Raw genomic sequence first — 72089 nt, 5'->3', positions numbered from 1 at the left:
GCTGGAGTACGGCTGTCACAAGCTCAGACATATTAGGAAGGAAGTCTCTTGGGGGTCAAGAGAACTGTGTTTCCCATTCCCTGTTCCGATACTGAGGCTGTAGCTGGGTTTTCTGTCGGTTTTATCCTTCCAAACCTCGGAGCACATCAGTACAATTTAGTGTCTTGCTTGACCGGTTTAGAGACAATTGAAACATTGATCACATGTCCGTGTGTCTAGAGTCACTTTTAGGCCAGGCCAGGAAAGCATGGAATTCACTAGACCAGAATTCACTTCAATAAAGTACACTGGGAAGAAAATTGCAGTTTACAATCGGCATTGATTTCAGGGTCACTGTTACTGACACCAGATGTTAAATCTCGATATTTTATTAGTTTGTTCTTAACTTCCACCACTTCCAGAAAATTAGCCTGATAAGGATCAGTAATCCAGTGACATTTCCACAACAGCACCATCTCCACATAGGGACCTATCGGAAACCACACTGAGCTGATTATTTCTGTGCTGCTTGACAGCTCTGTCAAAAGGTACTCCCACCAATTTGACGGACGTGATGGCACTGAGGGGGTGGTAATTGATCAGATTGTAAGTATTCCCCCGTTAGAAGACTGGACATAGCTGAACAATTTTCCACATTGCCAGGGAGATGTCAGAGTTGGAGCTGGAATGAAACAGCTTCCCCAGGGACACGGCTTGTTGTGCAGCTCAAGTCTTCAGTCCTATTGCAGGAATGGAGTCAGGGCCCATTGCCTTTGTCGTAATCAACTGTGTTCAGCTGTTTCTTCATGCCAAGTGCAGTTAATCAAATTAATTGAAGACAAGCATCTGTGATTCTTTTGGCATCATGATGAGGGTGAGGTGGATCATCATTTAGGACAGAGATGAGGAGAAACTTCTTCACCCGGAGAGTGGTGGCTAGTGTGGAACGCTCTGCCCCAGAGGACAGTGGGGGCTCAGTCTCTGGATTCATTCAAGAAAGAGTTGGATAGAGCTCTCAAAGATAGTGGAATCAAGGGTTATGGAGATAAGGCAGGGAGCGGATACTGATTAGGAATGATCAGCCATTGAATGGCGGGGCAGGCTCAAAGGGCTGAATGGCCTACTCTTGCACCTATTGTCTATTGTCTATTGTCTACTCAACACTTCTGGCTGAGGATGGAACAGATACTGCATCCTTGATTTTAACATTGATGTACAGGGCTGTTCTATTATTTAGGATGGAGATATTTGTGGAGACTTTTTTCCAATAGTGAGCTGTTTCATGGTCCATCGACATTTATGACTGAATGTAGCAGGACTGTCGCTCTGTTGGCCACGGGTGAATTGCACCCTGTCTATTTGATGTCAGTTCTACTGTTTGGAATTCATGCAGATAGTTGTGGTAGGTTCAGCAGGTTGCCATCAGATTTAGGCACACATGGTTCTGAAACTGCCATGTTCATTCAGAAAACATAGATTGGCTTGGTGGTAATGTCAGTCTGATGGATTATCCCAGGCAAAAAGTTACTGACTGTAGTTGAATATAATTCTGCTCCTGCTGTTGCTGTGTTCAACAGCACCACATCAATGTCAGGAATGTTCTGTTTAAGAAAGTTCAGGAATTTAGATCATTAAAAGCATTTACAGAGAATTTTTGACTTGGAAATGAATTGAGGAGAATGAAGAATTACTTTTTAAAAATGAGTTATAGAGTCATCGACTCTTAGAATTATAAAATATGCAAACAGACCATTCCATTAATCCACACAGAATCAACCAACACCGTTCAGTTTGGAAACTAAGACTATTGGCGAGCTGTACTCGGTCGGGCTTGGTTTGATGATGTTCTGCTTAAGCATAGCCTCCGCCTCCTTTTGAACCTGTCTGGCTTTGAGAGAATTAAGCTGATATGAATGTTGTTTTATCAGAACAGAATAGTATTCCCTACGTCTACTTCGTGTACAATAGCATTACACCTCCTCAAGTGATTCTTCCATATGTCCTCATAGTGCAATAACAAACATTTCATGTATCTTTTGCCGTCCTGTCTGTCTGTTGCAAGTCCCTTCACCTTACAGGACTAAACACTTCTCTCTGACCCCCTGCCTGTTATTGAACCTCAACTCCCTCATCTTTGTCTTTAGTTTGTGTGCTTCATGCTGTGACTTATGACAGGGGACATGGTTACTGCGCAGTCTGGGAAAGTACCAGAATATTTCTGTTTTAACTCCTCGGTTTCTTGGTCTTCCTTGAGCTTTTACACAACAAGCAGTATCGCTCCCAACTTGGACCCTGCTAAATCATTCCCAAGAACAAACTGGATTCCTGGAACTCACACTCTGTCAGTCATTCGCACTATTTCCTTTAATATTTCCACTAGCTTCTTTGATCACATCCTTTGGCTTTCTTAACGACCAGCACTGTGACCTTACGTATCCCACCGTATGGCAGTGATATAACTTTTCCTAGTGCCCTTCTGAAACCACCAGCACTGTCATTTTCCATGTCCCACTCTATTACAGTGAAAACACCTGAGACCTTTCACCTTCTGTCCACTCTCGAGAGCATCTTCTTTAACCTGTGGTAAACTCTTATCCTCTGCCCTTTGTTTTATGGTGTAGCATCTCCACTACTCCCAAATTTGATCACTCGGAGGTCGAAATTTTGATTGGAAGTTTGTCTTATGCAGCAATATGTTTCATCTGCTAATTCTCCTTCCCTTCTCAATTCCTGAACTTTCCGCTCCTCCACGTGAATTCTTATTGTCTCTGGAAGTGAGGTTTTCAACATCTTCAGGAGAATAATCTCCATTACAGCCTCATATGTCATATTTATCCTTAAAGCAAAAATCCATTTATCAAAATGCCTCTGTTTAATTCTTTCAAACTCAACATAAGTCTGCCCTGTTTACTTCCTAATGCTTCCGAACCGCTGTCTACATGCCTCTGGTACCAATTCGTGAGCACTTAAAATAGTCTATTTGACATCTTCAGGGTCTCTTGACCCCTCCTCTGACAGCGGAGCAAATACCTCACTCGCCCTGCCTACCAGTTTAGTCTGAACTAGCATTACCCATAATTACTTGGACCATTCCATCTACCTAGCCAAGTTTTCAATTAAACAAAGAAGGCTTCAAAATCTTTCTCATCAAAATGTGGCTGAGTTTTGACATAGCTGTATGTATCACCACCTTCCCCTTTAATCTCCACCCTGTTATCTTGATTTTGTTGACTAAATCGCAACTTCTCAAGTTCAAATTCTCGCTCTTTTTGCTCAATAAAAACCTTTTCTCTCGTTTTTCTCCATTTCATCTCTCTTTGCTCAGATACAAATCTTCTCCTTCCTTTTTCCCCTCTCTCTTCTCTCTTGCTTTCTGTTTCTTCTCTGTCTCTTTCTCTCTTCCTTTGTTTATCTTCAAACTCCATTTTCCTCAATTGTAAATTAAGTTTTTTCTTACTCTAATGCACTTGCCTATTTCTCTGACACACATGAGCGTTTGAGTAATTCCCTGACAATTTCAGCTTTGCTTTTGTCCTTGGTTAAACGCAAATCTATGTTCTTTGCTAATTCTACAGGTTTGGCATTTATCTTTCTTTCGAAATTTCCTTGGAAAAATTGAGAATCATCTTCAAATCCCTCTTAATTTTTTTAAGAGCCATTTCTCTCACTTTTAATTTAACCAACCACTAGTCTTCGAAGTTGAACAAGTTGTCTTACTGACATTTTATTTAGTGATCTCAAACATGAATGTGCAAATGTTTTAACATACTGTGCTTTTTCCCATACCTCAAATCTATTCAAATCTGCCCAAATATCAGTTTGGAACGGCCTAAACCTGTTCAAATCGCGGACGAAAGCCTCCAAACTGTTACAACAAAGGGTGAATCACTCTCCTAATTTAAACCAGCCACACAATAAACGTTCACCTCATGTTATAATATCTTATGTGTAGAGAGGCAAATATCCATTTACAGAGCCACTATTTAAAGTAAAATTAACAATTTTGTTATTTAAGTCCATCAGAGAATAATAAAACAAACAACTATTTCGAACTCCCTTGGGTTTAACGTATCTTCAAACTCTCACTCTACAACACTGGTCTGATGAAACAAAAACTCCAATAAAGGTTCACAAAAAATATAATCATGTTTCAAAACCAGTCAGCTTTGTCGATTCACCTTTGTAGATTTTCTCTGTAGATTTTACTCACGGTCGGCTTTGATGTTCTGCTGTGGAAACGTCTTATAGACAGATGCCTTCAGAAAGCTCTTCAACTCGCTGTCTATCTTTCTGGATGTCTTTAGCAGTTCTCCCCCTAAACGTTAAAAATGTCTGGTTTTATGCCACAAAGCATCGGATCATTTCATTGATATTGATGTAATCAAAAATATTATATTTCAATCTCGATTTGATTTCAGTGTGTTGGTGCATAATTTAAACTGTCTGGCTGAATTTGAATTTGTTTTTGTTCCATGGAAACGCAACATCTCTATTGGTTTCACAGTCAAATGTTACATTTCAACTTCTGTCAGAACACGTTGTGCCAGCTTCCTGTCTCCCTTAACGGTAAAGTATACCTCTACACCTTCAAAACAATATTTTTTTTGTGCCCTGCATAGCTTTTCATAAATTTGATCAACTTAGTAAGTTCACGTAAAAGTATTTTCTGTTCCAAAAAAGACCCATTTTCTCTCATCTTTCCTTTACTTATTTCCTTCTCTCCAATTATCATTCCAGTTACTTACAATGTTACTGGCATTCTTCGACAAAGAATTACATTGTGTGTGTGTTTCTTGTGAATAATCATCTTTGATTGCACGAAGACGAAAGAATTTGATGTAATCACACTCATATGAAGGAGTAAAAGTGTAACGTTTCCAAGCTTTCTGCTACCAAAGAAGATGTTTTAAAAATCTCCTTTATTCATTGATTGGGAAAGTGAACAAATAAAGTTCATGGGCCAAACAGAAGTAACTTACTGAACCTTTACTGGGGTCATCGAAGACCAGATATCTAGTTTTCTCCTGAGAGTTTAAATTCAGCTTTGTTTCAAGTCTGAGTTGTATTTGTTTTTTTTATCAAAATGCAATCATCATCGGTGACAAAATCAGAAGTTGCTCGAAATGTTCATAAGTTTTGGCAGTATTTGTTGCGAGAATGCAGATTCAACATAGCATAGCACAATGGGTCTGGGTTATTTACTTTTTGCCAATAGTGTTCAGCGACATGTCGGTTAGGTCCATTGGTCATGGGTAAATGCAGACTAATAGAGTTGGAAAATGGGTCAGGGTGAGTTACTCTTCGGAGGTCAGCATGGACGTGCTGTGTGAAATGGCCTGCTTCCCCATTGTAGGGATTCTATGATTCTATGATTTCTTCATAAAAAGGGCGGTCGGTGACAGGATCAAGAATGTCTCCGAGCATGCTCAGCGCATATTGAATTGGGAGGGGAAAAAGCCAGCGGTCGTCGTTCACATCAATGTCATCAGTAAGAAGAATGGAAGGTTGAAAGGTCCTGCAAAGGAAGTTCCGGGGCTTAGGAGTGAGTATAAACACAGGATCTCCAGGGTTTTATTCTTGGGATTTCTCCCCATGCACATGGAATTGAGACAAGGAAGAGGAAGATAGTCGAGTCGAGTTAAAGAACTGGTCTGGGAGGAGGTTTCTGGTTTGCGGATGATTCGGAAAACTTCCAGGTCAGGTGGGAACAGTACAAAAATGAAAGTATGCACCTTAACTGGAGGGGCCCCAACATCCTGGAAGGGAAGAGTGATCGTGCAACTCAGGAGGCTGGGGACCAAAGCAGCAGGTCAGAAACTGAACAGAAAGTAGATGGTGGTCGAATAAACAGGCAGGGCCTGTATAATGACCTTTCTGAGGGAAAGAATCATAACAATTTAGAAATATGAGTAGAAAGTTGAAGTAAATGATAGACAATTGGGGATCAATAAATATGGATGGACAGCCTGTGCACAAAAGTATTAAAAAATAAAGACATATCAATAGAACTTATGTAAAAACCTTTTAACTAAAAGAGTGCAGTATTTGGAATAAAATTAATGAGCTGACAGCTCAAACAGAGATAAACAGATATGGCATGGTGGGGATTACTGAAACCTGATTACAGAAAGGTCAGGACTGGGATGTTAAATGTCCACGAGTACGCAGTACTCACACAAGGAGGAACAGTAGATGGAGTGTCTGTATTGGTCAAGGGTAATGTTAAAGCTGTATTAAGAAACAATATTAACACGTGGGACAAAAATGATGAATCAGTCCAGTTCGAAATAGAACACATTGAAAGAAACCAATTGGGAGGAGCATTTCCAGTCCACAATCCCCCATCCCGGCAAACTACATTCAAAGTAGGGAATAGCATGAACCAGAAAATAATGATGGCTTGAGACAAGTGCACATGAGTGATTATGGGTAATTTGAATATGCATATTGACTGGATTAATCAGTTTGCAAGGGGAGACACAAAGAACGACTCATCGAATCTTTGAGGGATTACTTCTCTTTTTAACATGTCATGGAACCAACCAGAGAACCGGCTTTGGTATCAAGTAATGAGGAAGGAGTGATAAATCATATTGTCGTAAGGATCATCTTAGAAAGAGTTGCACTGCATGCTGGAGGTTCACATTCAGATTGAAACAGTGAAGACAGTCACATACGAGAGGTTTAGTGTTGGGCAATGACAACTTTACTGGCCTGAGGAAGCGATTTGCCCAAGTGGACTTGGCAAAAACATTAAACGGTAGGACAGTTAAATAACAGTGCTAACTACTTCCGGAGATAATCAAAACATCTCAATTGAAGTACAATCCTTAATGGATAAGTAATTGTAAAAAGATGAAAAGTGATCCATAGCTTAACAAGGCAGTCAACAATAACATTACAGTGATGGCCTTGTGGTAGTATCACCGACTGCTCATCCAGATAATATTCACAATAGATGGCGGAATTTAAATTCAATATGAGCTTGAAATCAAGAGTCTATTGATGATCATGAAAATATTGCACATTGTTAGAAACAGCCGTATATTTCACGAGTGTCCTTTAGGGACGGAAACCATCATTGCTACCTGGTCTCACCTATGTATGACTTCAAACGCACGCAAATTTGGTTGATTCTTCACTTCCCTCTAGGAATGAACAATGAGTGCTGTCTAACCGAGCTGCGCCCTCATGCTATGAATAAATTAAAGAAAAACGCTTTAAATGCCAGCAAACGGTTAGTAAAAACAACATCAAAATGACTATGAAGCAAAATGAATGGAAAACGTAAGAATTGATAAATAACATTTTTCCCAGAAGACAAAAAGTATAAGAATGTTAAAATTAAATATTAGCGTCCTAGAGGATGAAAACACCGAGATAATAATGGTAAACTCAGAAATGGCATAGGCAAAACCAACACTTGCTGTTTTCACATGTTTTTAAAGGTTTAATTTTTCGAAACGAAAACAAACTTTCTCAGCTTTTTTGTTTTTGTTTCGAAAAACTAAACGTTTTTTTTAAACAAGGAGTTGTGCCTTCATTCCGGAGAGTCCTGTCTGTTTTCAGCTCAGGAGAAGGCTTTTCGTCTAGGAATATATTGAAGATGAGTATTTACATTGAGTTAATTAGCTAAAGGGTTGATTTTATCTAATTTTTATGTGTTTGATGCGTATATGTTTTTTCTTCCATTTTAACATTATTATCTATCAGTAATGAAAGGTAACATATAAATAAGGTGTTGTGAAAAATCCTGCAATTAGGCAAAATGTTATTTATGCCACAGAGAGGATGGCTAGCAGATTTAGGAAAAAAGTACTACCCAGCAAAGCAGTCAGATAATTGGTGAGTGTCAGGAAAGATAAGAAAGTAGTTCAAACGTCGCCAGCGATAATTCCTCTATCAAAAAAGTTATCACTTTTTGGAACTGTTGAAGAAGGTAGTCTTTCTGAGGAAAATGGAAGAGCCCTCAGTTATTGGACTGTTGGAACGATTTTTACATTAGGCAGAGTTAGAGCACATTTAGTAGAATTATTGCTACAATGGGCTTTTCAGTCAGAGGCATCAGCAGGAGATCCTGTGGCAGTGAGCATGAGTTTAGGATGGTTTGTGCTAGGCTTAAGAATGACCCTAAACGTTTCAAGCACATTGTTAAAGATAAGATTGAGTAGTCATAGATTTTTGCACATATTGGTAGGAGTGACATTTTTAAGGAAAAGATTAAAGCAGTACAGAGTGAATTTAAGAGGTGAGGTAGATTAAAAATAAAACTTTAAAAGTAGTAATTTGTTGTTTACTCCCAATGCCAAGCCCAACCGGTGGAGGGACAAAAGGTTAAAGGAGAAAAATCAATGGCTGAAGAGTTGGGTTGTGGTTGAGGGATTTAGATTTTTGGGAAATTGGAATGTGTTTTGGAATAGAAAACACATGTTCAAAATGGATTGGTCTAATCTAAACTGGAAGTCACCAATATCTTGGCACAGAGATTTGCTCACTCTATGTATGGAGATATTATAGTGAGAGAGAAGGCAAGGGGTTTATTCTAATTGTCAGTGTTAATGGACGGATGGATGGAGAAGGTGATGAGTGTGAGTAGATCACATCCATTAGAAACGAAAGATGAGAGAGTCAGAGTATAAGTACTTCTGAAGCACTAAGTTGCATTTATTTCAATGTAAGGGGTCTGATGGGGAAGGTTGATGAACTCAGGGCATGTTTAAGAACATAGGATTGGGATATCATATTTTCACTGAAAGTTGGTGGAGAGGTGTTCAAGTCGAGACCTTAGTGCTGGAAAAGCACAGCAGGTCAGGCAGCACCCCAGGAGCAGGAAAATTGATGCTTCACGCAAAAGCCCCTCATCAGGAAAGGGCTGTTGAAGGTTTTGTCCAATACTTTGATTTCCTTGCTCCTCGGGTGCTGCCTGACCTGCTGTGCTTTTCCAGCACCACACTCTCCAATCTAATATCCACACCTGCAGTGCTCACTTGCACCTGAGAGATGTTCAAGATTGTCAATTCAATGTTCCAGGTGATAGGTGTCAACGAATGGATTGAAAAAGTGGCATACGGTGGGTGGAGAGAGTGGGTGGAGACTTTCGGCTCTTGCAATCATAACTATTAGTGCAAAATAATACGCCTTCCATTAATATTATCTTTTTCATTGCAGTTCCATAATTTTTAATAGAATGGGACAAGGACTGTCCAAGTTTGATGGGAGTAGACTTTTCGTAGGTAAAATAATGTCTGACAAGGGGAGGCATTCAACAGTCTGACGACGTGAGTTGAGAGGCATAATGTTCCTGTTACAGTGAAGAGTAAAGCTGGTAACGTTAAAGAACCATGGATGACTAAAGTTATTGAGCTTACACTCAAATATAAAAGACAGACTTACTTCAGATACAGACAACTTTATTAAATTGAATCTCTTAATCAATATAAAGAGAGTGGGGCACCATTTTGAGAGAAATAAGGAAAGCCAAAGAGAAATACGAAATAGCATGGGCTGATAAGGTTAATGATAATTCAAAGATATTGTGCAACAACATTAACAGCAAGACTTAACCAATAGAGAGAAAGGTGTATCAAAGATCACGAAGGACAACGATGCCCTGAACCCAGGAGATGGGGAATATAATCAACCTATTCCTGGTGCAGCAGACAGCAGCAAACACACACTACTGCCTGCACCTCGCATTCATCCAGATGGAACTCTGTCTGCTATTTGTCAGCCGATTGACACATTTGATCAAGAACTTTTTGTAATCTGAGGTGGTCTCCTCGGTTGTTGGCCCCAATCCTTTCTGTGTCATAGCCAATATCATATTCATTCCTTCTCTTACTCGTTAAATCATAACTTTTGATGAATAAGATTATTGTACATTTTCATGGACCAGGCCAGACTCCTCAAAACATTTTAAGCAGGTCGCCCAGACCGTAGATTTGCTAATTGTTGAAGGTAAGTGTATAGTGGATATCCCCAGAGTGAATTAGCTGGTCAGACTGCCGAGTTTTAAACAAAATTGTTTTATTTAAACCATTAAATAATGAAACACGGCCAACCGAATACCGGAATAATTCATCCGATCCGAACCTGACAGGCTTTCCCGACTTAATGATGCTGTTCCAAATTGCTTTGAACATTCCCAATAAACAAACCCCTTGGCACAAAGAGTAAAAATTACACAAACCAAGCTTACAGGTTATGAATTCAGAGGACAGAAGAACTGGGAGAGGGTCCAGTTTCAACAGTCACCCTGACTTAAATAACCATCGAACCAACTGAACTGCGCAGGTGGAGAGCTGGCCACGTCCCCTTGATTATACCATTATTTTAAATACTTGAAAGCATTCTTCTTGAGGTATGACCAGTTTGTATAAACCAAAGGACCCCGATGAGACGTTAAAAATTGAGACCCTTTGGAATCTTGGGTCAGTTAGAACCTCTTTGACAAAAAATTGAAGCGCAACATAACCTTGTAAAGGGACCGTATAAAACTGAATCATTAATATGCAAAGATGTCTTCAGTTCTCAAAATCACCAAAAGTAGTGTTTAGTACACAAAAAACACACACATGCATTCACTTAGTATAAATATGCAAACCTGCAGAACTACATCCAAATTCAGCGTGTGAAGCACCTAACCTGAGTGTGTCGATCTGTCATTAAAGATTCGACAATGCTTTGGCAATCATGTTTTCAAGACCTGCTACATGCACAATTTTCAAATAGGGTGGCTGAAATTACAGGCTCGAGCTAAACAGACTCGCATTTTTGTCCTTAAATTTCTCCAAAAGTTTCAATGGGTTATGATCAGTACTTACAGTTGTCTCAGATGCGTTGCTGATAATATAAAAACTGAAATGTTGTCGTGCCAACACGAAGCTCAAAGTCTCTTTCTCAGCTGTTGAATAATTCTACCAATAAACGTTTAACTTGCTGGATAAATACCAATAATTCTTTCTATCTTCTCGTCATCTTCCTGCAGGTGTGCAGCACGGGCACCCACATAACTCGCATTTGAAAGGCTTTGCTTAATCAGACGTAGCTGATACTGGGGAAGTGGTTAACACATTTTGCGTGGTGTCAAATGTCTTTTCACAGACCGTTGATCCCGAAGTTTCTTACCTTTCTTGAATAAGTCAGTGAGTTGAGCAGGCATACTGCTAAAATTAGGCACAAACTTTCGATATATTCCACTCAATCCCAGGAACCATAGTATAGCTCCTTTTGTCGACTGTGTGGGAAATTCTTCAATTTCCTTCACTTTTACATCACATGGCACCACTGACTTGGGTTTTCGCAAATTGACTTTTCGCTCCGTTTGCCACCAATCCTGCCTTCCGAAATCGATGAAACAAATCTGATAAATGCTTCCATGAGTGACTAAAAATCACCAGGTCCTCAATGTACAGCACATGTTGTATAATCTGGTAACGTATTGGTTAGTCTCTGGAACGTGACCGGCACGTTTTTCATACCAAATATAAGTTGCTTGTCCCACCTTCCCACTAAAGCCTTCCAAACGTGGAATTGGTCATGCATCCTTTTTTTTTAACTGCATTGACTTTGCGATAGTCCACACATAATCGTTGAGTATCATCTGGCTCCAGTACCATGACTCTAGGTGAGTTCCAGTCACTGTAACCCAGGTAGATTATGCCATCTTGGAGCATGTGTTCAATCCCCTTCTGAACCTGTGCCAACTTTAAAGGATTATTCCTATAAGGATGCTGCTGAATCGGAACAACATGTCTTTCTCTACATTATGCACAATTAGGTAGTATTTCCCATTTAAGTTCCTAATATATCCCCATATAATACTAACAACTCTATCAGGTCATTTCGTTTGTTTTTTCCACAGTAAAGTTACTCAATAATTTTTCCCAATTTTAGACAACTTCCTCATTGTCCACCTTAATTTGAGGAATGTCCAATTCAGAATCCTTTGAACTTGGATCTTCCTTCTGTACTGTAATCATTAACACCTTCTCCTGTTGCTCTCCTTTCCTGTCGAAATAACTTTTGAGCATATTCCCATGACATATTCTGTGAGATTTCTTTCTGTTCTGGAGTCCCTATCAAGTAGTTACCCTCACTCAATATTCTTTCTATTTGAAAAGGTTCACCAGTCCTTGCTTTTCAAGATTCACCCATCACTGGAAGTAACATACATACCTCATCCCCGATAGCAAAACTACAAATTTTTGATTTCTTGTCAACGTCCTGTTTAGGTGCATTCTGCAATAAATTAAATGCCATCTCACCAACTCCCCAGTGCTTTCTAATCTTCTGGACAGTTTGAGAAAATGTCCAATAGTGTGGCCTTTTAATTCTTATTTACTAATACTCCTTAATCGATTCTAACGGTCCTACCTCTTAATAACCTAATTAAAATGGACAGATTTTGGTCGATTCATTTTGTGCATCTCTGATCACAAAAAGCACAAATGAAATTCCCTTACCACAACCAGCTGGATAATCCTTAGCATAAGCATTAAACATGATCTTTAACGTTTGATGTCACCTTTCTCGTGCTCTCTGCCATTTTAGATGGTTCACAGTAGATTTGAATTGCTTTATTACTGAGGTGCCGTCAACTTCCTTGAACTGTTTGGATGTGAAGTTTGAACTTTGATCGCACTGTATCTCTATTGGTAGTCCGTATATATTTTTTAAAAAGTATTTCCTCTACAATCATTTTCACTGTGATGTTGCATAATGAAATAGACTCCGGAAATTTCGTAGATACATCCATTTTTGTTAACAAATACTGATTCTCACTTTTTTTCTTGTTTGATATCGGAGACCTAGCCAAACAATTAAACTCTTGTAAAAGATTCCTCAACTGCAAGAATAGTTATTAAAGTGCAGGTTTTATTAACACCTGTGGTTTTCGAATTACCTGACGTGTAAAACTCTGGTAAATTTTACTTCTGGTAAAATTCAACTAAATGCTGGTGCAGTGTAGACCAGTAAAAATGCCTTCTATTTTAGACGGTGTTTTTCCCACTCTTAAATGACCTCCATGGATTCATGCTTCACTTGCAGCACCTCCTTTCTGTACCTCTTTGCAATTCAATTAAATGAATTTCTGCCCATTTCTCATCTCCTTGAATATGTGATAGTTTTCATTTCCTCATGCGGACTCCATTTTTAAGGTAATAACACTCAGGGATACATTCAGAATCCCTAATGTATATGACCTTTTGATACAACTATTTAAAAATTGCATTTTTCTGTTGTAACTCAATTAGTTCAGCTGAACTAAACATGTTTGCATCATCACCTATTTTCTCCTGGTTTGTCTCAATTATCTGTTTCTCTCCAAATGCCACTTCATCTTACTTATGTTTACATTTTTTATCTCTCCTGTTTGAACTCGTGACATTGGGAACTTGTTACCTCACATTCAAAAAAGATTCCCAGTTAAGGCATTGCTTCAGTTGGCTGTGTCTCCACTGGCTTTTAACCAGAGCAGGCAGCACTCCTACCGGTGAATCAGCTCCATATTTTACAAGGAAAAATTGTATTCCTGGAGCTGAGAGTTTGTCCAGTACTCCTATCACAATTTCTTCACTCTTCACTGGATATTCTATCCTCGCTTAACATAACTGTGTGCTTTTTTTTGTCTCACAGTGAATTCCCTTTAATAGTACCTTTTCTGGAAATAGTCCCTCGGGAGTATATATCTCCTCATCTTTCAGCATCACAGACTGAGAGGATCCGGTGTCCCTTAATATTGCATCCTCTGCTACTTCGGGACTATGTGAATAAACTTTCCCTTTGAAGGTATATTTTATAATCAGATTCGACACTTCCTCCTTGACCAATCTCCGATCAGCTTGTACACTTTGGTGCAGCTTCCTCACCTCCGCTGTGTTTTCTGTTACCACTCCAAACAAAACCCCCAGGCTTATCATGTTTTCCTACATCTTTTTTTCTAGCGCACCAACAGAGTGATTTCCTGTGACCTAATTTATTGCAATGAAAACAGCGGAGTTTATTAACTTCTTTGCCCTCTTATCGGTTTCCTTTTTACCCCTGTCATAAGTTATCCTGATGATCTTCACTGAGATCTACATATCCCTTTCCACGTGAGGATTTCTCTTTGCCCCAGTTTACTTCCCTTATGGACTGAATTTGAGTCTGGATGCCAAACTGTGTTTTATGGGTCAATTCATAATCTTCAGCTACTTCAGCTGCTAACCTTGATGTTTACTCTCTCTGCTGTCCCACATGAGTTTGTCCTACTTCAGGTCGCAAAGTTTTGAATTCCTCCAAAATAGTTACTCTCTAAGTGCATCATAAGATTGCTTGATTTTTGATGTTCTTATCCATCTATCGAAATTACTTTGTTTGATCCTTTCAAACTCAATATACCTTTGACCCAGATCACTCCTCAGATTCCTGAAATGCTGTCTATCGGCTTCTGGAACAAGTTCATGTGCACTTTCTTTACATCCTCATACTCCCCAGATCCCTAAGCTTACCTTCAGCCTTTATTTCCATCATTTTAAGCTGACTTTCCATTCTAAATGCCCATCTCTGAATCTCAAACGCTCTCTCCTTTTCTTTTTCTCCTGTTAAACATTTGTTTTAACTTTTTTTCTTTGTCTCTTTTCTGGATTAAAACTATTCCTCCTCTTTACTTCTCTTCGAATTTTAGTCGGAATGGAAACTGCTTCTAAGACAAGCTGCTTTATTTGCGATGGAAGTTTAATCATCTGTATAGATCCTGATGGAGTTTCCAGCAAGTTTGAATGCAGAGCTACTGCTGCAATCATCTCATCTTTCCTCACATTAGGAGACAGCTTCAACTGCAGCTTGTTGACTAATTCCCACAGCTTGGACTTACGTGCATTTTGTAAAATCCCAAGGTCGATTCTTCCACCTCCAAAACATCCTTGGTTCCTGCAAGAGCCATTGCTATCTGAAGCTCTGTTTACCAAGCCAAATCAACACACAAAATAATAGACACTGACACCTGCCACTCACTGCCTAAATCCTGCAAAGGACCCTCAATCAGTTATGGACCAGTTCCGACCCCTCAAAAATATTTAAGCAAGTAGCCCAGACCGTAACATTATTATATGTTAAAGGTAAGTGTATAGTGGATATTCGCTGGTCAGACTGCAGTATTTTCAGTAAACAGTATGTATTTCCCAAATTACAGCATGAAGTGCACGAACCAAAGCTAGAATAGCCGAATAACTTATCCTATCCAACCGACAGGCTATCCCAAATTAAGGATGCTGCACCAAAATACCTGCACCAATCGCAATAAACAAACCCCTTAGCACAAACAGTAAATCTGACACAAAATGCTTGCAGGTTATGAGGTCAGAAGTGCAGAAGGAGGGGATGAGCATCCAATTTCAACAGTGACCCTGACTCAACTAGCCCCCAAACTGAACAGACCTGCCCAGCTACAGCGCTGGCTACATCCTCTTGATTATGCTCGTTTTTTAAAGACTTGAAAGCGTTCGGCATGAGGCATTATCTGTTATGTAGAAACGAAAGGACGCCAATAAACCTTTTTAAATATCAGCCATATTGGAATCTTGTGTCATTTAGAAGCTCTCTGAAAAAAAACAGATCAAGAACAACATAACCCTGTAAACGGACGAGCTTTGTGACAACACGCCACATTTGGTTTTGAAATTAATTCAAAAAATGACGTGTTTGTGAGTTTATGTAAAACAGTGCTGAAGGGCATTGTGTATTGAAGATACAAGATTGTCGAATTAGAGAAGTTAGAGGAATGTCCAGACATGTTCACACTTTCTGTGTATGGTCAGGGCAAATATGCCCACTGTAAATCTATTGGCTGGCCCCTGTTTCAGTGAAGGAGACATTAGTAGGGTAACTACATCTAGATTGTGTATTTTGGGGGTGGCGGTGATGGGAGGTTCAGGTGATTATAACATTGCAAATGGATAACACAGCAGAATCATCTAACTTGTGATAGGAAAACATCCTCATTGCCCCTCACAACTAATGTCACAACAGTAATAGATGATGGGAGATGTGACCAATAGCCAGTGATGCTAACATTGAATCCAGTCCAGTTCCTATTGTGAATGGAAGGTACCAGACTGAAAGGAGATAACTGGATCTGTTTGTTCAGTGACTGTGATTGACGTCAGTCTCCATGGATCCTAAATGTGGCATTGGATGGTTTCCCTCTTCAGATAATAAGGGGCTTCTTGCAATGCTTTATCCCATTGTAGAAACAGATGCATCACCTCCAACACTAACAGGGATCAGCAGCTGCAGAGATAGGGAGAGGAGAGATAAAAACCTGAGAATAGTCTGGAATGTTCCATTAATGGATCAGACTTTGAGAACTTTAGACTGGAATGCTGCAACAATGGACAGGAGATTATCCTGTGGCCTTTCCTATTCTTCCTGGTCTGGGTTCACATTATCAGATCGGATATATGGGGGAACTGATGATTATTCGGGCGTGCTACTATCCCATGCTCGCTATTATTGGTGTTGCTGGTAAGTCTCCTCATCTCTATCCATTTATTAATCCCATAAAGCATAGTGAACATCATTGCTATTTCTGTTATCTATATTTGGCAAAGACAAAATTTATTGTCTTCAGTTTCAAATACAAATTCCATTCATTACCATAAACTTCTGAACTGCCCAACAAGCCCTTCCTCACAAACATCTGAGAACAAGACTGTTAACAATCCCAAAGTACCTTTTGGACCCGAATTGATTGATTTCTCGCTATACTCTCCATCACAAAACCTGCGCACTGCCAGCTTCATACTATTAGCAGTCCCCACCTTGACGTCAGTGCGGATACTAAATAAACCATTATCCAGGCCTTGATGAAGTTCAGACTCTATGGTCCAGTTCTCTTACAAGCATTCATTCCATTACAAATATGTCCATCACAACCCTTTTCTTGTCTCTCAAGTAAATTCATGACAGGGATAGTGTGTCAGAGAAGTGATGTCGGTGGATATGTAATTCAGAGGCCCAGGTTACTGCTTAAATACACTGTTTTAAATCTTACCTCAGATACCTTAGAACTTAAAATCAAAGGAAAGGAATTGGAAAGAAAATATAATTTCACTAATATTGCAATAACAGCACCAGCATTTTATCTATAGCACTGATGTCCTTTGGTAATGAAATCTAGCATTATTACGGGACTGTTTTAACATTGATGTCAGACTGTCTGAAGGAATGACCTCACAGTAAAGGACATTTACTGAGGTCAATAAATGCTGCCATTACCAGCGATGCAGACATCCCATATCATAACAACATTGAAGTTTAAATGAAACAAAGAATGATGCAAGAGATCAGAAACAAAAAACATTAAAACAAACGACCGAGAAGCTGCCGCAGCAACTGATCAGATTTGGCACCCTTGGGTAGAGGGAAAAATAGAATTGACATTACAGGTCCGCTGACCTACCATCATAACTGAACACAGCTTGAAAATATTGTGATTGATGTTGGTGACAGGGATGTCTATTATGAAGGGGAGAAGGGATAAGTTGACAGACAGATAAAGAAAGAGATAAAAGAAAATAAGCAAACAAAGGGATTGAGGATGATCAGCTGGAATGGAAATAATAAAAAAAACAAGATTAATCTTACTTATTTTTTCTCCTGGTACTGAACATCATGCCCATGGAGGGTATACTTCAATGTCCCTGTTTAAAGTGAGTTATGTCCCTTTGTCTGTCTTCCCTGAGTGTGATCATCTTCCTTTATTTATTGATGGGATGCTGGGCCTGTATGCAATTCCCTTTCCTCATTTGTCCTTGAGAAAGTGTTGGTGAGCTGCCCTCCTGACCCACTGTTGTCTGTGGGCTAAGTGGTCAGTGCTGAGATCCGTCCGGTTTCATTTTGTTGATGTTTGTAGTGAGTAATATAATTCAGCGGCTGGTTTGGCTAGTTCAAAGGGCAATTTAGAGTCAAATGCATTGCGGGATTCACATGCCAGCCCGACCAGCTGAAGGTGGTAAATTTCATTCCCTTTAGAACATTAGAGTGTCAGGGAAGGTTTTCTGATAATTGGCAATGGTTTCATAGCTTCATTTGATTTTATCGAATTCAAATGCCACAATTCGTCATGGTGGGATTCGAATCCAGGTTGGGGATCAGCACCCGGGTCCCTGGATTAATAAACTGGAGATAATACTGTGAGGACATCCCCTTCCCAGCATCTCCAACTATCTCGACTGGCAGTAGTGGTGTTGCTGTTTGGGTGGCTATGCTTGAGGCACACTGAGGCGCAAGGCTAAGGAATGATTTGGCAAAACATACCTCCCTTCTTAAATTTGTTCTAATTATAACGTTAGAGGATCAGAACGGCCTTTGGCGAAAATGAGCTGAGTTCCTTGGTCAGGAGTCACAATCAAAATTCATACCAGACAGCAAGTAATCAGCACAGTAAATTGTATATTGTGCTTTATTGCAAAATGAATCAAGAATAGGAGTGAAACACCTTTCTGTAGTGCAAGAGTGTTGTTCAGAACGAACTTGGTGCACAGTATACAGGTTATCTCTTCTTTATAAGGAATGATCACCTTGCCACAGAGAGTCAGTGTAAAGGAGTTTCCCCAGACTAATCGGTGTGGTGATGGTATCATGAGGAGACTGTGAAGGAAATAATCTGTATCACTACAAAAGAAAAAAAAGGCGATTACATTAAAACTTGAGAATTATGGACAACACTCATTATTTTCAAAATAAAACGTTGTCAGTGTTAAGTAAAACATATGTTTTTGCATGATACATATTTTCACATGGGCAAATATACAGAAATAAAACGATTAGAAGGATGTGAGGGAAGTGTAGGGAAATGGGGTGAGCATAGATGGACATTTTGGTCAGCATGGACCAGTTTGGGCTGAACGGCCTGTCTCCGTTCTGACAGACTCTACGATTCTATGATATTATACTTACCTGAGTGGGACCTCATGTTGGTTAATCGAGAGCTGGTCCCAGGGAAAAAGGTTCACAGACATTATTGTGCTACCCTTGGTTCCTGCTTACCAGCGTGATGTACTGACTGAGCTCATTATCTTCCTGTGTAACAGCAGGTAGGCAGTGGCATGGAAGAACACAGCAAGTCAGGCAATATTCAGTTCTCCAATTTCAAATGACCTGCCTTCCCATCCCCAACTCCTTTGCCACCCCTTTCTCCTCCCTTTCATTATCGCTACCCTTCTTTCAGATTCAACTGGATTCAGTCCTCGGATCGTCCAACCCAGAGGTACCCCTTTACCTGTGTTCATCTATCCCCACCTCACCACCCTGTATCCTCCTCTCTCATCCTACCTCTTTATCTGTAGCTCCCTTACCCCACCCCTGTCCTGAAGAATGTTTGTCCCCAAGCAGTTGACTTCTCGCTCTCCTGATACTGCCTTTCCTGTTGCGTTCTTCTAGCCTTCTGCCTGTTTACTTTGCATTTCAACATTTGCAGTTTTTATTTCAAAATCTCTTCCTGTGTAATAGATGAGAGAAAGCGAAAGAGCAGTGTCTGTTCTTTTCCAATAGCTTTGATGGGCTGAATGTCTTTCTCAAATTCCTGACAAACCAGCTTGAGATGCTGCATGAGCTTCTTTTTTTTACCACGGAAATGTGCAGGGTCTGGTCGCACTGTTACATGAATGGTGCCGACACATTAACTGCACGAGCTTGAATGCTGTCCAGGTTTTGACACTTCAGCGCCTGAGGAGGTGACACGTTGTTCTGAACATTGTGTGATCTTCACTGAACATCCCCACCTCTGATGGTATGATGGACGAAAAGACATGGATGAACGAGATGCAATTGTTTGTGCTGATAAAGTTTCCCTGAGAGATATCGCGGGACTGAGAGGATTGCTGTCCACCAGCCACACTATGTTCTGAATGATCCAGCCAATAAGACGTTTACAACTGATTCTCATTAAGTTCCCCTTCTTATTTCTTAGTTCCACCCGCAAAGTGACCCTGATTGATCCTTTAGTTCTTTCATCTCTGATGTTTTGTGATACTCCCCTTAATCATAAATGCACGTTACCCTCCCCTCTTTCCACCATTTCTGTCCCTCCTAATGCACTTTACCCTGGTACGTTAAGCTGTCAATCCTATACGTCCCTCAATCATATTTCTATAATAGCTATCCTATCCCAGTCCCACGTACTTATCCACATCCGGAATTCTTCGTTCTTACCTACCAGCCATTTTGCATTGAAATAAATGCAATTTAATCCAACAGGCATTCCTTGTTCCCCGCCTGGTTCCAGCCTGACCTGTCTTTTCACATTACAAATCCTGATTACAGTATCTCTACCGCATCACGCTTGGCTCCCTACTCTTGAGGAGACCACCTCCTGCCAATGTCGTTTCAACTCTTCCTTGTAGCACTAGCAAAATTGGCTGCGACGATATTGGTGCCCCTTCCTGTGCATGTGCAACCTGTCCCTCTTGAACGGGTCACCTTTGTCACAGAAACGATCCCAAAGATCTAAAAATCTGAATCCCTGTCCCCACACCAATTCTTTAGTCACATATTTATCTGTCATTTCTACTATTTTTCCTTCACCACCTCATGGGGCGGCACGGTGGCACAGTGGTTAGCACTGCTGCCTCACAGCGCCAGGGACCTGGGTTCAATTCCCGCCTCAGGCGACTGACTGTGTGGAGTTTGCACATTCTCTCCGTGTCTGCGTGGGTTTCCTCCGGGTGCTCCGGTTTCCTCCCACAGTCCAAAGATGTGCGGGTCAGGTGAATTGGCCATGCTAAATTGCCCATAGTGTTAGGTAAGGGGTATATGTAGGGGTATGGGTGGGTTGCGCTTCGGCGGGTCGGTGTGGACTTGTTGGGCCGAAGGGCCTGTTTCCACACTGTAAGTAATCTAATCTAATCTAAAAAATGACACCGGAAGTAATCAGGAGATTACCACTGTCGAGGTCCTGGTTTTTAACATTCCTCCTTGTTGTCTGTAATCACTCTGTAGGACCTCATTCCTATATCTACCTCTGCCATTTGTGCCAACATGCACAATGGCTTCTGGCTGCTCAGCCTCTCCCTTGAGAAAGTTCTGCAGCCACTCGGAGACATCCTGTCCTCTGACACCTGAGAGGCAACACTCCATCCTGGATTCCCGTTTAAGGCCACAGAATTTCCGATCTGCCCCCCCGACAATCGACTCTTCTACCCCTAAGACCCTGTTTATCGTTACCCTTTCCCACAGTGCCCTAGCGCAAGTTGTACTGCAACCAACCTGGCTACTGCTGCTTTCCCTTGAAGGGTCATTTCCCGACACTCACCCACTCTCCCACTCCCAAAATTAGTATCCCAGAATGATATATTTGTTTTCAAGGGGAATAACCACAGGGGATTCCTGCACTCTCTGCCTACTCCCTTTGCCATTCCTAATGGTCGCCCCCCTACTCTCTGCCTGGAACACGGCAGGAAGCAATGAAAGCCAGTTGGATTAAATAGCCTTTATTTAAAGGCAACAGGGCTGACAAGTAAGGCAGATGAACTCAGGGCATAGATCTTAACATGGGATTGCGATATAACAGTCATTGCAGCAATAGGATAAGGGAGGGACTTGGGTGTGATTTGTAGCAATTAGAACAACTGAATGACTCATTAGACCGTTTCAGAGGGCGATTGGGAGTCAATGACATTGCTTTGGGTCTGGAGTTGCATGTCAGACGGACGAGGTGCGGATTCATTCAAGGCAGGATATTAGTGACGCAGGTGAATTTTTCTGACAATCGGCAAACATTTCATTCTCAGCAGTAGATTCTTCATTCCAGGGATATTTTTACATTATTGAATTGAATTTCCAACATCTGCAGTGGCGGGATTCAACCTGGATCCACAGAACAGGAGCTGATTTTTCTGGATTGATAATCTATTTGTAATACCATGAGACCTACATGTTGTACCCAGCTGCCATTTCTTGTGATACCTTGTTTTTCATCATTGCTTATGTTATTCTGGAATCTCACCCTTCATTAAATCCTGATTGAAATACACACTCATGAACACCTTCTCGACTGCCCGAATTTCATTCAGTCTGTTTTGTTTGAACAGACATTTCACGGCAGCTGTAGACCAGACACGAGCAGGAAAAGATAATGGGTGATTGTGCCCTGTACCTGCCATAGGACCAGCATGTCTGTCCAGGACGTATTTATTGTGGGTCAGAGACCTCAATTATTATGGCATGGATAGAGGCCATTCAGCCCATCGTAGAGTAGCAAGCTCTCCAACTGCACAATTGGAGATAGAGAGAGTGTGTTAAGAGAGATTGTGTGAGAGAGAAATAAACAGAGAGAGAGAGAGCAAGTGAAGGGATATAAACTAAAAGAGGATAGAAAGAGGAGAGACTGACTGAGTGCGAGAGGAAGAGGTGTTAGATGAAGGTGAAGTCAGATAGATCAGCAGACTGCATTCCAGTAGGTAAATATGGACAGACAGAAGTTAGAAGCTTTAGTTAGAAATTCCTCTGGACGGCAAGCCCTTGTCTGGGCGCCATATACTGTGAGCACTGTGCTGATACTGGCTGTCATCGCAGATTATTTATTTCCAAGAATATGACAGAGCTGGGTTACTGACAGCTAAACAGAACCCATAGGCCAATAGACTGATTCCATGGAGAAAGCAGAGTTTTTAAATAGACTGTGCCAAGAGCAGCAGGAAATGATAACCACCACCCCGCCTCCATGACCCCCCCTCCCCCGTCCACACCGATACTGTATGAGAGACCAGGCCAGACAATCTCAGTGAGGGGACTCACTGACACAGGTGAAATCAAGATCTTAGCTGTGGGTCAAATAATGATTGATGAAGTTTGCACACCATTTTTCCTAGTTATGTAATTCACTTTTCAATTTATATAGCTCCTAATCAGGAGTGTATTTTAACAACCTTATCTCTTTGTACTTTGCATATTGTGGTGTGTGCAGAAAAACATTTTGTTCCTGTATTTTATATTGCATAAACGCATTTCATTAATATTATCTCTGCTCATTCCTCATTGTAGATGTATTCTTGAATCTGTTCTTCATATGAGTTATAAAGAGTAACATTCCAATTCTGGTATATGGGGAACATCACTGTCCCTCCACCCAGTCTAATCAGCGATGTCCTCCAGTCCTCTCCATCTTCTGTCTGTTCCCCAATATCATAATCACAATGTAATTGATGTCCATTAATTGACACTTCTTGACAGTTCCTTAACATCGATAACATCAACAGCATGACCCACACCTGCCCTCTCTGATCCTGGAATAATAATCTGAACTGTGTTTGTCATGTGCAATTCTCAGTTAACATATCCATGCCTTTTGATTTTGCAATGACTGATCAGTAGTAACGGGATTTATTTCTGTATTCATGAATTGAGAAGCATAGTTATGTTCATTTAAACTTCTGGCATTACTTTCATATCCAAGGCTGACTGAATGATTACACACAGTCAATCTGCCATCTTCAACATTCCTTCCTTCAGTCACACTCACATATCACACCCAGAACGCATAAATGTTCAAAGTTATTTTGAATTTTAATAAAGTAGCTTTGACTTCAAAGGTGTTAACTGGAGCTATTTGCTCAGCAATTGTAATGACGTCAATCTCCATGAATCGTATGCGTCCCTAGAGAGTTTCTCTCTTCTATCAATAAGAGAATGCTTTCAGTGTTTTACCCTATAGTGTGAGCGGGAGCATGTCCAACAGCAGTAAGAAGGATTAGCAGTTTCATAGAGAAGAGAGGAGAGTTGGAAATCTAGTAACATTAGACTGGAATGTTCCAACAATGGATCACAACCTGGGAACATTAGACTGGAATGTTCCAACAATGGACAGGGGTTTATCAGAAGGTCTTTACTGGCTTTCCCAGCCTTGGATATCATTAACATCGCGGATTGAAGATGTACTGCTGGTTATTCAAGCTGGTTACTATCCTATCCTTGCTATAGTTGGTGTTCCTGGTAAGTCACTCTGTCTGTTTCGTGAAATGGTCTGAACTGAATCGATGCTCATTATATGCAGATTTTGGAAAGGTGCAAGCCAACATTTTCAGCTCCAATCAAAGATTCCATTCCTTAAAAAATATAGCTAGCAAACTATTATTTACAAATTACTTACCAATACGCGAGGATAAAACATACTGTTCTCAACCTATTTAATTCGTTTTCTCCTGCAAAGTGTACATCTCCATATCCTCCCCACATACCAATCCTGTCCAGTACCACCATTAATACGTCCCAGTCTCCTCCTCAGCCTCAGTTCAATTCCAGAATAAACCATCGTTTGTGACTTTTTTTAATTCCAGAGACATCTGTTTCAAGTCCCATTCTAACCACGTCTCCATTGCAAAATAATTGCACTTGAGATGTTTAACTTATTCTCTGCACAAAATCTGAAAGATGGGCAGACAGTGTATGGTGGGTCACGTCATTGGCTCGTATTCTAGAGCCACAGAATAACAATCTGTTGATATCGGCTTCCCTCATGTCCATTAGAGAAGGCAGTGGGTCACCTTTCTCTGGTCAAGTCTCTGTTTAACTGCAAAGCCACGGCAAGTGTTTTACTATTTATTGTCCTGTGGAACAACTGAACCAGCCATTCAGTTCAAGATCGGCATAACATGCTGGCCTGATAATGGCTGCACACATCCCGTGAGGGCAGAACAAATGGAAAGGTAGCTCCCTTCCTCTGCCTGCATCCCATACTCCAACGGCTCATTTCCATTCAGGTAGGTAGCCATTCACTGTTTTAGATGTATTCTTTGTGATTGAGTCTCTCCCAAGAGTGATGTCCATCTCCATGGGCACCTCTGGTACTGGCTTTATTAATCCTGACCTACAGATATAAGGATGTTTTTAAATTCTACATCAGTGGCAGTGCATTGGAAATGAATTGTTTCCTGTGTCACGCGAAAGAAATGGAGCCAGCTAAGTGAGGGAAAGGAATTATTGCGATGAAACCAGAGAGTGTTGTTCAGGCAGTATTTGGGGTATTGTGGACAGATTTTCTTTCCATTATAAGGAGTGATCTCCTTACCACAGTGAGAGTGAAGAGGAGTTCCTCCAGAATAATCCCCGGGATGATAGCACCATGAGGAGTAAGTGAAGGTTGATCTGTAGCGCTGTGGGAGAATAAGAGGTGATTGCATTGAACCCTGAGAGTTATGGACAATCACTCCTTATATTCTAAACAGACAATGAGAAGGTGATAAACTCCATGACTGCTATTTCACTCAGGATGCATGATTCGGGACAGTTTTAGTGCCTGGACGGACGTTACACCCAACCATCCCAAAACATACACCCCATTGAGAGAAACGGAGAGGTCCAAGTTTTGAATAAACTCTCCCCACATTAATAGAGTGCAATTGGTGTGTGATCCTGCACTGAATGTCATACTATCCACCACCCCGATAGCAGCCATAGTACCTTCATTCTAAAACAGTTAACTATTCCCAACAGCTTCTGACCTTAATGAAGAACATGAATCTATCTTCTCACAGATGCAAGGTACTTCCTTCAGGTTTAGACCAGAAGAGTATAAGTCATTGGAGCATAAATTAGGACAGTTAGCCTACTGGGTCTGCTCCGCCATTCAATCATTGCTGAAAGGTTTCTCAAACCCATTCTCCGTCCTTCTCCCCGTAACCCTACATCCCCTGGATAATCAAAGACTATCAGTCTCCGTCTAAAATATACTCAATGACCTGCCCCCACAGCTTTCTGTGGCAATAAATTTCAAAGATTCACTATTCTGTGGTCAGTTCTTATATTCAATTCTTCTCGTAGTAAATGCTCCCAATCATAATAGCAATTGCCCTCCTAACTACTGCCTCAACATGCAAGCTGACCTTGAGAGAACCCTGCACTAGAACTCCCAAGTCCCTTTGCACTTCAGATTTCTGAATTTTCTCACCATTTAGAAAATACACCATGCCTCTGTTCTTCGTGCCAAAGTGCATGACCTAAACTTTCCAACGTTGGAATGTATCTGCCAATCTCTTTACCTGTCCAAATCTTTGTTCATCCTCCCCGCTTCCTCAATACGACCTGTCCATCTGCCTATCTTTGTATCGTTTGCAGACTGAGCCAGTCTGCCCTCAATTCCCTCATCTCGATTGTTCATGTAAAAAGTCAAAAGTTATGATTCCAACACTGTGCATTCTGGATCACAACCTGTCACCAGCTGCCATCCTGAGAGTTACACTTTTATCCCCACTCCTTGCTTTCTGCCAGACAGACAAGCTTCTATCCACGCCATTACCTTGCCTCTAACAGCACGGGCCCTTATCATACTCAGTAATCTCCTGTCTGACTCCTTGTCAAAGGCCGTCTTGAATTCCATGTGGATTACATCCATTGGTTGTGCTCTGTCGAGCCTCCTCATTTCCCCTTCAAAGAATTCCAACAGATTTGTCAGGCATTAACTTCCCTTGATGAAATCATGCCGACTTTGCCCTGTTTCACCAAACACTTCCAAGTATTTACAAATCTCACCCTTCACAATGGATTCCAGGATCTTACCCACGACAGTGGTTAAACTATTCACTTTTTTTTGTCTTTTTCCTTACTTCCTTGTTAAAAAGGAGTGTCACCTTAGTGGGTTTCCTGTGCTCTGGGATCGTTCCTTACTCTAATGATTCCTGAAAGATCACCACGATTGCCTCCACTCCCTCTTCAGCTATCTCCCTTATAATACTGGGATGTAGTCCATCTGGTAAAGGTTATTTAAACACCTTCGGATATTGCATTTTTTACGAGAATGTTCTCCATGGTGGGGGCCATCATACTCAGCTCTGACCCCTCAGTCTCTTGAATGTTTAAGGTTTTACTCGTGCCTTCCACCACGAAAGCTGATGCAAAGTAATTATTCAGTTCCTTGGGCACTTTCTCGTTCCCCACTGCTATCTCTCCAGTTTCATTTTCCAGCAGTCCAATGATCACTTTTGCCGCTCTTTTGTACTTTATATATCCGAAGAAACTGTTACAGTCTTCCTTTATATTACTGGCTAGCTTACCCCCATATTTAATAATCTCCCTCCTTACTTTATTTTGTTTGCCCTTTGTTTTGTCTTTGTAAGCTTCCCAATCCTCAGGTTTCCCACTGCACTTTGCCACATTATATCATTTCTCTTTTACTTTTATGCTACACCTGACTTCCCTCGTCAGCTATTGCTGTCACATCCTCCCAATACAAGCCTCTTTTTCCTCAGGATAAATCTCTGCTGTATGCTGAATTACTCCAAAAATCTCCTGCTATTGACGTTGCACTGTCTTTCCCGCTGGGCCAGTCTCACAGTCAACTCTACCCAGCTCCTCATGTCTGTGTAATTGCCTTTATAAAGCTTTAATACCATTACTTCTGATTCTAACTTCTCCATCTGAAACTGCAGAGTAAATTCAATCATATAATGATCACTGTCAGCTTTAGCTTCCCTCATCTAGTCTTCCTGCGCAAGCTGCTCCAAAAAGCCATCTCATCGACATTCCACAAATTCATTTACCTGCCAATCACTATCAATCTGAATTCCCAGTCCATCTGTATAATAAAGTCCCACATGATCACTGTAGCTTTGCCTTTCCTGCGGATCTTTCTAGCTCCTGTTGTATCTTAAACCCCATCTCCCTGTATATAAATCCAACTGTATTTTTTCACCTTTTTGTATCCACAATTCTACAGACACAGATTCTACACCATCTGACATCATTTAATTTCTTATTATTGATTATTGATTAAATTCCATTCTTAATACTCAGACAACTCTATCTCTCTGCCCACCTGCCTATCTTTTCAACAGGATGAATATCCTTGAATATTCAGCTCCCAATCCTGGTCCTCTTCCAGCGATGTCACTGTAATGCCAATTATGTCGTACCTGCCAATTTATGCATGAGTCAAAAGCTCATTTACCTTATTCCTTATGCTGCATGTATTCCGATATAATAGTTCCATCCTGTATTACCCGACGCTCTTCTCATTGTCATTTGTTTGTCCAGCCATTGGTACCTACACGGACACTGACCACTGGATCATTCCCCTCCTGCTCCAAGTTCTGAAACCCAGATGATATATCCCAAACCTGAGCACCATGTATTCAACACAACCTTCAGAACTCTTAATCCCGATCACGGAGAACATTATCTATGCTTTTAACTATACTATCCCCAATTATACATCATTGGGCAGCATGGTGACACAGCATTGCTGCCTCATAGTGCGAGGGACTTGGGTTCATTTCTAATCTCTGGACCCTGTCTGTGTGGACTTTGTACACTTTTCCCGTGTCTGCATTTGGAGCATTACTTTTTTTCTCTCACTCCACAGTACGTCTCTGTGTTTGCTTCAGATTTCTACCATCTACAGTATTTTTGCTTTTGTTCGATGGAGAAATGCAGCAAATGTGACAGGTTTTTGTAAAAGCAGCTGTGGTTCACGGTTTCCTCTGGGTGATTAGGAATCTTGCCCGGCCTCTTGTCTGAGTGCAGTGTCCCTGGTTGCCCATTCCATCTCTCTCAGTTCCCTCGGTCCATCGGCACTACATGCAGCATTTCCTTATGCCACCCCTGGGACTCCCCACACCCCATTGCCTGGCACTAGATACTCCCTTCGCAGGACTGTGCACACAACGACACAGAACTTTCTGACCAGCTGGGGATACTGGGTAAAGACCCTACCATTGAAAGGAACAGAATAACTAGAATCCAATTGAATAGTAAAGCTAAGTAAACAGGCTGAATTACATCTATCTGCTCTGACATTTTCTAATCTTCTGTTTATCCTCGTTCATCTGCAAATAGATGGCCCATATGTATACCTTGTCAAACAGGTTTGTTGGCTGGGATAGATATCAGATCCGGTGATCATTGGACTGATTCAGTGGTCTCACTTTCCTGACGTCACACTTAAGTTGTTATTATCAGGTCTATCCAGTTTAAAGAAAAGGCCTTGCTGGAGTTGTGCTGGAAGGATATTTGAATTTTGGAGACATTAGAATATGTCACGTGCGAGTGAGGTTAGGAATCGTAAGGTCGCACAGTGAAATACTTGCCGAAGTGCTTGTCAGAGAGGCAGCACTTCTGATATGTGGATCATTGGGATTCCCGAGTCGGAGGATATACACAAAAAGGACGGTATGATCCTGAACTGGCAGCAATTTACGAAATGTGGATTATTGGGATTCACGTGTCAGTAGGACACACATAAGAAGGACGGGATACACACAAACTGATAACAATCTCCGATATGTGGATCAGTGCGATTCTTGGGTTGGTAGGATATAAACAAGATGGACGGGATGGACTTGAACTGGCAGCAATCTCCTGGCCGGCAGGTTTGCTATTGTCCTTTACGAGGGTTTAAACTAGTGTGTGGCGGTGGTGGCGGAGGGGTGTTTGGAACCACAGCAATAGGTCCACAGGTACAGTGACTGAGGAGGAGTTGGAGACTAATCACAGTACAGCTAAGACCAACAAAACAAAACAGAGGGTACTGAACACAATGGCCTGGCAGACTGAAATGTGCTGATTTTAATATGAGGAATCTGTTTGTTTGAACAGGTATTTCAATGTTGATGCATGTCAGAAAATAGGAAGAGATAATGCTTAATTGTCCACTGTGTCCTTATCTGGACCATCTTGTCTCTCCAGGCACCAAACCTTGTTACTGTGGGTCAGAGAACTTCAGAATTAATACAACACAGAAGGAGGCCATTCAGCCCACCATGCGTCCATGAGCTCTCCAACTTGACAACTTGAAAATAGAGGGAATGATCGGAGCTAGACTGAGAGGGAGAGTAATAAGCAGAGAGAAAGACAGTGAAGTGAGATAAACAGAGTGAAAAAAGGAGCGACAGAGTGAGTGAGAGCAAGGGGTGTCAGACGAATGTGATGTTAGATCAGGAGATAGCATGAGGAGAAATACACAGAAACTTTTCTTAGAAACTCTCACAGACTGTAAGTCCTTTGTCTGGTGCCATACCCTGTGAGCACCATGCTGATACTGGCTGTCATCCCAGATCATTTATCGCCAATAACATCCCAGAGCTGAGTGGCTGACTGCTAAACACAATCCAATAGACCAATAGATTGGTTCCAGGGAGAAGATGGATTAATTTAAATATTCTGGGCCAACAAGGACTTATAGCCCCTCTAGACACTGCGTGAGAGGCAGGGTGGAATCTCAGTGAAGGAAATCACTGGCAGAGGGGAAATTAGGATCTCAGCTGTGGATCAAATAATGATTGATAAAGTTTGCACATCACTTCCATGGTTTTTTAATTCACATTACAATTTATATAGCTCCACATAGTAAGTGAATTTTAACAATATTATCTTTTTGTAGTTTTCATATTTTGGGATATACAGAAACGCTTTTTTATCTTTGTATTTTGTGTTGAATAAACACAGTTTATTACTGAGGAAGAAAGGACCTGCTCCGAAGGGACAGTCCTCATCCTAACTGTGCTGGGACCAGAATGTGAGTGAATCTTAACAGGGGCTGCAGACAGAGCTTTAAACTGATTAGGAGTGTGTGTATGTGCAGGGTGGGGGTGCAGTTGTAGGGTTTAATTAAAAAAGCCGAATTAAAAGAGGAGGTAAGAGTACAGAACTCAGGAGAGGTTACTAAAATCTCCAGCACAGACACAAATAGGATATAGCATCTGGAAATGTTTAACATATCAAACTTCAAGCGCACTGCACAAGTGAATGACAATGAGAAGAAGCACAGTTAATGCAGGACTGAAGGGGTTACAACTGAATGCATGCTGTATAAGGAATAAGGTAAATGAGCTTGTGGCGCAGAATTAAATCGGCAGGTATGAAGCGATGGGCATCACGGAGATGTGGCTGCAAGGGGATCTGAATACTTAAGGATAGGCAGGTGGGTAGAGGGAGTGCATTTGCATTGTTAGTAAGAAATGAAATTAAATCAATAGTAAGAAAGGAAGTAGGTCAGATGGTGTAGAATCTGCGTGGATAGAATTGAGGAACCACAAAGGTAAGACAACCACAGTTGAAGTCTTGTACAGGGCTCCAAAGAGTAGTCAGCAGCTGGGGCACAAGATACACCAGGAGATAGAAAAGATGTGTAGGAAAGGCAAAGTACAGTAATCATGGGTGACTTCATAATGCACGGGCACTGGTAACATCAGATTGTTAGTGGTTCACAAGAAAAGGAATTTTAGGAATGTTTATGACATGGCTTTTTGGAGCAACTTCTGGTGGAGCCCACTCGGGAACAGATGATACTGGATTTAATGACGCAGGATTCGTAATGGAGATTAGGGTGAAGGTAAACTTCGGAAGCAATGATCAGAACATGGTTGAACTTATTCTGCAATTGATAGAGAAGATAGAATCAGAGGTAACAGTATTTCAGCTGACTAAAGGCAACTACAGAGGCATAAGGGAGAAGCTGGGTAGAATTGACTGGGAGAGGGGTCAAGCATGAAAGTGAGGGGAACAGCAATGGCAGCAGATTCCAAGATTAATTCAGGAGACACAGCAGGGATTCTTGCCGAGGAATAGAGGCATAGTACAGGGAGGATGAGGCAGCCAGGGCTGATGAAGGAAATCAGGGATTGCATGCAAGCAAAAGAGCAAGCATATAATGTGGTGAGGGGCAGTGGGAAAGTAGAGCATTGGGAAACTTACAAAGAATAACAGAGGGCAAAGAAAGGACAGAGAAGATTAGATATGGAGGTAAGCTAACCAATAATAGACTGTCAGAGGATCTTTAGATATATAAAGTGAAAAAAAAGAGGCAAAAGTGAATGTGGATCACTGGAAAATGATGCTGGGGAGACAGTAGTGGAAAACAAAGAAATGAATGAGGAACTTTGCATCAATGTTCATGGTGGAAGACGCGAGTAATTTCCCAAAAATTGAAGAGAGTGAGAGGGCAGAGCTGTGTATGGTGGTCATCACCAAGGAGAATATGCTAGAAAACTGAATGACCTGAATCTGGATAAATCACCTGAACCATATGGACTACATTCCAGCATTGTAAGGGAGATAGCTGAAGAGGTAGTGAAAGTGAACGTGGTAATCTTTCAGGAATGACTAAAATCAGGAAAGGCTGGAAAATTGTTAATGTGACACTCCATATAATAAGGGAATTAGGCAGAAGATGGAAAATTACAGACTGATTAGCCAAACCTTGGTCGTGGGTAACATCCTGGAATCCATTGTGAAGGATGGGATTTCTGAATACTTGGAAGTATTTAGTAAAATAGTGCAAAGTCAGCATTGTTTCATCAATGGGAGGTCATGCCCAACTGGAATACTTTGAGGGAGTAACGAGCAGATTTGACCAAAGAGAACCAGTAACGACCCACGTGCTTCTCTAAATTCCTTTGATAAGGTGCCAGGCAGGAGGCTATTGAGAAAGATTAGGGCCCCTAGTGTTACAGGAAAGGTGCTAGCTTGGATAGATGGATGGCTGTCTGACAGAAAGCAGAGAGTGGGGATAAAAGTGTTCTTCTCAGGATGGATCCAGTGACAAGTGGTATTCCTCAAGATTCAGTGTTGGGACCACAAAATTCGCTTTGTGCATTAATTGTCTACATAAGTAACTGAGGGCATTCTGGCTAAGTTGTCAAACAGTGCAAAGAGGGAATAGAGGGATAGATAGTTTCAAAGAGGTGGTTTGGCAGCAGGAGGGTGCAGTAGCACCCTCTAGCATCCCTCTTATGCTCGCCTTCCAGACCACCCTCAGGATACAGCGCATCATCCTCCACCATTTCTGCCACCGTCAGACCACACCTCCAGAGATATACTTCCCTCCCCACCCCTATCATCATTCTGCAGAGACCATTCCTTTCACGACTCCCTAGTTAGGTTCACGCGTCCCCCCTCCCACACCCCAACAAGCCACCTTCCACTCCCTGTTCCTTCCCTTGCCATTGCCAGAGGACTGAAATCTGTGCCAACAACTTCCTCCTCATCTCCATCCAAGGTCCCAAAGGATCCTTCTACGACAGGCAGAGGATATCCTGTGCATCCAATCACCTCATCTACTCTGTCGATTTCTCCTGGTCTCCTCTTGGAAGACAGGACGTCAACTTGCAGAACGGTTCAGGGAACACTCTCCATCACACAACGAACAACCCACCTTCCCTGTGGCTGAATGCTTCACCTCCCCCTACCACTCCTCCAAGGACATGCAAGTTCTTAGCTTCCTCCACTGCCACATTCTGGCCACCAGACGTCTGGAGGAAGAGCGCGTCATCTTCCACCTTGGGACCCTTTTACCACACGGTATCTAGTGCAATGTCACCAGTTTCCTCATCTCCTCCCCTTCCACTTTATCCCAGATCTAACCCTCCAACTGAACACCGACTGTTGAACTGTCCTATCTGTCTATCTTCCTGCCCATCTATCCACTTCACCTGCCATTCTCACCACTCACCTTCATTTAGCCATCGCCTTCTTCCCAGCCCCTCCCATTCATCTCTCAACCCCTTTCTGCCCACCCACTTCATTCCTGATAAAGGCTTTATGACTGATACGTTAAATATCCTGTTCCTCAGAGTCCGCCTGACTGGCTGTGCTTTTCTATCACCACACTTTTTGACTCTGATCTCCAGCATCTGCGGTCCTCACTTTCTCCTGCTGAAGGATTTGCCCAGATTATGGGAGTGAGCAAAGAAGTGGGAGGTGGAGTATAACGTGGGCAAATGTGAGGTCATGCAGTTTGCCAGGAAAAGTAAAGGCTTGTACTATTTTCTAATAGTGAGCAAGCTCAGAAGACTCATGGTGGGGGGGGGGGGGTGGGGGGGGTGGGAGGCTTGCTAGTCCAAGGATCTTGAAAGGGAAACCTGCAGGTTGCCAGCAGTTGGGAAGGCAAATAAAATGATTCCATTTATTTCAAGAGGGCTTGAATATAATTGCAGGGATGTACTTCTGAGGCTCTACAAGATTTTGGTCAGGGCTACAGTTGGATTATTGTGCACAGTTTTGGGTCCCATATCTCAGGAAGGATGTACTGGCCCTGGAGCATTTTCCGATGAGATTCACAAAAGTGGCCCCAGGAAAGATAAGCTTAACATATGGAGAACATCCGCGGGCTCTAGATCTATATTTAATAGAGTTCAGAAGAATGTTAGGAGGTCTAATTGTAACTTACAGAATATTGAATGACCTGGACAGGGTGAATTTTGGGAATATATTTCCAATTGAGGGGAGACTAGGACCCATGGGGATAGGGTAAAGAGAAGACCTTTTCAAACACAGATAAAGACGAACCTCTTCAGCCAGAGAGTGGTGAATCTATGGAATTCACTGCTACAGAAGGCTGTCGAGGCCAGGTCATTGAGTATACTTAAGAGTAAGACAGATAGGTTCTTGAATGTAAAAGGGATGAAGGGATACAGATAGAAAGTGGAAGAATGGGGTTGAGAAGCTTAACAGCCATCATTGAAAGGCGGAGCAGGCTCAATGGGCTGAAAGGCCAACTTTCTGCTCCAATGTCTTCTGGTCGTATGGTTAATATTGGCTCTCCTCATTCCTCATTTGAATTTTATCTTCTTATAACTTATAATGAGTAACATCTCAATACTGATGACTGGGAAATATCATGTTCCCTCCCTGGAGTCTCTGCAAACATGTCCCCAATACCATAATTACACTGCAATTGAAATTCAGTGCATGGTACTTAATCACAGTTGTTTGACATCGACAACATTAACTGCATGACCCTCACCTGCCCTCTTTGATACTTGACCAACCATCTGAATTCATATTCTCTGTTAACATATCCATGCCGTTTGTCTGTTATAACCCATGCAGTCGTAGGCACATTTTCCTGTCAGATTATGGACTAGAAAAGTTGTCTCCATATTTTACTGGCATTATAATCACTGATCAATAGTTACAGACTGTATGTTTCCATTTATAAACGGAGAAACTTGTTTATCTTCTGACAATCCTTTGACATTATTCCAAGGCAGATTGAATAATTACACGCAATCAATCTACCATCTCCAATATTTCTTTCCTCAGCCACCCCCACATATCCCAAGCTAAATGAGTAAATTTTAAACATTCGTTTGGATTTTAATGAAATAAATATTGAACTCAAAGGGCTTAAATGGAGCTATTTGTTCAGTGACTGTGATTAATGTCCATCTCCGTGGATCCTAATTATCCATCATTGAAAGATAACTGGCCTCTATTCAGTGAGTTATCCCATAGTTTGAGTAGGAACATCAATGACAGCACTAACAGGAATCAGCAGCTCGAGAGAACGGGGGAGGAGAGATCCGAATCTTAGAACATTAGACAGGAACATTTCAATAATTGTTCATAATCTGAGGACCATGGATTGGAATGTTCTAACAATGGATCAGAATCTAAGAACATTAGACTGGAATGTTCCAACAATGGACAGGAGTTTACCCTTGGGTCTTTACTGACTTTCTCAGCCTTGGATATCATTAGCATCACGGATCCAGGATATTCTTTGGATTATTCAAGGTGGTTACTATCCCATCCTCGCGATAGTTGGTGTTCCTGGTAAGTCATTATATTTGTCTACAAAACCAAGTAGAACTGAATTTCTGCTCATGATATGTACATTTTGGAACGTGCAAGTTAATATCCAAACAAAGATTATTTCCTTATATATTAAACCTATCAAACTACGATTTATGAATTACTCACTGATACGCGAGAAGGAACCAAACTCTTCTCAAACTCCATCATCCATTTTGTCCTTCACAGATTTCCATCTCCATGTCCTCCCCACTCACCAATCCGGTCCAATACCAGCATCATGATATCTCAGAGTCGTCCTCAGTCTCAGTGCAATATCTGAATAAACCATTTGTGCCTTTGTTCAATCCGAATGCAACAGTTTCGCATTCCTTGTAATCACATGTCCATCACTAAATAATTGCTATTGAGAATATTTAAAAAGGTCCCTGCACATAAGGGAAGACAGTTTATGTTGGTCAAGCCATTGATTCATAATCTAGAGCCACAGAATAATGGTGTGTTGATATTTCATGAAGGAAATTAAAAGCAACCATTATCATTTGTTATAATAATCAATCTGCTTACCTCAAGTCATTTAGGTAAGTCAATGTGTCATGCTTCCCTCGTCAGGTTTCCGTGTGACTTCTGTGATGAACACGTGGGTGTACTGTACCTTTAACAGAATTAAAAAACCAACAATAACTACCTGACAGCGCCAAGAGTTCTGAAAAAGATATAATGTAGCATTTTGTCGAACTCCCGATTAGCACATTGTCTTGAAACAAATTCAGCAATACATTTTAAATTATACCCCAAAGTACCCACCTCCAACCAAGATTTAATTTATTATATTGACAATCTTAACAGCCAATGATACAATCAATCCAATAGTTTGGTGGTACAAGATCATGGAAAATTGAACAGTTAAGAGGAGAACTGCCAAGCTACCAGTAACTGGTGAAGCAGAGTCCCTAAGAAGAAAGAAGACAGGAATTTGGAGAAGAACCAAAAGCTTCTGGTTTTGAGATAAGGAGTTTTGTTTCGTAAGTCTTAATTAGGAGTCTTAATGGACTAGTATTGTGGAGGGGGAAGGTAAAAGACAGGTTAGAGGAAGAAGTTGTAAATAGTCGTTCGTTTATTATTCTCTGTTATACATTAAGAAATAAAGTTGCTATTTTTTACTTTAAATAGATTTGGACTCCAGAATTATCACAGATTACTGCATGGGATAAATCTTTTGTGTGTTGCTGGTTTCAATTAAGCAGGAAGATTTATCCTGTGTTGTAACACGACAAAACCCATAGCTATGTGTTTTACTCTTTATGGTACTGTGGAACAACTGAACCAGCCACTCACTTCAAGAACTGCATCACGTGCTGACCAGGGTTTTCATACATCCTGTGAGAAAAGAACAAAGGTAAAGATAGCTCCCTTTCACTGCCTGTTTTCTGTATTACTACATCTCATTTCCATTCAGGTACGTGATCATCCCCTATTTTTGGTGTAATCAATCTCATTGAAATTCTCCCCGAGGGTGACGCACATCTCCATAGGTATCTCTGGCTTTATTGATGCTGATGTACCGATGTAAGGGACTTATAAATTCAATGTCAGTCGTCGTGCATAGAGAAGGGATGGCTTTTTGTGGCACAGGAAAGAAATGGCAATGTCGAAGTGAGTGATAAGGTTTTTTTGACAATGCCAGAGAATGCTGTGCTACTGAGACTTTATAAAGCTCTAGTTAGGCCCCATTTGGAGTACTGTGTCCAATTTTGGTCCCCACACCTCAGGAAGGGCATACTAGCACTGGAACGTGTCCAGCAGAGATTCACACGGGTGATCCCTGGAATGGATTGTCGAACATACGAGGAACGGCTGAGGATCCTTGGATTGTATTCATTGGAGATTAGAAGATTAAGGGGAGACTTAACAGAAACTTACAAGATAATACATGGCTTGGAAAGGGTGGACGCTAGGAATTTTTTTTCCATTAGATGAGGAGACTAGGGCCCATGGACACAGCCTTAAAATTAGAGGGGGTCAATTCAGAACAGAAATGTGGAGACATTTCTTCAGCCAGAGAGTGGTGGGCCTGTGGAATTCATTGCTGCAGAGTGCAGTGAAGGCCGGGACACTAAAGATCTTCAAGGCATAGATTGATAGATTCTTGATGTCTTGAGGAATTAAGGGCTACGGGGAGAATGCGGGTAAGTGGAGTTGAAATGCCCATCATCCATGATTGAATGGCGGAGTGGACTCGATGGGCCGAATGGCCTTACTTTCACAACTATGTCTTATGGTTTTATGGTCTTGTGTTGTTGAGGCAGTATTTGGGGTACTATGGATAGACTTTGTCTCAAGTTTCACCCGACTAATCCCTGGGATGATGGCACCATGAGCAATGAGTGAAGCTCAGTGAGAAATAAGAGGTGATTGCATTGAACCTTAAGGGAATGGGCAATCACTCATGATGTTCTAAACAGACCCTGATACTGTGATAAGTTCCATGGCTTTTTTTCACTCAGATTATATGATTCTAGATAGTTTAAGAGCCCATGAGAACTGAGACAGAGAGCGAGAGAGAGAGAGAAAGAGGGAGAGACGTTCAGGCTTTTGAATAAACTGTCCCAACATCAACACAGTTCAATTGGGCGTGATCCTACATGGAACGTCATGTTATCCATAATCCCGACAGCAGCAACAATACCTTCATTATAAAAGAGTTAACTCTTTCCAGCAGTGTAGAGAGAAGGAAAGAAACGGAGATGTCGAAGAGGAAAAGGAGTTATTGTGATCATCGCTGAGAGTGTTGTTGAGGCAGTATTTGGGATATTGTGGACAGACCTTTCCTCTTTATAAGAAATGATCGCCTTGCCACAGACAGGGTGCAATGGAGTTTCACCAGACTAATATCTGGAATTATGGTACCATGAGGAGACAGTGAAGATGAATCTCTGGCGTTGTGAGAGAATGAGAGGTGATTGCATTGAAACTTGAGGGTGAGGGACAGTCACTCAAGCTGTTCTAAACAGACACGGATATGGTGAATGATTCCATGGCTTCTGTTTTTTTACTTGGGTTGCATGATTGTCGATAGCTTAAGAGCCTCTGAGAATATTCCCCTCACTCCACACCCAATTCCCATGTCGCCTGAGAGAGGCAGAGCGCCAGTCTTTAACTACACTCTCCCCACATTAATACTGCGCATTTGGTGTATGGTCCTGCACTGAAAGTCCCGTTATCCGCAATCCTTACAGCAGCCACAATACCTTCATGCTAAAACTGTTAACTATTCCCACCAGATTCTGACCTCCATGGAGACGATGGGTGTGTCTTCTCAGCAATGGAAGATACCGCCTTGAGACTTGGCACAAATCATTTGGCTTCCCTCCTCATTGCCAGCAAACTATGGAACTATTCTTAACATCATGGAGTCCTCTATCAGTGTATTCTCGATTTCATTGGTGTGTCATGTTGGAATATCAATGAACCCCTCTTGTTCCTGTATAACTGTCTCGTGGGGATGAATATCCTCCTCCAGGTCGCATGGAACTCATTTAAGGATCTGATTGGACTCTGCCTGCTCCTGTTTAATAACTCGATGCACTAAACAGACGACTCTTCTTCCCGTGGAACTGCCAGGAGTATTGAATGTGCTGTCACTCTTCCTGTTCCTGAATGTTAGCTCATACCATGTGAAACCAGCTTGAGATGCTGAATGAGCTCCTCTTTTAACTGTGGAACTGTTGGCGACTGACCCCAAACCTCTTTATTTGTGTTCTGAAAGACCCCGTCCAGTGGGAACATTGCACCTGATCCACATTCAGATTAAATAAGTAGGTGGTCCCGATGCCATCCTGAGTCAAATACTGCTTTGGTATCAAAACCATTCGCTCTTTCCTGAGCCCCTGTGTTCGCCTCTTGTTCATATCAATAAGTGACGGTGTATGTGTAGGGAGTGCTTTCCTCTCACAGAAGGTAATCACTGTCAGGAATGATCTGGGCTATAGAGCTAGGGGAGCTATATCACTGCAAGTATTTAAGGAGGAGGTAGATGGATTTTTGAACAGTCAAAGAGCTAAGTGGTGAAGAATTGGGCATTAAAGAGGAGTTACTGTCAACAGTAGATCAGCCATGATGTTATGCGATGTCTTGATCATTCGAATTACCTGATCCTGTTCCTTTTGTCCCCATATTCAGTAATTGCAAAGTTAATGGCTGTAATTTTCCGAAATGTTCTTTTATTAAACATTGCAATCAGAGAGAGTAAAGTATTTTGTGAGTCATCTCTGGTTGAGGTATGGGGACTGTATTCACTGTGAATGTGGGTCTATAATATCACCAACAAATGAACCACAAGTTGCAGAGGAAACACTCTGTAAAGAGACCAGAGGTGTCTTTCGAACCAAATAATATTTTCAGGACTGAGCAGCAGGAGTGGAGCATTAGATACTTTGTCACTGCTCCATGTGCTTTTGGTCTCAGCAGCACGTTAAATAAATGCAAACATCCAGGCACCACAATCCTCTTGGGAAAGGAATTTCCACTTGAACAGCCCTTGAGAATTCCTCGTTTATCTTCCAACAAATGTTGGAGGGTCACTATGTCCTTTTCCAGTCCGACTCCTCCACTGGTTCCACCCATCTAAAATGCAGCCATTGTAGTGAGGTGGCCAATGACTGAGGTCTCAGACTCCGCCATTTTCTAGAAAAATGTGAGACACAGAAAGTTGAACCCATAACAAATGGTAAAATGATAGAGTGCGCCAAATGTTATTTTGCTCTTTGAAGTTATTCTGCTCACACAAGCTACTGGTAGTGTGATTCTTTCTGGAACGGTGGGATTTGGCTGAATTCCCTTCATTTCAGGCAGTGGAGAGATTTAAATGAATCATCACCAGGAATCCTTTATAAGTGGTAAAGATGACGTGAGGATTTTATGGTCTCACACTTTGCTATGGGGCGGAACACAATAAGAGAGAGGGATCAATCGGATGCTGCTTCTCAGACAGGCAACATTTTTCTCCCTCTCTGTGTTGGAACATACAATAATGTCAACTGGACACCAAACTGGACCATGTGTGATCTCCTGGAACATTCTCTGGAAAACCTGATTATGGATTATATGCAGGTGCGTCATTGCACTTGTTGTACACAATTCTTTCCGATCGCAAAAAAAAGTCCCCACTTTATAATTTGTAGACATGCTTACATGTGTCTGTGTACTTTGTAAATATCGGTAGGTGTCTTCATAGTCTGTGTGTTAATATCAATGCATCTTTCTCTTAAAATTTATTCTCTAGCTTTAGTCTCTCTAACAAGAGATAATATGCATTCAGCTGATACACTTTTCAGAAAGTCATGGATGGTTCAATACTATTTCTCAGCTAAGATCAAAACTGATAATCCCCCACACCAAAAGGCCGGCATTCCAGGAATGAGTAAAGGGAAACCTCTTTGAAAATCTTCGAAAATAATTATATCTTTTTATTTTAGTTTAGGGGATCAATCCTGCACACAGTACATCAGGTGTGGTCTCAGAAATGCCCTGTACAGATGCAGTAAAACATTCCTGTAATTAAACCTGATACCTTTTGCCAAAAACAGCATCACTCCACTTACCTTCCAAATCACTTGCTGCATCTGACTTCATATGATTCATGTCGCAAGAACATGGAAACCTCCTGTATCACAGAGTTGGGCAATCTCTCTCCATTTAAATTGTTTACCATTGTTTCATCTTTCATGTCGAAATAGACAACTTACTTCATGTTATTTCTGCTAAACGTTTGCTCACTAACCTTCTCTGCCTGTAACACATTGCAGACTCACTACCTCCAATTGACGACACATTGAATGACCATCTTGATGTATGAGCTAATTGAGCTCCAAGTCTTTCCCTTCCCTTCCTCCAGATCTTTGATACAGATTGTTGATCATTGATGACCCCACAGTGATCTCTGAGGGATTCCATCAGTTACAGCTTTGCAGCCTGAGAATAAACATTTATCTCTACTCTCTATTTCCTATGAGCGACAGCTTCCCTGTTCCTGTGCAGCGGCTCAGGTGGGTTGAATCGTCTCCTTCTGGGCTGTGTAGTGTACTGAACGAGCTGAGTGACTTATTCTATATTCCGTGTAATTACCTAGAGGGACTGAACGGTCTCCTCCTGTGTCATTGTAACGATCCTGTCTGACTGAATGGAGTATTCCCCAACCCTGTCACAGCCTCAAGGGTGGATTGATAGGGGCAGCAGTATATCTCTGTAAGAGCCTCAAAGAGTGGATTGAGGGAACAAAACATGGGATAGGGGCAGAGGTTTGTCTGTCCAACCATTTCCTATCTGTCCCCAATAAACACTGACCCTTCTGTTCAGTAAAGATGAGCCGAACTCAGCCTTGAATATCTTCAATAACTGTTCCCTGAGGATGAGGACACCACAGGTAGCACAACACTAAAGTGAAAGGGACATCCTTATTTCATTGTGGGACTGTTATTTTAAAATGTGTTTACTGAACATCAAATCACCACCTCTTTTCAGACATAAGGACAGAATAATTAGGAATAATTAGGAACGTAATCCATTCCATTCCACTGACCTCTTCCAATCAAATATGTATCGCACTGAGCCTCTGCTACTGTCTCAGGAAGAGATAGCATAATACGGCAGGAGCATTAAGGAAATGAGCAGATTGAGGCAATTCCGTCTATCAAGTCGGAAATTCCGTTCAATAATTTCTTATACGTACCTCGATCTTATTCTTCTGCCTTTTCCCGAGAATCCTTGGTCCCCTTGCAAATCAAAAATATATCGATTTGTGTCTTAATGACACTAATGTCTGTGCATATGTGTGTCTGTATGTGAGTAAGTATTTGTGCGTGTCTCTGTGTGTGTATGTCTGTATGTGTGTGTGTGTGTGCTTGTGTGTGCGCTTGTGTGTGTCCATGTGCTTGTTATCTGTGTGTTTGCGAGTCTACATCTGTCTGTTTGTGTTTCAGCCTGTGTTTCCATCTGTATATATGTCGATTTGTATGTCACTGTATATGTATTTGTTTGCTTATACGTGTATGTTTACCTATCTCCTTGTAAGGATTGTTTGTGTTCGTCTGTGGATTTCTGTGTCTGTGTCTCTGTGCAATGAGGTATCTATGGGTTTTTGTTTTTGGGAGTTAAAGGACTGTTGTTGGAACTGCCAGTGGGTTATAACTGAGAATTGTGTTTCACTGAACATTGCTCCTTAACTGGTCAGTAGGACGTGGATGTTTCAGATTCTCTACACTAGGCGTCCTGATCCTCTCCAGCTCATTAAGAGTCCTCCCCACATGGCTGGCGAAAGAGAGTGTGGGAACGGATAGTGGACACTCCACTACCCGACTTGGCCCTTTCTATCCTATTCCAGGCTGTTTCTCCTTGGAATGGGAGAAAGGGATGGAGGGAGAGTGGGAATGGGTGACCCTGCCGTTTGTGCTGGTGTGTGTGTATGTGGGGGGGGGGGGGGTGCGGGGGGGATGATGGGAAGGGATAGTTGTGAGGTGTCTGGAATGAATCAGTCGTCAATTTTGATTCCATATAGTATTATTAGTTGTTGAATTCAATAGTGAGAGTGGGAGTGCCTGAGCCTTATTTGGAGACAGAGCATGAACCTTGATCGGGGTTAGGTGCTATAACAGATATACAGTGAGTGTGAGACAGCAGAGAGTATATGGTTACTCTTGTCCTAACAGAGCAAGGAGGATATTATTGCTTGTGGGACATTTTGTTCAGATTATCTCAGCGTCGAGGTGAGCCTACCCAAATGTCTTGTCAATGTCTATCACTAATAACAACACAGACTGCCCCTCAGCTTCCACAGAATCAGTTTAGGTAGAGTTTACAGATAGCAAGGAGAAGCAAATATCGGTGTGTTATACATCGAAACCAAAACGGTTAGCAGAAAATCTGAGCATCATATGCTCTGGAAATTAAATAGACAAATATCATGGAAACTGCAGTTTTATTGGTTGGTCTCAAGTTGCATCTAAAGTGCGTTAACTAATTGATTGCTGAAGCTGTGAAAAATAAGTTCCGTAAGTGTATATGAGGTGGGTTGAAGAGTATGTTGTGAAGCAAACTAGAGAGCGGGTTATTTCGGATTTGATGTTGTGTGGTCAGAAGAACGAATGATTAACCTTGATCTGAAGCAGCTTTTGAGGAATAATGGCATTTATAAGATGCATTTTATAAGGTGTCTGCATGCAATATAGAATGCTTGAATATTATAGTCAAACATCATGGAAGACTGGAGACTAGTGTGTCAAGATATCTTCAGTAAGTTGGGAAAGTACAATATAACATTCAGTGGGAGACAAGCAATGGGTGTTAGAGTCATAGAGTGCGACAGCACGGAGACAGGTCCATCAGCCCAAACTGGTCCATTCCAACCAAAATGCCCATCCATGCTAAACCCATTTCCCTGGCATTGTCCCGTACCTTTCTAATCCTTTACTATCCATGTATTTGTTCAAATGCCTTTTAAACGTTGTTAATGTGTCCGCCTCAACCACTTCCCATTCCATATGCATAACAGCCCAGTCTTAAAAAGTTGTTCCTCACGTTCCCTTTTATTCTGTCCCTTCTGACCTTACACCGATGCCCTCTTGTCTGTGATTGCCCAACCCTGGGAAAAAAGACTGGGTGCATTCACTCTATCCATGCCTGACATGATCTTATAAACTTCAATATGATCCCCCCTCAGTCTCATGCAAACAGAAGTAAAAAGTCCTAGCTTATTCAACCTCTTTATATAACTCAGACCATTTGAGAGCTTGGCAACATCCTTGTAATTTTTTCTGCACTCTTTCCAGTTTAATAACATCCTTCCTATAACAAAGTGAACAAAACTGAACATAACGCTGCCAATATGGTCTCACCAATATCCTGTATAACTGCATCATAACTCCCTAATTTTGATACTCAATGATATAAACCGATTAAGGCCAGTCTGCCAAAACCTTTCTTCACTGTCTACATCTGAATCAACGTTTAGAAAACCATGCGCCTGAATTCCAAGATCCCCCTGTTCCTTTGCACTCCTTAGGACCCAACCATTCACCATGAAACTCCAACCTTGATTTGACTTTCTAAAATGCAAGAACTTACACTGATCTATATTAAGATCCATTTGCCATTTCTCAGCCACTTCTCCAGCTGATCAAGGTACTGCTGCAACTTCTGAAATTTCTGATAACCTTCCTCACTCTCCATGATGCCGCCTGTTTTAATGCATTCCTCAAACTTACAAATCATGCCTGTACATTCTCATTTAAATCATAGATACATGTAATATGTAATGGTCCCAGCATCAACTCCTGAGGTATTCCACTATTCACAGGCCTGCAGTCTGACCAGCATATTTCCAGTGTTAATCTCTGCTTCCTACCAACAAGGCAATTTTGTACCTATTTTTGCCAGCTCCCCCTCAATTCCATGGGATCTAACATTCCAGAGCGGCATACCATGTGGAATATTATTGAAGGCCTTACTGGAATCTATCTGGACTACCTATACTACCCGGACCTCCTCAACGTTGCTGGTCATTTTATCAAAGAACTCCAACAAAATTGTGAGTCACGATCTCCCTTGTACAAACTACCGTGCTGAATTTGATGAAGGGTTTTTGCCCAAAACATCAATTTTCCTGCTCCTCTGATGCTGCCTAACCTGCTCTGCTTTTCCAGCACCATTCTAATCTTACTCCGAACTACATCCTGTCTTTCCAAATGCATGTATACCCAATCTCTCCGAATCTTCTGAAGTAACCTACCCACTAGATTTTAGGTCTTTAGTTACCAGGTTTATCTTTGTAGCATTTCTTGAATACAGCTTCAACATTCGCTACGCTCCAGCCGTCCAGCACCTCACTTATTGGCCAGCAATGATAGAAAAAAGGCAAGCAATGCTCCCGCAATTTTTTCTCTGTCCTCCTATCCTCCTGCGGTGTTTCCGAATATAATGGTCAGGACCAGGAGTTTTTAGAAATACTGCAAAGTCGGAAACATACGTCCACGTATTTCAGGTACAAACACCAAAGTGTGAGAAAGTGACTCAATGATGGTTAACATAACAAATTAGAAAATATGTTAATCAGAAGAAGTGACTTCAGAAGAATTCCAACTATTGTGGAAACCTGAGAATTCTCAGAAATTAATGATCCAAAAAAAGAAGGCCATGAAACTGAAAAGGAAATCAAAAAGACAACATAAATGCTAACAAAGACTGCATCAATCTGGGATCTATATTTCAAAGGAAACAAAATAAAAGCAAGATCAATTGTGGAAATTTGTAATCGGGAGAGGAGAGGTCATTGTGGAGAAAAGGTAAATGGCCAAGAAAACAACGAGTTACTTTGCATCTGTCTTCATGAAGGAAGATCAAGAAAATCACCCAGTAATACCAAATGATCATATCGGACTCCTGGAGCTAAAGACATAAAGTCAATTCATATCAGTAACAAGGTACTACTTAAACATGGAGCTGGATTGAGCATTGCTAAGTCTGATGAAACAGATGCACTTCCTATCAAAATGTCGGAAATAAATCACCAATAGTAGTATTAATTGCACTGTCGATGACTGTGTTTTATTTTCCTGTACATTCTGCAGAGACCGGAAACTATTGTGGATAAATGTGAACCAAGCACTATAGATGAATGGAAGGGATCCAAACAGCTACAAAGGGAAAAAAGACATAGTGTGGAGAACAGCAGACCAGTTAACTTGACATTTGTAGTGAAACTGTTGGAATCTATTACACAGGATGACATTTTTCCTATTTAGAAATTAACAGCAACAATGGAGAGAATCAGCATGCAATACTGATAGAGAAATCATACTTGATAAACTTCAGAATTGTTCAAAGTTGTTTCTTACAGCATAGATAATGGAGAATCAGTAGAAGTGACATATATTGGATTTTCAAAAGGGTTTCTATAAGATCTCAGTGAGATAGTAAATGCAATGAATGTGAAGGGTATTTGGAGGAATATATGTCAGTGAAAATTTAAAGTTTGTATCGACTTCATTTAAGAGAGTTAGAACATTGATATAAAGACATGTTGAAGCAGTTTCACAGTGTGTTGACGGGACTGTAGCTGGAGTATTGTGTACAGTTTTGGTGACCGAATCTCAGAAAGAATATACTGACTGCAGATGATGTGCAATGGACATTCTCCAGATTAATCCCTCAGATGGTGAGATTGCCTAATGAGGAAACTCGGCCTGTGTTCTCTAGAGTTTCAAAGAATGAGAGGTGGGTCACAGTGAAATTTTGAAAATTCACAAAACATCCGACAATTTGGATGCTTCCCTCACTGTCTATTCCACATTCAAGGCAAATAATGGCAGGACTTAGGACAGGCCAGTTAAGACTACAATAAGGAGGGAATTCATCACTTGGAGGGGACTGACGAACATAGGGGCATGGAAACCTACTGACAGGCAAGAGTAGTGAGAATCTCCAGATATTCTCCAAGTGTGTCCAGCGGAATAGAATAACCAGGGAACAGGTAGGACTCATTAGTGACTTGCCAAGTTGCCACCAAGTCAGCTTTAGTGGTAGGAGACAGACGGTGGTGGTAGAAGGCTGTTTGTGCGATTGGAGGCTAGTGTCCAATGGTGTACCTCCGGTATCAGTGCTATGTCTCTTAATATTTGTGATTCGGAGATGTTGGTGTTGGACTGGGGTGGTCAAAGCTAAAAATTGCATAACACCAGGTTATACTCCGAAAGGTTTATTCAGTAGCACTAGCTTTCGAAGTGCTTCATCAAAACGCACAACCACCTGGTGAAGAAGCATCGCTTCGAAAGTTCATGCTTTCAAATAAACCAGTTGGACTATCAGCTGATGTCTTCTGATTTATCATACAATATGCAGCTGTGAATATGTACGAGGGGTGGATGGTGTCATAAGTGAGTTTGTGCTTGATACTAAGATTGGCCGGGTAGTTGGCAGAGAGGAGGAAGGCCTTATCTTACAAGAAGATACAGATGGAATGGGCAGATGGTCACATCAATGGCAGATGGAATGTAACCCTGATAAATATGAGGTGATGCACTTTGGAAGAAGGAACCAGGCGGGGGGGGGGGGGGGGACTCAATGAATGGCAGCACACTAGGAAGCTCAGAGGGTGCTTCTCCACATATCCCTGACTGTGGCTGGACAGTGTAACACACAATTTGAGAAAGCCTACGGGAGCGTAAACACAGCTTTCACACATCGAAGCATGGATTATAAGAGCTATGCGGAACTTAGCCAAGACGGAATACTGTGTGTAGCTCTGGGAGCTACATTACAGGAAGGACGTGATTGCACTGGAGGGGGTGCAGAGGAAATTCACGAGGATGTTCCCTTGGATGGAGCATATCAGCTATGGAGAGAGGCTGGAAAGCTCGGGTTGTTTAGTTTGGAGCAGAGAAAGCTAAGGGGGACGTGAATCAGGAGGATAAGATTACGACGGACATGGACGGGGTGGATAAACAGCAGCTGGTCCTTTTAATCAAAGGGACACACTTTTAGAGTGAAAGGTTTGAGGTTTAGTGAGGATTTGAGGACTGTTTTTCACCCAGAGTGTGTTGGGGTCTGGAATGCACTTCTTGAGAGGGGAGTTGCCATGTTAACCTCAAAACCTTTAGAAACTACATGGTTGTGCACTTGAAATGCCATAAGATTCACAGCGACGGATTTTGTGTTGCAAAGTGGGGCTAATGCAGACCGTGCTGTATTTCTGATAGTACAGAGTCTGTGCTTCTGTGATTGTATGGCTGTGGAAGGTCAATAATTCAGTAGCTTATGATAGGAATTGATGGATTTCTGAAGAATATCTTATCAAAGTTTATATGAGTGAACTTGTAATATCTTCTGAAAATACGTCAATGGCAAAATTAAGAGAAAAAGGTGCAGCTTTCTTACAGTCTGATACCAGATAATTGAGGGCAAGGAAATAGCAGATCAATGGAGCAAATACTTCAGTATGCCTTCGCAGAAGAAAAAAAAAATTTCCTCGCAATACTAGGGAAGTTTAGTCCGGTGAAAAAAAAGGAATAGAATGAAACTAGCAACTAAAAAGCTTTAGAGAAAGTATTGGACTGAAATGAATGAGCATAGACAAAGTCAACAGTCGTTTATGAAATAGGAATCATATTTGAGACAGTGGCTTTTAGTAAAGTTATGGAGAAGGTATCAAAGCAATACGATAGGAATCTCAGAAAGATTTTTGATAAAGCCCCAAGCATTTTGTGCAAATCCTATGGGACTGGGGCTAATATATTGTCGTGATTTTAGATTGAGAGAGCTGGCAGGAAACAGTGAGTAGGAACAAAACTGTTTTTTGAATGAAAGGCTTGGAAGATATAACAAGGATCAAGATTTGGCATCCAGCTATTCCCAATACACATCATATCTTTGATTAAGGGGCTCAGTTGCAATATTTCCAAGTCTGCTGATAGCACTAAACGATGTCAGCTTGTGAGTGGATGAGGAGGATGTTAAAAAAAGGCTCCAAGGTGCTTGAGACAAGTGGAGTGACTGGGCAAATACCTGGCAGTTGGAGAGCAATGGCAGAGATGACAGGTTGTGTACTTTGATGGGATCAATTGAATGGCAGCCTATAATTTGAAAAGTTATTGGTTGAAAAGTGTCGATCTATAAATTAAGTGCAATTTTGTTTATTTCTGCGCAGCCTTCTGACTCCATGTAGGACAGTGAGTTCTGAACACGGAAGTCGATACTGGGAATGGCACTGGCACGCTGTATACAGTCTACGTAGACCCAGCAAGTGGGGAGCTGTAACATTGAAAATAATATGGATCTCCCTGTACACCAGACACTGAAAGCAATATTGCAGGCGCAGAAAGGAGGTAGGAAGATAAATGGTTTATTCACCTTCATTTCAGGGGAATTTAAAATACAGGAGTAAGGGTGATTTACTGCAACTGTACAGGGCCTTGGTGAGACCCCACATCGAACATTGTGCAGTATTGTGTGCAGTTTTGGTCTCCTTATCTAATAAAGGACAAACCTGACATTGAGGGAGTGCAGTGAAGGATGACCAGGCTGATCTCTGGGATGACAGGTTAGTTGTGGCAGAAGAGTTTGTGGTGAATGGGTCTGTGTTCCATGGGCTTTAGAAAAATGAATTGAGATCTCAGTGAGATATATAAAACTCTGACAGGGTGTGACAGATTGGAAGCAGGGATGATAGTACACTTTATAGAAAACGGTTCACGAATCGCATTGCAATCAAATCGTACTTAATAAACAAGCGTTATCAGAGAACTCCCTATATATTGAAAGGCTGAAGGCACTATATTTCATAATGTTTAAACATATTTTGGTATATGAACATTGCGTGGGGGAAACTGCATTGAGGAGATGTTCGGCCATGAAATAGCATGGGGAAAGCTCAATGTGCTGAATGACCTCCTCCTATCCCGATGTTTCTGTGCAACCTATGGGAAAGCTCTGTAAATGTCGTCACAAGCTCTCAGATGTTAGGAAGCATGTCTATTCAGGGTCAACAGGACTGTGCTTCCCATTCCCTTTTCTGATAACGAGGATACAATTGAGTGTCTCACTTGGCCGATTCAGAGACCATGTCTGTGCGTCACTTTTAGGCCAGACGAAGCAAGTCTGGAGATTCACTTCCTTAAAGTACATTGGTGAAGGAGATTGAGGTTTACAATCAACGTTGGACACAAGATCACTATTACTGACACCAGTTTTTAGGTCTCGATATTTTATTAATTATTTTTAACTTCCAACAGCTGCCAGAGCATTGGCCTGGTCTGGATTCGTAATCCAATGATATGTCCACTATAGCACCATCTCTGCATGGGGACCAATCAGAAACCACACTGACCGCAGGGACACGACTTGTTGTGCAGCACAAGTCTTCAGTCTTATTGCAGGAAGGGGGCCAGGGCCCATTGCCTTGGTCATATCTATAGTGTTCAGCTCTTTCCTCATGACCGTACAGCAAATCGAATTGAAGACTAGCATCTGTGGGAACCATGATGAGTGTGAGGTGAATCATCCACTCAACACGTCTGGCTGAGCATAGTGCAGACACCACATCCTTGACTTTTTTCACTGACGTACAGAGCTGTTCCGATATTTCGGATGTGAATATTTTTGCAGTACTCTGCTCCAGTAAATTGTTTAATAGTCCATCGACATCTATGTTTGGATTTGGCAGGACGACAGAGCTTAGATCTGATCTGTTAGTCTTGGGATCATTTCCCATCTCCATCAGACATTAGTTCTGCTGGTCGAAATTTAACCAGTTAAGTGTGTTAGCTTTAATGGATTGTCAACAGGTTTAGATCCACGTAATTCCGACCCTGGCATGTTCATCCACACTCATCACTGAACCATGGGCCGGCTTGATGGTAATGTTAGACTGATGAATTATCGTCGGGAAAATGTTACAGATTGTCGTTGAATACAATTCTGTTTCTGCTGCTGCTGTGGTCTACAGCATCAAATGATAACCCAGTTTGAGTTGGGTTAATTCAATGCTATTGACTGTCCCCCAGTTCACACCGAGACCCATTCACCCATTAGCCCTGTATTCTGTACCTAACCTGGTTTCTGATGCGGTAACACTTGCATTTCCATATTCTCATTCTACTGAGGGCCTCTCCCTGGTATCACGCCTCTAATTTGTTACTTTAAAGTAATGATGTAAATCCTTTCTCTTCCACAATGTCAACTTCTGTATTTGAAGTGAATGTGTTCCCCTCTGTTTTTCTCCCTGACCATGATTAAGAGCTCTGTTGTGTCAGTGATGCCAGATTTATGGCGTTTCAGAGTCAAGGAACTTGTGCACCATGTATTATTGTTCAGTTCCCAGTGTACGGCTCTCCATGTTGGACAGGATGTTTGAGCATCTTTGACATACTTCTTTGAAAATTGTCCAAAAACAGAAATTGCTGAAGAAATTGCTGAAGATGTTGCAACATCTTCTGGAATGAATACAGTGTTAAACTTTCAGGTCCAGTGACCCTCTACAAAGCTCCCAGTTTCTCAAGACATTTTGGTATTTTTATTACCAGTATTCATAGTTATTTGTTTTGTGAAAATTTGTTCTGCGCGTATTCATTCCTGGAGAAACTCAGCAGATCTGTCAGCATCTGCACATACAGAGAAACGGTGTTAGTATTTCAAGCCCAGTGTGATACTTCTTCACACTGAAAAGCATTGGAAACTTGGCTTTGTAATATCTTGCCAGAGGTGGGAGATTGGTGACAGGGAAAAGAGAGTGTAACAAAAGATAAACCGGCTTTTAGCAGTGGTGAATGTGAAGATGATATAAAATGGGTTTAAATTAAGGTGTGAATTGGGAAAGGGGTTCTCTTTATTGAGTGCAAGATAAAGAAGACACAATTACACAAGATCATAGGGAGGCCAGGAGGGAGAATGTTGACTATGTAACATTATAAATATCTGTCCATAAATACGTTTTCACTTTCGAGATCATCACTTCCTTTAGACAAAGGATATCAGTTGCTTGCCTTCTCATTGGCACTAGTAAGCGATTCATGCTACCTTAGTTTTGTAATAGGGAGAAAAAAACAAATCACAGTATGAAGTTTGGACTGAGTGTTGTTTACCTGTCATGTTTAATATGGTTTCAAATTTGCAGTATTTATCTTTAAATGCTTGTTCTTGAAGTTAGTATTGGATTGAGTGTAGAAGGTTGAGGGATGACATTATAGAAGTTTCTAGAATCATGAGAGATATCAATAGGGTGAATAGCCAAGGTCTTTTCCACAGGATGGGGGAGTTCAGCCATACAAGGCATAGGTTTAAGGTGAAAGAGGGGAAGATTTACAAGGGAGGCAGGGGCAGTGTTTTTACACAGAGGGTGGTGTGGGTATGGAATGAGCTGCCAGAGAAAGAGTGGTAGATCCATGTACAGCTAAAACATTTAAAACTCATTTGTACAAGCATATGAATGGGCAACATTTCGAGGCATATGGGCCAACTGAAAGCAGCTGGGACGAGGTTAATTTGGAAAACCTGGCCAGCATGGATATTTAGACAAGGTTCACGCAGAATAAGTGTGGTTTTGTGAAAGTGAAATTATACTTTGCCCTGTAAAATCATGCAAAGTATTTCTGGAGATGCCTGATAATGTCACGAGCGGACTTGATAAAGGAGATCTGTTAGACACCAGGTTTTCCAGAGATTTTCCACAATGTATTACAAAATAAAAGTTCTTACACAAGGTAGGAGCTCGTAGGATGATGGAGAATGTATTAACATGGGATGACGATTGGTTAGCACATAGAAATCAGAGAGTCAAGAGAAATGAATGTTCATGATAAAGGTGTATCTGCTGGAGGACCACAGCTATCAGTCCGATGGCATCAGTTATTTACACTTTATACTGATAGCCTGAAGGAGGGAGCTGAGTGCAGTATGCATCCGATTTTGACGATGACACTGAGAATCAAAAGGCAGGCTGTTATTTAATGGAGAGCACTTCCAGAAAAAGAACAGTACAAAGGGATTGGAGTGTTCCTGTGTATGAAACATAAAGTCAGCATGCTGATGCAGCAAGTAACTAGGTTGGTTCATTAGGCGGCTTCCAGGGATGAAAGGGTTGTGTTATTAAGAATCTCTAAAACAGTGAGGCGATTATTCATTGGGCTTTAAATAAATGAGGAGTGATACTGCTGAAAATTACAAGACATAGAAGGGACTTCAGAAGTTAGATGTTGAGATGTTGTTACCATTCCTGAGTGGAGTCTCGAACACGAGGACGTAGATACCGAATATGGAACATCGATTTCTATCTGAGTTGCAAAGTGATGGCTTCTCTCAGAAGGTAGTGAATGTCGGGAATTCCCTAACCCAGAGAGGTGTGGAGGGATACAAGGAATCGGCAAGAAAGCGGACTTAGACCTGGATTAGATCAGCCATGTTCATATTAAATGATAGGGCAATCTCGAGGGGCTGAATAGCTTACACTTGTTCAAATTTATTAATTTCACATGTCATGGTTTTGCAAAGTAACAGGTTATTTTCCCGGAAGTTGTGCTATGTAATGCTACATTCGGGTGAGCAGTGGATTTGTGTGAGTTAACACTGGGTGGGGTATAGGGGCAGTATTCACAGTAAATCTGGGTCTGTAGCACGACCCACATCTGGAGCAGACGTTGCAGAGAGGGGAAGCCTGGAAACAGGGAGTGGGGCTGAGTGTCACTTCCTGACCCAGCCTGGATTTTCCAAGTACATTTCCAAAACTGCACCTAACCATCGTAGTGGCTTTGATCTGCCCCTGTGTAGCAGGTCTGAAGGGCTGAATGGAACATCAGAACATAGGGATGAGGGACACGAGTGGGCCATTCGGCCCTTTGACACTACTCCACCAGTAAATAAAGTCGTGGTTCATCTCATTGTGGTCCCAGCTGCACTTTTCTCTCAATGCACCATTATCCCTGATTCACCTGTCTATGGAAAATCAGACGAAGCTAGCATCGATATAATATAAAGATTCAGCCATCCCAAACTTCTGGGAAAGAGAATTCCCACTTGAATGAATTCCCACTTAGTGATTTTTTTCTCACTCCGGTTGTGACTGAGGATGGAGGATGTCACACTTTCCTTTTCTAGTCCCACTCTTCCACTGCACACAACAAATTTTAAATGTAACCAGGTTGGTGATATGGCCAATGATAAAGGTCTCAGACTGGCTCAGGTTCAGTGATAAGAACAAGTCAGGCAGATTTCTTTAGACAGCCACAAGTTACTAACAGAACTAACGGAGGAATATGGTGGATCTGTGGGTAGCACTGCTGCCTCACATCACCAAGGAGCTGGGTTCAATTCCTACCTCGGGCGATCCTCTATATGGAGCTTGAACATTCTCCCCGTGTCTGTGTGGGTTTCCTGCCACAGTCCAAATATGTGCAGTTTAAAGTGGATTGCCCATAGTGCCCAGGGATGCGTAGGTTAGACGGGTTAGTTATGGGAAATGCAGAGTTACAGTGATAGGATTGGAGGCACGTCCAGTTGGGATACTGTTTGGTGAGTCAGTGTGGACTTAATGGACGGAATGTCCTGCAGCCACACTGTAGAGGTTCTATGACAATGACAATAAATTTGGACTATACAAACACCCAGTGGGTACATACCTGATCCACTCTTATCAAGGTCTTGTATGTGTCATTCTCATTTCAAGAGTAACCTTCTAAATCCTTCATAATATAAGCCCTTCACCCCAGGAATACGTGAAATGAAATATCGCTGAACTGCTTCCAATGTAGTTATATTCTTTCTCAGATAAGGAGACACAAAAACTAATCTCACACTCAGATCATAATGTTTATAATTGTTTTGTCAAAGTGCTGTGAGTCTTTGGAACACTTCCCCACAGAGCATTGGAGGCAGAGATATTGAATATTTTTGAGGCACAGACGGAAGGTTCATAAATAACAACAGAGTCAAGGATTGTCGAGGAATGGGCAGCAATGTGCAGTGTTGGGGAGAAATGTAGACAGTGGTATCAAATAACACGGCTTCAGAACCTCCAGGAATATAATGCAAAATGAAATGATAATATCGATAAAATGTTAAGGGGGAATACTAGACGGCGGGGATCCAGAAGGTCTGCTTTGCTGGGCTCTGCATCAATGCACGGGCAAAGTGCTTCTCTAACCCACCCCATCCCAACCATTTACTTAAAATTCAACACTAAAAGAGTGATAGAATCTTTACTAATCCCGATTTGTCAAAGGGAAATGACAAAACATGGGGAAAGGATCGAGTAAGGCCCAACAAGTGGTGCACCCGTCAGAAGCATCAAGCATACCTGAGGCTGCAGCTGCAACCCACTCTGCTCGTTCCATGGACCCAGTTACTCACCAGGCCTTGGTCACTGAGTTCACCAAGTTACGTGAAATGATTGAAGCTATGATTGAAGAACAGTTCAGACGTGGCTAGAGCCGCTCTCAGCCGTGCTCCAGAAACATGAGCAGCAACTTGACAGCCTTGGAAACAGGACATACGATGCCAAGAGCCGAACTGCAGCGACAGAGACCGTGATCGATTCCTCTCGGGAGAGGATCCTCACCCTTGAAAAACAGGTCTGCACCTTAACTGAACAAGATGACGACCTCGAGAACAGGAGTACGATGAAGAATATTCACATCGTCGGTTTGCTGGAGGAGACAGAAGGTGATCAGCTGGTGAGTGTTTTCAAGAACTGGCTGCAGCGCTTCCTTCACTTCGAAACTGAGGAGGGACGGGTGAAGACTGAGACAGTTCATCGGGTTACGGCGAGGAAGTCAGACTCAGACCAACGCCTTCATCCTGTCCTTGTTCGATTACATAGTTATGGGAACAAACAAAGACTGATGGAAGCTTTCCGAACCCGGGGAAAGATCCGATGGGTTTAATTCACGAGAGCTCCAGGATTATGTTATTTTCGGACTTTTCAGTGGCGGTTATTCAGGAAAGAAAATATTTTGATGATATCAAGAGGAGAGTAAGGGAACTCGGGATTCAGTATCCCTAACGGTTCCCAGCGGTGCTCCGTATTGCTTTGAATGGATCCGTGAACCCGTCTGACTCTCCAGAGAAAGCCAAAACTTTGTGGACATTTTAAAGTAAGCTGGATATTTAGATAATCATGTTTCTCTCTTAAAAAATTTTGTTGGATTTTTATGCTATTAACCAGTATTAAATTATAGTCGCGAATGGGTAGAGTATTCATTTTTAACTTCTTCATTAGTATTACTACTTTTGTTTTCTTTCTTTGCTTGTGTCTGGGGTGCAGCTCAAGCTGGAGGGTGTTACAGAGGTAGTTGTGATGTCTAAGTGCAGACCGAAGGGCAGTTCAAGCCTGATTTTTGTTGTTAATTGCCCTGGATTCCATATTGGTAGCGGGCACAAGATAAAGTTTTGAGATATGTAAGCGTCCCCAGTGGGGGGTAAATTCCCCAATCAAGTGTCATCGGCGTTTTGGATTTTATTTCGTTCTTTGGTTTTTTTATGTGTTTAGCGTTGGAAAGTTTTGAGAGCTTGTTAGTTGTAGTAGTTTTAGTTTGTACAGTTTTCAGGCACGATGAGTCTTTTTTTTCATTAATGGTCAGTGATGTGTAATTCGATGTGAAACTCTAGAGTTGAAATGTTGCTACAGTGTGTTATGGAAAATTATGTGTTTAAATGTTGTACCTGGAACATTAAGGAAAGCCATCTGCCAGTCAAGAGGAAAAATGTACTTTCTAATCTTCAAAAAGAGAGGGTGGATGTTGTCCTATTACAGGAGATGCATCTTGATGGCAAGGAACATTTGACGTTACAGCAGGGCGGATTTGATCAGATTTTTTTCTCATCTTTTAATACTAGGAGTAGGGGAGAAGCCATACTAGTGAAGAAGAATCTTCCATTTAAATTACTAGATTGTATTAGACACTCACGGAAGGATCATCATCCCCAGAATCTTGAACTATGGGAAATAATACAGTATTTTGAATGTTTATTGCCTCCCAGCGCACCCTCTTAAAATCCTGGTAGATGCATTTTCCAAATTAAGTTATCTTGCATCGTGGCAGATTACTATAGAAGGAGATTTAACTCTCTTATGGCCCCACGGTGGACAGAATATACAAAGGTTCCCTAATACCCTCGTTATAATGTAAGCAATTAGTGGATTTTTGTGCAGAATTAGAGCTGGTGGATGTCTGGAGGCAGATCTACCTCACAAGTAGGGATTTTACTTTCTCCCTTAACCTGCAGAAATGGCACACGAGGGTTGATCTCTTCCCCATCCCTGCTACAATCTTAGATTTGGTGGCATCTTGTATGATTGGGAATATTATCCCAACATTCCTGCCCCAGAAGTAAGATAGAAGTAACATAAGGTTATGTTGTATGCAGATGAGGGGCTTATGTTTTTGTCAAATCCCACAGTTTCGGCAGCTCACGTGATGCAATGCATTAATTCGCTTATCACCTATTCGGGCTATAAGATTAATTTTACAAAGTTTGTGACCATCCCTATGGGAGGTCTTTGGGAAATACCTGATGTTGAAGGCAAATCCTGGTTTCCTTTTAAATTGTCACTGGGGTGGTTTCCTTATTTCAGTATATTCATTACATCCATCTTTGATCATTTATTTAATGTGAACTATGTCCATTTGTTTGACAAAATTAAACAAGACCTTCAAAGATGGAATGCACTTCCAACATCCTGGCTAGGTCGGATCGCTGTTCTTCCAATGAATGTCCTTCCTAATTTGCTATACCCTGTGTGCATGCTTCCTTTGATGTTTCCCAGACAGATATTTAGAAGACTTTATGGCTGGTTTAGTTTTTTTATTTGGCACCGTAAGCGACTCTTTATCAAGCTAACCAAATTACAACTACCCCACACAGTGTGGGGAGTAGATCTCCCAGATTAAAAGCTATCAATTAAGCTCCTTATTATCCTACGTCAGTGTCTGGGCCACTGAGGACTCGGCGTGAATGCGGTTAGATATTGAACCCTCTCAGAGAAAGTGAACCCTTATTAGTCTGTTGTTCTTCGGCAAAATGACAACATTTGTGGAGTATTCTCATCACCCAATAATTATCAATACTGTTAAAACATGAATGGCAATGCGTCAGATCAAGGGCAATACAGCCAAAACCATGTTTCTTACCCCTACAATTGCTATACCGAGTTGTCAACCGGGGATAACGGATTCCATGTTTGAACTGTGGGAAGCCAGAGATGTAACTTGCTTGAGTGATTTAGAATTAATAGAATCCCTACAGTGTGGAAACAAGCCCTTGGGGCCAACAAGTCGACTTCGACCCACCCAGACCCATTCCCCTAGTATCCTATATTTACCCTGACTAATGCTCCAACCTACACATCGCTGAATACTATGGGTGATTTATCAATAGCCAAGTCATCGAACCTGCACACCTTTGGATCCTGGTGCTGTGAGGCCGCAGTGCTAAATACTGAGCCACCACGTGTTATTTGAGGGAGAACGAATGACATCATTTGATCAAATGACTCGTAAGTATGGACTACCTACTGAAGACGTCTTTTGTTTTTTTTTCGGTCAGAGATTTGATTTTAAAAAAAATACATCTTTACCAGACTCTTACAGATGCGATAGAAAGAAGTGGGTGCTTATTGCTTAGAATACACTCTCTGTCAGTACCCTTTATCATTAGTTGGAATGTGTCCCCTCAGACGAGACTGTGCAGCTTTGTGATGTCTGTGAGAGAGTGTTGGGGGTTCAGAATACCTCGGAGAGATGGGACGACATTTGTGAAAATACTCAAAGGGTTTTGATCTGTAATAGGACTCATTCCATGCAGTTGAAAATTGTTCATAGTGTCTATCTGACCCCAGATTGTCTCTCAAAATGCAAAGTGGGATTATCTTCAGCATGTCGTAAATGCAGAAGGACTACAGGCACTCTTACTCATTGCTTGTTGTCCTGCTGCAGGCTTCATATATATTGGAGCACCGTGGTAACTGTGATAGAGTAGATATTGGGGACTGAATTGGAGATGAACCAGGTTTTTCTTTTCCTGGACCTGCTCAGGGTCCCTTACACAGATGCACATGAGGAAAATAAATATCCTTACTTTCTGTGCTAGGAAACATGTTCTGTTTGTGTGGGATGTCTGCAAACCCCGGGTCTGTTGTGTCGTCGTAAGTTCTTCATGGAGAATATCCGTTTGGACTTTCTCACCAGTATGGTGCGTCAAAAAACAGAGATTTATATAAGACATGGCAGCCCTTTTTGGATTGCCACAATGCAGGTTTATCTGTCACATTAAGAAGGGCTTTTATATAGCCATAATGATATTGTTTATTGAATCTAATATCAAGCAAGGAATAATTATGAACATAAAAATGCGTATCAGTTAATGCTCTTGAAGAATGAGAGCTATTGTATTGTTATGCTGAGCTGTACTATTTATTCATTATTTATTGTTTATTTTTGTTTTTCTTCTGTCGATTTAGTTTTTTTAACTTGTTTTGTATGTACATGTCCATGCGTTTAATTTTGTTCAGTTATTTGAGTTGTGTTGTTATTGGGTTATTGTAATATTAAAACTCTCTTTTCAATAGAATTCCATTTTTTAATAAATTAAAATGGTAACATTGATAGAATAGAGTCCCAAAGAACTCTCATTAGGGAGACCATGTCTAGGTGACATCCTCAGTGCTTGGGAGCCTCGTGTGAAGCACTTCTGTGATGTTTCCTCCGGCATTTATAGTAGTTTGTATCTGCTGCTCCCGGTTGTCAGTTCCAGCTGTCTGCTGAAACATCTGCATCACAAATTCCCAGCTCAGCGAACAGAACCACAACAACGAACACCCAAGCTACAAATCTTCTCACGAACTCTATACACTTCTATAAGAAGCCGTTCAGTTTCCTAGGCTGTAAAGAAATAAGTTATAACCTGTCCAATTTCTCCCTATAACTTAAACCCTTTAGCCCAGGAAAAATCTCTGAAATTTCTTCTACACTCTTCCTTGTTCAATAATATCCTTTCTAGAGCAAGGAGAACAAAACTGAACACCATACTCCAACTGCAGCCTTACCAATATCCTGTATAATTGCAACATAACGTCCCAACTTCTATACTCAATGCCTTGATGTAGGCCAGTGTGCCAACAGCCTTCTTCACTGTCCTGTGTATCTGTGACTCAACTTTCAGACAACCGTGCACCTGATCTCTAATGTCCTTTGTTCACTACACTCCTTCAGGCTCTCTCATTCATCATGAAACTCCGACCTGGATTTGACTTTCCAAAATGCATGACGTCACCCTTATCTATGTTTCACTCCATATGCTATTTCTCAGCACACTTCTGCTTCCGATCAAGGTATTGCTGCAATTTCTGGTAATGTTCCTCATTGGATCCCTCCTATTTTAGTGTCATCTGCAAACTTACTAACCTTGCATTGTGCATTCTCGTCCAGATCATTGATATAGATAACAAACAGCAATGGGCCCAACACCAACCCCTGAGGCACTCCACTAGTCACAGGTCTCCAGTCCGACAAGCATACCTCCACCAGAGCCATTTGCTTCCTAACATCAAGCTAATTGTGTCGCCAATTTGCCAGATTACCTTGGAGTCCTTGCAATCTAACCTTCTCGAGCGGCCTACCATGTGGAACCTTACCAAAGGCTTTACTGAAATCCATATAGACTATGTCCACCACCCGGTCCTTGTCAACCTTCCTGGTCACTTCCTCAAAAAACTTGAACAAAATGTGTAAGGCATGATCTGCCACGCACAAAGTTATGCTGACTGTTCCAAGTCAAACTCTGTCTTTCCAAATGCATGCACATCTTATCCCTTAGAACCTTCTCAAGTGGTTTACCGAAAACAGGTGTGAATCTTACTGGTGCATACTTCCCAGGTTTTTCTTTGCAGCCCTTCTTGAATAAGGGCACAACATTTGCTATTGCCCAGTCTTCCGGGACCTTGGCCCCTGAACTGTCTTCTCACACCTCTTGCAGTGCTCTAGGATATATCTGTTTAGGACCAAGAGATTTATCTGAATTTATGCATTCTAATATGTCCAACGGCACCTCTACTATGATATTAACGGTACCAAAATATGACAACTAATCTCCTCCCCCCCCCCCCCCCCCCCCACCCCCCCGGCGGCCTCCCAAAGGTCAAAGATCTTCATGTCTTTCTTCATGGTTAACACAGAGGGTAAATTGAGGACCTCGCCCATCTGTTCTGGTTTTACACATGAATGCCCACTTTGGATTTTAAGATGTCCTATTTTCTCTCTAGTTATTCTTTTTCTCTCCAGAGATTCCATTGATTTCACCTACCTGAACCCGAGCCCTCCTTTTTGCTCCTGCAAGTCTCCCCAGCCTCCCTGCATATTTGTTTCTCTAATTCCAATTGATTATTTGGAGGCTTATAGTGCAACCACTATAACATCACCATTCCCCTTTTACTTCTTTGCACTATCCATAAAACCTCACTCAACGTTATCTCAGTTATTTCATCTTTAAATACTGGAGTGGTATGCGCCTGAATCAGAACTATTGGTATTGAAACTGTTTCAATTTACATCTCTCCGTCTCAGTGATTTTCACACCCACAGCACCCCTCATCAAGGTGCAATGGAGATATAAAGCTGTAAATGGATGGGAGCTGCACAGCATTGGCTGCAAGTTTCCCCACACTGGGCAGTGATCTAACACAGTGTTACCGAACAATGCAACAGTCTGGGTTTATATATGGATGAACCAGTGCAGTCTGCACAGCTCCCTATGCTGGACATTTAGACCAGGATTATAGATCAAGCATTGGTGTGGGCTGCACAGAGTTCCACTCTGGACATTGCTGGGTTGCATTCAGCAGTACGCTAGCTGGACCTATACAGTGCTCCATCTTGAACGTACAATGGATGGGCTGGTTATGTGAGTTGGATTGCAAACGTGAGAGAACTAAACATCTGGCAACGCCTTTATTTTGTGTTTTCATTCTTGTGACTGGCCCCTTCAAATCCTGACTCATTTGATTAGACCTGACCCTCTGAATGAGTCATGGTGACTGTTGTTACAGCATTTGGGTCTGCAATATGACCAACAAATGGAGCAGAGACTGCAGAAAGGGGAGTCTCCGTAAAATGGAATGAGGGAATCACTATCAGATCAGCTGTGGTCTGAGTGAATGGTGGGGCAGGATTGTGTGGACGACGAATGCAACTTATTCATTTATTTCTGTTTGTAACAGGCAAACTCCCCTTCTCTCTCGGTGCCCAAAGCTGGTGGGCAGTGAATCACCTCCTGCTGTCCCTGCACAACAGGATCCTGGGGCCTCACAAGCCTCCAGATTTCACAGTGCCAGTCTCGAGCGGTTGAGTGACTCTCTCCTGTTCCTGTGTCCTAGTCTCGAGCAGTTGAGTGACTGCCTCCTGTTCCTGTGTCCCAGTTGAGTGACTCCCTCCTGTTCCTGTGTCCCAGTATCGAGCAGTTGAGTGACTGCTTCCTGTTCCTGTGCCCCAGTCTTGAGCAGTTGAGTGATTCCCTCCTGTTCCTGTGTCCCAGTCTCGAGCAGTTGAATGACTGCGTCCTGTTCCTGTGCCCCAGTCTTGAGCAGTTGAGTGATTCCCTCCTGTTCCTGTGTCCCAGTCTCGAGCAGTTGAGCGACTGCTTCCTGTTCCTGTGCCCCAGTCTTGAGCAGTTGAGTGACTCCCTCCTGTTCCTGTGTCCCAGTCTTGAGCAACTGAGTGATGCCTCCTGATCCCAAGTTTGTGAAAGTAGATATCCTCCTCTTGCTACTGACTAACAGGCTGCAATCGGTCTCTGCTCACCTGCTGCTCCTGTGGAATGGAGTTGAGGGCCTGAATGGCCTCTTCACATTCCTTACAGCTTCTCTTGACTAAAAGCCTTTCTCCTGTTTCTGTAAAATACCATCAAATTCTGAATGATGTATTTTTGTATTTGACTCTCAGTAATTGAGCAAACAAAATAACTGACAGAATTCAGAACCTGAATAGCCTCTTCCTGTTCCTGTGTTATACACTCAAGAGTCAACAGAGTCTCAGTGATGTACAGCACCGAAAAAGACCCTTCGATCCAGTCGTCCATTGTGACCAAATATCCTAAATTTATCTCGTCCCCTTTGCCAGCACTTGGCCCATATCCCTCTAGACCCTTCCCATGCATGGACCCATCCAAATTCCTTTTAAATGGTGTAACTGTGCCTGCCTCCACCATCTCTTTTGGGTACTCAGTTCATAAACACTGCAGTCTCTCTTTGAATGTGTTGTGCGTCATTTCCCTTTATAAATCTTTCCCCTCTCACCTTAAACCTTTGTCCTGCAATTTTCGACTTGCCTATCCTGGGGTGACTGTTTACCTTATCTATGCCCCTCGTGTTTTTATAAACCTCTTTAAGGTCCCCTCGCAGCCTCAACACTTGAAAATAGTCCCAGCCTATTCAAACTCTCCCTGTAACTCTAACCCTCCAACCCCTGCAACATTCTTTTAAACCTCTTCTGCACCATTTCAAGTTTGACAACATCTTTCTGACAGCAGGGAGACCAGAATTAAAGGCAATATTACAAAAGTAGCCAAACCAATGTCCTATACAGTTTTTGTCATGCAAGCGCATAGACTCAAAGCAAGCACCAATAAAGGGAAGCTCACCAAGTGCCTTCTTCAATACGCGTCTACCTGTGATGGCACTTTCAAGGAACGGAGATCCTGCACCACAAGATGACACAGTACCTCAGTGGCTTGCATTGCTACCTCAGAGCACAGCGATCTGGGTTTAATTCTATCCTTGAATGACTGTCTGTGTGGAGTTTGCACATTCTCCCCGTGTCTGCGTGCGTTTCTTCCGGGTGCTATGTTTTCCTTCCACAGTACAAAGATATATCGGCAAGTGTATATTGGCCATGCTAAATTGCCCCAACTACCCAGGGATGTGTGGGCGAGGTGGATTAGCCATGGGAAATGCAGGCTCAGAGGGACAGAGTAGGGGTTTCTCCAGTAGGATACTGTTTAGAGGGCTGGTGTGGCCTTGATGGTCCGAATAGCCTGTTTCGTAACTGGAGGGATTCCATAATTTCAATGGAGTTCTATTTGAGTGGTAACTTTCGACAGAACCCTAACTACATATCTTGTCCTGATTGGCTTTGCCAAAATGCAACACCTCATATTTATCTAAATTTAACTCCATCCGCCACCCCTCGGCTCACCTAATCAACTTTCTCTTTTTTCGCAGATATCATTTTTCACTATCGACTACACCACCAAATTTGGAATTATCTACAAGCTTACTGCTATACTTCATATACTCAAATGGAATTGATTTGTATAAGTGACAAGAGGCAGTGAACTCACTGTTGACCTTTGTGGCACACCACTGGTCACAGGTCTCTAAGTTCAATGAACAAACATCCACTGTCACGCCCGGTCTCCAATTGTAAAGAAAATGTTGGATCTAAATGGCGAGCTGTCCCTGGATCCCAGGCAGTCTGACCTTGCTAACCAGTCTACCTTGTAGAATATTTTGGTTTTCTTACTGAATTCCATAAAGACAACATCCACTGTCCTGCCTTCATCAATCATCTTCAAAACTTCCTCAAAACATTCCACCGAGTCAGTGAGATGTGATCTCCAATGTACAAAGCCCTCATCAGTCCTTGTCTTTCCAAATGCATATACATCCTTTCTCTCAAAACCCTCTCCAACAATTTAGTCACCATTGACGTCAGGCTGGCCAGTCTATAGTTACCTGGTTTTTTCTTCCTTTCTTAAATAATGACACTACGTTAGCAGCCCTCCAATATTTTGGAACCTCACCTGTGGAAATCAATGATACAAATATATCAGCAAAATGCAGAGCAATCTCTTTCGTACCTTCCCACAAACCTCTGGGATACAACTGATCAGGTCCCAGGGATTTTTTCACCTTTATTTATTTTAAAATGTCCAACACCTCCTTGTAATATAGACACTTTCCAAGCTATCACTAAACATTTCTTCACTCTCTCGCTCTTGTAACTCCCTCCACATTAAATACTGAGGAGAAATATTCGTTTCATATCCCTCCCATCTCTTGTGGTTCCACATATAGGTAGCCTTACTGATCTTTAAGGTGCCCTATTCTCTCCCTAGTTAATTTTTCTGCCATTAAAAGATTTGTAGAATTTCTTCAATACCTCGTTAACCCTATTTCTAAAGTCAACTTGTGTTCACATTTTTCTGACCCGATTTCCCCATTGACTATACAGTTCGTGCCCTTATACACCTCTCGGGATTCACTTGATCTCAGCTCTGTTTACCTGACATATGCCTCCTTCCTTACCTTGACCAGAGCATCAATATATCTAGCCATCCAGCACTCCCTGCACCCACCAGCCTTGCCCCTCTCACTAATGGGAACACGTTGGCTCTGGACTCTCTAAAACCAAGTTTTGATTGCCTTGCATTTTCCAACCATCCCTTTACCTGTGAATAGGGTATTCCAATCAGCCTTTCACAGGCCTCCACAACACTTTCAAAATTGGCCTTGTTCAAAGTTAGAACTTTAATGTTTACATCAGGTCTTTCCTATTCCATAACTAGTTTAAACATAATATTTATGCGTAACAGACTTGAAATGTTAAATAAACACTTCTTGTCCCTCTGTAACAGGATCGAGAGGCTGCATGGAATCCTCCTGTCCCTATATAACAGCCATGAGACATTAAATGACACAGCAACCCCTGGATTATAAGCAGCCAGTAAACTGTACCCAATGGAGGTCCATCCCTTCTCAGTTACAGAAACAATGAACTCCAGGTGCCCTCTCAGTGAGACCTCATACAGCTGCAGCGACAAATCATTTTATTTTAAATGATTTTGTTGGCAAAATGTGCTAATATTCCAGAGTTCCACCATTCCAAGTCACAACAGGCTAATATGGACTGAATGGCCTTCTCCTATCCCTCTGTAAGAGGCCCATAGGGACAGAATTGCTTCGGCCTGTTCCTGAGCAGCAGTCTCAGTGCTCTGTCTCAAGGTTATGAAAGGATTTGAAAACAGGGCACTTAAAACCCAGCGTAGCCTCACACTGGTCAGTAAGTATCATACTGTAGGTTAAGGCATCTAGAAGCTTGCCCATCCGACGTTTTTTTTTAATGTAGCCGATGTGTTATTTTATAACTGCTTCCTTTCATAAACAGAGTGGAACACATATACACCCCTGCAGTGTTCTGTTGATAATCTCGTATACAAGGAAAAAGAAATAAAAATTGAAAGATTTATGGTCCATCTCTCAGCAACCCTCATCCATTCCATCCAAAACCGGTAAATGGTCCCTTTTTTCGTGATATGAAAAGTGATGTATGGAACTGGTTACTGAGCCTATTTGTTCAGTGACTGTGATTAATGCCAATCCCCATGGAGTCTAATTATCCCAGTGGAGGGTTTCCATCTTTTCATGATAATTGGGCGCATTTTAATGTGTTATCCCATAACATGAGCGGGAGCATCACCGATAGCACTGACAGGGATCAGCAGATCCAGAGAGAGGGGGAGGAGAGATCAGAATCTGAGAACATTAGACTGGAATGTTCCAACAATGGATCAGAATCTGAGAACATTAGACTGGAAAATTCCAACAATAGACAGGAGTTTGTCCGATTATGTTTGGTATCTTTCTGCATTTTATTGGTGGTCATTATCATCGCGGATCTATTACGCTCTTCTCATTATTCAATATTTTTATTATCCCTTCCTGGCTGTCGTTGGTATTCCTGGTAAGTGTCACTGTCCATTTTCTTTCTATAAACTGGTTATGACTGTATTAGTGTTCTTTCATATTTTCTACACTTCTGTCCACCATTATTGTTCCTGTTGAAACTCTGAATCCAGATATTTACTCTACAAACCACTACTAACTACATCAATGAAGGTGTTCAATTACTGCCTCCCTCTGCTCTGGCAATGTTACTCATGGGTCTCTATGTTGACCTACTCAGTTTCAGCGGATAACCGAAATGTATTGTATCTTTGCCTTTGTTATTTAAATATTAAGAGCATGGAGGTCACTGTCTACTGTTCTGGTTACAAACTCTACTTCCTTCAAGTGTTTCCATCCCATGCATGGCCAATATCTGCGGCTGAAGCAGATGAGTCATAACTGTGGGAGATCGCTTTGACCATGAGCTGATTCCTGACACCATGCCCTGTCCATTTCTAACTTGAAATACTCACCACTCCACAATGTATCTCACTGGCTTATTCCATCACCTATTTGAACCTTGTTTTATAAAATACAGTCTTAATGAAGTTAATAATCTGCTGCTGACGCTCCTGGCTTCAAACCTGTTGAAGCAAATCTGATGCAAACTCACACCAACCTCCCATCCATCTGTCATTCATGTGCACCCGGATGTATATTGCTATTTTCATGACAATGCCTTTATTTGAACATTTTCAAACACATTACCTCATCTGTCCATGAAAATTCTCTCATTCTCTCTCTGTCGATTATCCAAAAGCCTGCCAGTTGTTTGTAATTAAAATAGGTTCCCCCGTGTGCGTTCAGTCTCAAACAATGAGTTTCGCATTTAACCACGTCTATCGTGCACACACATGCACTCTCTATCTCTCTCACTCTGATGAACACACACACACACACACACACACACACACACACACACACACACACACACACACACACACACAGCAAACCTTCCCATTGGAAACAGTAATCTGATGCAAGTATAGTTAGCACATGCTCTCCATGCTGGGCAGATATTGCAGTTTACTGAGCAACACACTAGCATGGTCTGCATAGCTCTCCATGCTGGGCTGTCATCTTGTCCCAGTTTATGTTGTTTGTGGTGTTCTGTCAAGCAGATTCAGAATTTGATGTAACAAACCATTTTAGCTGATCTGACAATGCCTTGATAAAATGTTCTCATTCTCGTAATTTTACTCTTGAAGATCTCACTTCTCCAGTTAGTCCCACTGCTCTGTCTTTTTCCCCATATTTCCACAACCTCCTCCTAGTTAATTAACTGTCTGTTTCTGTCTTTACTGTGAATCTCTGTCCCTCTGTATCTTTCCCTTGCCTTGGGTTTTGGCTATATTTTGTATCGAGTGCTGGCATTGTGTAGCTCAGAAACAGTGAAATGGTGTGTGTCAGGCTGTTGTTCACTTCCCGGTATGTCCCATGTGATGGCCCATGGACAGGCGTGTTTCAGAAGTTATGCAACACATCCTTGTAACTTGGAGTGTACCTGTGTTTGCCAACTCAGGTGACCTTGCGATCAGTAACATGAGGAAGCCCATTGAGTAAACGACTAGGCATCTAAATTGTGTGACAATGCTGTCACTTTTTTTTTATAAAAAGAGGTTATTTCCTCTTTTTTTTAACAAGAGATCTTAAAGTCCAAACTGCCTACTGTAAATGGCTCAAGTAACTAAATTTTAGGGTTTTTGGGTTTTTAATAAATAGTAGTAACAATGGCCAGCACGCATAGACCAGGCTTTCTATTTTTTTTTCCTTATAGCTGTAAGTCATTAGGTGCTTGTGTCCCAGAAGGGTTGGAAGTTTTAGTAAATTATCCCTAGCTGCTATTCTCTCTGAAGTTTCACTTGTTGCTGTTTCCTCCTGGACTGGAGAACTGCATGTCTGAATGCTCCTTGTTACCATGCGGTGTGTTTAGGTGATGTTAGTATATTGGAACAATTCATTTGTAGAAGGTACTGTATCCATTGTTCAGTTAAGGTTTCTAATAGTTAAGTTATTCTAAAATCCTCTTCATTTTGTATGGATTTTCATTAGAGTGTTAAATATATTGTGTTTTAATTAATGGTGGGTGGTTTGGCTAGTAGCATCATATCTGGAACTCCCACTTCACATCTGCCTTTAAAATATGCAAATGTTGGCATCCAAGCGACTTTCTTGAAATAGTTTGAGGCAGTCTGGTTGGTCTATAGCAAACTGTAGACTCTTGTCTGGTTCTAAATCGATAATATCAAATTGGGCTTGAATTACAATCCCTACAATGTGCAAACAGGCCATTTGACCCAACAGGTCTACCCCGACCCTCCGAGGAGTGACCTACCCAGAAACATTCCTCTACACTATTATTACACATTTACCCTGACTAAGGCATCTAACCTACACATCCCTGAAAAGTACAAACAATTTAACATGGCCAATTCACCTGACATGCACATCTTTAGATTGTGGGGGAAAACCGGAGCATCCAGAATACTCTCATGCAGCACTGGAGAGGATGCAACGGAGACTATTGGGTTCAAAAGTCGCGTATGGTAGTTGTTCCATATTCGGTTGGTTTAAAACGTGTTTTGTGTATAAAGATTCTTTCAGTCACTAACACTTCTCTGGTTGTGGAAAAAGTGAAGTTGGGGGCTTTACAAAAGGTAATGAAGGCAAAGCTGTAGGAATTGACAGACAAGCTGGAGTTGGGGTTGTGTTTGTCTGTGAGAAAATGAGAGATAATTACAGCTATAGCTCGGCAATTACATTTGGTGGAACCGCCATCAGACTCTTTGGAAATAGCTGGAATTCAATTTCAAATGGGGCATTTTGAACATGAGAAGGAATTGAAACCATTTAAATTAAAATGAGAAATAGGAATAAAAGAAAAGGAAATGAAGAAGAAAGAGAGAGAACAAAACCAGAGATTTTCAACTTCAAAAGTTAGCAATTAGAGAGGAAAGTTGACATAGAAGGTGGAGATGAAGGCAGACGGTAGGTTGGATGAGGAGAATAGTGAGGATGAGCAATCCTTTAGTAGTCAAAAGCCTGATGGGGTTCTGTTTAAATACATCCAGACATTGTCTAAATTTGATGAGAAGGATGGGGAAGCCTTTTAAATTTCATTTTAGAAAGTGGCTAAACAAATGCAGTGCTCAGTGACCATTTGAAGTTAACTGATCCAAACAAAGCTGGTAGGTATTTGCATCCTTGTCGGAGGAGGTATCTGGCCAGTATGAGGAGGTGAAGAACGCCACCTGAAGTGCATATGAGCTTGGGCCAGAAACCTACTGACAGCATTTCAGGAATCTAAAAAAAAACCTCCCTCGTTAAGCGTACATTGAGTTTGAAAGAATCAAACAAAGTAATTTGAAAGGTGGGTAAGGGTATTAAAAACAGAGCAAAGCCATGGCACTCTTAGAGAGATTCTTATTTTGGAGAAGTTCAACAATTCACTTCCTGCAGTCGTGAGAACTCGTGTGGAAGAGCACAGAGTAACAATGCCAAGATTAGAACTGAAATGGCTGATGATGATAATCTAGTTCAGAAATCAAAGTTTGGTTTCTGTGAGCGATTGTGAAGAATGTTTGAGATCTTCTTAAAACATATACCTGTGAGAGTAAGGTTTACTGGCCAAGGCCAGGAGTAGCAGGTAAAGGGTTTTCAATATTAAGAGGTACAGAAGTATGTAATTCTTTTATGCTGAAACATGAGGAGCTAAGTCATTCAGAAGGACTATTGGAGAGATGAGGAGTGCTCCATTATGTAACGTGTGGTTGGAGCATCCAGTGCAAACATCAACAGATTTATTTCACAATGGAGAAGGAGGCCTTGAGCTTGGTGTTGGCGTTACAACATTTCAGCATTTAAATTGCGGATAACATACATGAGACAAATCTTTATCACTGATCGTGACCCCTTAAAACTTTGGGGGCATTCAGGTGAAAAAATAGTCTGTTTCGATTGAGCTTATTATTGCTGCCATTCAATTTGAAATTATACAGGTGACAGGGCGAGAAAACTAAGTTTTTTCACATTCTGGAGACGTGGATGAAGAAAGACAAAGGCATTCTGTGGCAGGAGTAAAATGACTGAATTCGAATCTCAGTCATAGGGATATGCAGCACGGAAACAGACACTTCAGTCCAACCCGTCCATGCCCCCAGATATCCCAACCCAATCTCGTCCCACCTGCCAGCACCCGGACCATATCTCTCCAAACCCTACCTATTCATATACCCTCCAAATGCCTCTTAAATGTTGCAATTGTATCAGCCTCCACCAAATCCTCTGGCAGCTCATTCCATACGCGTACCACCCTCTGCATGAAAAAGGTTGCCCCTTAGGTCTCTTTGATATCTTTCCCCTCTCACCCTAAACCTATGCCCTCTAGTTCTGGACTCCCCGATCCCAGGGACAAGACTTGGCCTATTTATCCTATCCATGCCCCACATAATTTAGTGAACATTTATAAGGTTACCCCTCAGCCTCCGACTCTCCAGGGAAATTAGCTCCAGCCTGTTCAGCCTCTCCCTATAGCTCAAATTCTCTAGTCCTTGTAAATCTTTTCTAAATCTTTTCAAGTTTCACAACATCTTTTCGATAGGAAGGAGACCAGAAATGCATGCAATATTCCAACAGTGGCCTAACCAATGTCCTGTCCAGCCGTAACATGACATCACAACTCCTGTACTCAGTACTCTGACCAATAAGGGAAAGCATACCAAACATCTTCTTCACTATCCTTTCTATCTGCTACTAATAGAGGAGGATTAGGAGGTCTAAAATGAATCCATCTTTGTATATTGACAGATCATTTTATTAAAGGTGGAGTTGTGAGGATACTATCACTATAAAAAGGTTATTTTCTCTTGCTTTTTTTAAAGAGGTTTTAAAGGGAGACGTGCGGAACTGCTGTCTGAAAACAGTTTAAGTAAATAATTAAGGAGGCCTTTAGGTTTTATTAAATTGTGATAACAATGGAAGGGCAGTGGCCAGCTCTCCCAGACCAGGGGTCTCGTTTTGTTTCTAGCTGCAGCATTCAGAAGCTGTTGGTTCGAAGTTTCAATACATGATCCCTAGCTGCTTTTCTCTCTGAGATGGTTGTTGATGTTGATTTTTCCTGGATGAAAAAACTGCATGTAAGAATCTGTATTTGAATTGATCTTTGTGCCAAGCAGTGTATACCAAGAAGGTACAGTATCTATTGTTTGTGTAAGTGTACCAATATAAGCTATCCCAATATTTTCTTTGATTGTATTTTAACTAAAGCATTTGAATAGATTATACTTGGCTTAATGCCAAGTGCTTTGACCAGTCACAACATATCTGGAAAGCACACTTCACATCTATATTTAAA

Source organism: Hemiscyllium ocellatum, chromosome 20 (assembly GCF_020745735.1).
Source record: "Hemiscyllium ocellatum isolate sHemOce1 chromosome 20, sHemOce1.pat.X.cur, whole genome shotgun sequence".
NCBI classification, from domain to species: domain Eukaryota; kingdom Metazoa; phylum Chordata; class Chondrichthyes; order Orectolobiformes; family Hemiscylliidae; genus Hemiscyllium; species Hemiscyllium ocellatum.
Note: the sequence above shows the minus strand (reverse complement) of the source record.